The following is a 72,089-nucleotide window of genomic DNA, read 5'->3' as shown; positions in this document are numbered from 1 at the left end:
TAACTTGATCTTGCCAAATAGTGAGCCTGCATCAATGTATGGAAACTGCTGTAACTTATTTATAATTGTTTAATTATGATTTATCAAGTGTTAATAAGCTAATGAATAACCTAATTATAAGCCATTTATAAATCCTCCATAAGGGTAGTCTTATTGTAAAGTGGGACCCACTAGCGCACAAAATGTGGATTAATCTGCCACAGAAAATAGTTCCAACGAGTGCATTGCTTAGAGAGAGAGTGATGTTTGCTAAAAACTACAGTGACCAGCTGCGTTAGTAGACTGCTGAGCCTTAATTAGAAGTGAAATGAGAATGAAAGTGTTGTGACCTGTTTTCAAAGAAACATGTCTTCAGTAGGAAGGAGGTCTGACAGTAATTTGAGACTAAATAACACTTTATTGGTTTTGGTCATGAGAAAAAAAAAAAAGAAGAAGAAAAACGTAGAGTAACGCCATTCAGACCAAGCTAAGCATTGCAGGAAAAAAGAAGGCTCCGTCATGTTGTCATTACAGCAGAGCAAAGTTTTAGTAACAACATTAAAATTAGTTTCAATGCTACTTTAAATCACAGCTCCTTGTGATAAGTTCATTTTAGTTACTTGTACCACACACTGATACTTAATGAAAACGCTTCTATCTCCAGTCATGCAGTATAAGGAACCTGAATAGCCAAATAATAAAATATTTAGGTTCTTTATTCCTCATTAGGGTTCATGTGAAGTGATGCCTTAGCAGTCACGAGTCTCGGCTCCTGCATTCAGCTGTTGCCAGCTGTGTTTTGCTCCTACTCTTCACAGCTTTCACAAACCCCTCGAATGACCTTGAACTTCAGCAGCGCACCTCAACCCCACACACCCGTCTGCCTAATGCTATTACGCCAGGCCCTACATGCTAAAAGTCATTGGTGGTGATAGTGGCTGATTAGATTGTGTCCATTGATCGTGCGGCGTGCTGTTAGGACGAGGACGTTGTGGGCTGCAGCTCCTGCCTCTCCTCCTCACACACAATGACAGTCTGAGACAGAGGAGATGGAGCCCCATGCAGGGCAGCAGATTGAGTTATTGATCAGCTCTCCTTTCTCCTGTCTCTGTCTGTCTCTCGGCGGCTCCAAGAGACCCCGTCATCAGGATAATGAATTTCACTTATTGCAGATTAACGGCATAAGGTTTGTGTGGTAATAATGGCAGAAATTAGCTCTTTGTCACCCCCTCTGGGTTTCCAAAAGGAGGAGGGATGAAGGTTGTCACGGCCCTGTTACTCAGTCTGGGGACTGTGATTTTAACAAGAGGGAGCTGAAGGAGAGAGAGTGCATGAAAAAGAAAGATTTGAGGGAGAATTAAGGGGAGACCTATGAGGGCTGTGATTTCAGCATCACTGAAGCAGCAGAGGAGAGTTCTGATGCAAGAAATTCAGGTTTGATGGAGGAGAGTGAAGGAGAATTTAAAGAGGAAAAGCAGACTAAATAGCAGGCGGCTCTGTGGAGAAGAGAGGGCAAAGAGGAAAGATGAGAGCAGATGATTCAAAAGAGATGTAAAGAGATGGCAAAGCAGGAGCAGTAAAGTGGAGGAGAGAGACTAAGATAGGCAGTGGTCACACAGACACCAGGCAGCGATGCCGCTTAAGGGGCGGCCATTGTGTCTCCAGCACCCAGATTGGGGTGGTAAAGAATGAATAATGAGGCTTGATTACAGTCCATGAGATGGCACATTGTTCAGGATCAATCCTCCAGGCAATTACAGGCAGCACAAACAGCGGCCCTCAGCCTCAGCCCGGACAGTGCGGGAAGCGATTGTGTCAGAGGACAACATCATCTTCGTCAATGACTTGTTGCCTCCTTGTGTCGCAGCCATTAGCACTTACTCCGCTTCTGCAGCACGTTCAGCCGCCCACATAAAAAACCTTTTGTTTCACGCGTGTGTGAGGACGCAAGTGCAACCGCATGCTGGTGTTTATGATATATTGTCCATGAACACATGTGATAGTATATAATTGAGTGGATGCTTCCTGCTTGTTTCAGGTTTGGCTTTGGATTGTTGGATGCAGGGCTGATGGTGCAACAGGCTGCACACTTCAACACTGTTTCTCCACAGAGGGAATGCACCCAAGAAGTCGCACTTCATCCTGCCAGGTAAAACACTTTTTTTCAGCTTTAACTGGTATGTTTATGTTAGTTTCTAATGTTCTATTTTTATTACTTTTACTGATTTTTGTTGCATATATATTCTAATTTTGGTCTCAAATTGACTTCCCCACAGGGATTAATAATCTTTGATCTTCTCTTCATCTATACTGTCACTGCTTTATGTGTGTATAAAATATATTAAGTATGTGAGAAAGAGATTTGGCTGCTGACTGACAGATGTGATGATTTTTGTTGGCTAGGATTCTTTCCTCAGGAGGTGTGGTCAGTTTGAGCATCCAATCGGAGGCCTGCCATGGGAGGACTAATGAGATCAATACTCTGGAGCATGTTCAGGTTAGCAAATCGAATAGCATGAACATACAGTACATTATCCGAGAAAAAAAAAAAATATATATATAAATATATATATATATATATATTTTTTTTTTTTTAGGAATAACTTATATATAAAAATCAACATTTTGCTCTCTTGCTGAGAGTTAGATGAGAAGATCCATATCAATCTGTCTCATGTGTGAATCTACAGCTAGAAACCGTTAGCTCAGCTTAGACTGGAAAGTCTAAGAAGTCTCTGTTCCAGACTAAGAAACAGTTTGGTCTCTTCAGTGTGAATTAGTGAACTTTAGCAGGTGACTATCAGGTGGATTTTTTTTTATCTTTGGACAGAGGGGGCTAGCTGCTCTCCCCAACTTCCAGTTCCTAAGATAAAATGTCAATTAGACAAAAAAGGAGGAAAAATTGCAATAAGTTTGAGGGGAGGGTGGAAAATTCAGTTTCCACCTACAGCATTGATAGATAGATAGATAGATAGATAGATAGATAGATAGATATTCTCTTATATAACTATTTTGTGGTTCGGCTGTAAATCTGATCCTACAGCCTTTGTTCCCTGTTGCCCTTGACAAGATACAAATCAAGAAATGCTCAAAACTTAACTTCTGCCAACAACTGGGGAAGCTTGAAGATTTCATACAAATTGTTTTCAGGTTTCTGTGTCATGTGTTTTATCTGAGAATAGAAGAGATAACAAAAGGATCACACTGTGAGGTGTGCTGTGTCGGCTGTGTCATTTGTAGAAAATGGCATAACTGCGTTTTCTTGAGCACAGGCGCATACATGCAAATGTGTTTATGTTTGACTGTGTCAGCAGGCATACATACTGCATGTGTCAACGTATGTGCACATTTGGGTTTGTGCGAGTTATCTGTGTTTGTGAGTGTGTGTACTTGTGAAATAGCAAGGAGAGAGAGAGAGCTGGAGTGTGTCAGCATGTAAATTGAAAAGGCTTCATCTTTGCGGCTCTGCTCCCTGGAAGAACGCGTGGGTCAGACCATCGCTGCGAGGTGTGATTGATGGACGTGTTGCCGTGGTAACACGCCGTAAACAGGAGCGGGCTGTCAGTCTTTTTGCAGCTTGGCGGCTCTCTCTGCGATGTGCCATTGTCACACCAGATGTGCTGCTTGTGATGAACAGGGACAGGGAGAGTGTTTACTGGGAGGGGATGGAGGGGTTGGGGGTTTGAGGGGTACATACGCTTATTTAAATCATTTAGCTAATAATCCCCTCAGCCATCTTTGTCGCTGTGTCTGTTCTACGTCTTTGTCTTCATCTTTGGGTGGCTATGGACAGATCATTGGTTTTTCCATCTCTGACACACAATACTGCAGCTCGACTCATTTGATTTGGATTTAAACTTTAAATAGAGCAGGTTACCACTGCACTGCAGGATTTCCAGATCAGAGTTACTCTGATTGACCGAATCTCAAAGTGTCACATTTATCTTCTCAGATATCAATAATGAGTACAGCAATCCCATATTTTTAAAGGAATAGTTTGCCATCTTAGGAAATACACTTGTTTGCTCACTTGCCCAGAGTTAGATGAGAAGAGTGATTCCACTCTCATGTCTGTAAGGGAAAGTATGACTCTACTGCCAGTTAGCTTAGCTTAGCACAAAGAGTGAGGCCAAGTCCACAATACTGACGGACGGAGAGACTGACGGACGGAGAACGTTTTCATTTGAAAACACTGTTTTCATTTGAGAAGATAAATGTGACACTTTGAGATTCGGTCAGTCAGAGTGACTCTGATCTGGAAATGCTGCAGTGCAGTGAGGGACAGCAATGACAGCTACAGTGTTAAAAAGCAGAATTAAGAAGTTCAGTAACACTTATATTTCATTATTCGAGTTGCATTCACCACTTGTAGTCGAGGCAGATAAGACCCAATTGGTGAGCCACTGTGGGTGTTTACGTCATTGTTTCCAAAGGTCTCTGTTTTCGGTGCTCAAAAACTCAAGTGCAACATACTCCAACGTAGTAATGTGGACGTAGCCTGAAAGTGGGGAAGCAGGTATCCCTGGCTCTGTGCAAAGGCAACAAAGTCCACCAAACTGCATCTCTGGAGCTCATTAATGAACACATTATATGTCTTTTGTTTGAGCCGTACAAAAACAAATAAGCATATTTCCCAAAATGTTAAACTATTGCTTTAAAATGTGTATGATTGGTTTGAATGGGTGTTACTTGACATTTAAAGTAAAAATGTGACTATTTAATCTGTCAAGTATGTTTAAAAGAATAAAGAGAAGTCATTATTTCCCTTTTTTCTGTCACACTCAATAAACAGCCACAGGATGTCAAACAGTGGTATTGACAAGCTGCAAGAAAGCCCTCATCATCAATGGAAGATAACATGTTTACGTTGCTCTGTCTCTGCACACCCACTTCCTCCCTCTTGTTTTCCGTCTTTGATATCAGCGCATCAGTCTCCTTATTCACACACCTCCCTCTTTTTTTCATTCCTTGCCACCTGTCTCTCACCAGGTGAGAGTGAGCATCAGCGCTGTGTGTCGTGGCGACCTCTCCATAAGCCTGGAGTCTCCAGGCGGCACAGTATCACTTCTGCTGGACACACGACCTAACGACGCCTCTACAGCCGGCCTGAGAAACTGGACCCTGATGACTGTGCACTGCTGGGATGAGCAGCCACGAGGCCTTTGGACCCTCCGGGTGAGAGAAATAATCAGCTGCCATTTGCTTTTTGTTCGTCTTCATTTATAGCCACACTAGCACCTAGCTAATCCTCAACTGTGTTCAGTGCTAATTAGCTAATTTAAGCATGCTAACACAGTAAATTAAGATGGTGAACATGGTAAACATTAGACCTGCTTAACATCAGCGTGTTAACATTGTCATTGTTAGCATTCTGTAAGCATTTAGCTCAAAGCCTGTTGTTTTTTGTTTTGTTGTTTTTTTGTTTTGGCGACTTTGAAATCTACATAAGTAGAAATTGCACTAAAATCACACAGTTCATTCACCTGTGTTGTTTTGACGGGTATATTATTGTAGATGGCCTAGAAATTGTAAGCTTTACTAGCATCTCTTCTGCCTTTGATATGACTTTGAATCCAGCGAAGAATTCGTTTTTTTGTCTGTATAAGCCCTCTGTATCTGTGAGAACAAGTGATAGGTAACAATGCTAGCTCACAAAATCTACCCCAGAAAACGCCTTCTTGGCAAAGCTTGTTTACTAATTTTCACATACCCTCCTGGAAAACTTATTTCACATACCTTCTCCCATGATATAGAAATGATTTGCTCTGCTTCACATTGTCCTCTTCCAGTAGCCGTGGCGTATAGAAGTTTAAAAATAGCCCAGCACAGCACAGCTCAGCTCAGCTTGGTTCAGTTCATTTTGCCATAGCAATGTGAATCATCCTCTACTTTCATCTCCGAGCTTCAGCCAAGCATGGCAATCTTCATTTTCCTCCCCGCACTCTTCTTTTCCTGTTTTTTTCTCTCATAAATGTGCTGATGTTTGATATGGAGGAAGGAGCTAAAATGGAAGGGAAATTAAGACTGGAAGGTTAAGTAACCTTGGCCGAGTTTGACAGACACAATACTGCCGACGTCTGATTAGAATCCATACTCACAGACAGCAGCGCACTGAGGTCATTTACTGTATATACGTGTGGGTGGTAGCAGTAGAGGTGGTAGAGGTGGGGGGGGGGGGGGGGGGGGGGGGGGGGGCTCTCACTGTGTATGTATGTGTGTGTGTGTGTGTGTGTGTGTGTGTGTGTGTGTGCAAATAGGCATCAGTCCTTGTAAACAGTTGGAGGTTTATAGAGAAAAAGCTGTGAAGATGAAAGACACCCGCCCCCTGTCCTCTATCACCTACCTCTTCCTGCAAACACACACACACACACACACACACACACACACACACACACATACATGCAAACACACACACACACTTTCTCTCTCTCTCTACCTCTGTGTCTCTCCCACGTCCTCGTGCAGATTTACTGTCCCCTCTGTGACCAATTACCAGGACCCGGTGTGTCGCAGAGACAGGGAGGAACCACTGTGAAGCCGAGCCACATAACAGCGCCTCTGCTCATTACCCGAGGGCCGAGACGAGTCACCGTGATGCTCGCAACACGAATTAACACTCGCATCTGACGTTGCGCGTGCCATAGCACACCGCTAATCAGCATATACACAGACACACTGATTGGTTTAACGCTGGTTGTCAACTTTACCATAGATTGGAGAGAGACATGAGAAACACACAATCACAAATGCAGGGTGCCAAATGTAAGATGGAGTGTTACAACGTATGAAGGGAACACACACCTAAAAATAAACTTGAAACAACATTGACTAAACCCTAACTGGCTTTTAAATACATTACAGTCTCTACTAATGATCTATTTTTGGCTATTTAGTCACTTTTACAAGTAACAATTTGTACTATTATGGTAAAAAAATCTCTTTACATGTGTTATTATTTGATGGATTTTGATATTTTCTGTGCTGTTTTGAAAATCAGAATTGCCTGTGACAAACAGCCATGCCAGGGAAGTCTTGAAATGGTACTCAGACAGAAACAGAGGACTAGACAAGAGAAATAGAGGACAAACAGGACTAATAGAAAAGAAAGAAGGAGGGATGGTAGAGAGTGAAGGGTAAACTATAAAATGGAGGCCCTGGGAAGAGAGTTTAACTGGACTATCTGCTGGATCAGTGTTTAAAAACTCAAGGGCAGCAGAGGAGGAGGAGGAGGGAGGAGGAGGACGAGGGTCTGTGGAGAGTCTATATTGATTTGTCATGATGACAATTGTCAAAAAAGCGCTGTGTTGCTGCTGGAATAAAAGCGGGACTGAAGTGAAAAGGGAGCGAGTGTTATGGCTCGAGGCTCGGCTGACCTTCCAGCGCTGTGAAGGAGACGAGACCGCAGGGCTGGAAACATTCTCTCTCTCTCTCCTCTCGTATCTGCTCTCCGCTGTGCTCGCTCTACCGCCATCTGTGACGCCTCAGCTCAGCTCGGTGCTTTTACTGTTGATCAGAGACAATATTGCAGGCAGTATTGCACAGTATAGAAACCCAACAAACAGCAGTGTGCAGTATGCATTCAAAACAGACTGACATGATTAATCACATGATTTCAGACCCATAATATATAAGCATCAATATGAATGACAACCATTAAGGATAGTTCATAAGCAGATAAAAGTCTATCAGATATGATTTTGACTCTGTGTCAATGACACTGTGTGTCCTTCATCTTTCTTCATTCTCTCTCTCTCTCTCCAATTTTATCTCTAACTCTCTCTATCTCTGGTTTCTCTTGCTCTCTCTCTCTCACACACACACATACACACACACACATTATGCCTGTCTCCCTCTGATCCTCTCATGCAGAGCTAAGAGGTAAGAGGTTTTATAGGAAATAGAAAACTATGACAGTTTAAGACATTTCATTTATGGCTAGTATCAATAATGACATTAATTTTAAGGTTAATTTAAAAGGTCAGTTCACCCAATTTACAAAAAGAGTTAAAAAGACAGTATTTTCTCGCTTACCTAAGTCGTATCTAGAGTTAGTTTTGGATCCTCCTCCTGTGAAATCTGCTACAATACACTCAAGGTAAACAGAATTTGTTTGTGGTGCTCTAAGTGTGCAACAACATCGTCAGTGCGTTCTGTGAATCAGATGAGAGTATGAGGGACAAAGGTTCACGTCAGATTTGTTTCTGTAGAATTTTTTAAATGTAATTTTTCAATGCTTTAAGCAACATACTAAAGGCCATTCATCACCTTTGTACTAGGATTATTGTGCTAAGCTGCACATCCACAAACACACAAAGATAAGTTAAAAATATAAATACAAATACACATCACTCTCCATTCTACCCCACCTGGCTCCATGCTGCCATGCCTACAGGGAGTTTGTGTGTGTGTGTGTGTGTGTGTGTGTGTGTGCGCGCGTGAGTGCGTGCGTGCGTGCAGATGTGTGTGTAGCAGGGTGACAGCGGTCTTTGAGCAGAGACATCTCTGATTCCCAGAGGACTTTGAGACTCAAGATGACTGTGACTAGTGGTGCTGTAGGAATATAATGGCACTATTTAGCCTGCAGCACTGTGGTAACACACAAACACACACACACACACACACACACACACACAAACAGCGACCCATGCCGGCCATGACTGACAGATCACATATTTACCATCATCTTCCCCGATGCGTCTGGAGTCTCTCCTGTTCCTCTTGTTTCTTCAACAGATTACACAAACCAAACACACACAGACAGACTGATAACAGAATTACCAGCAGATAATTTAAGAACTGCTGCGTTCAAGATGTACAGTTCATGTAGCTAATAGAAAAATTCTCTGTAGGAAGGTGATAACTCAAACTGAAATACTGAGATCTGATTCCACACAGAGCTCTAAAATATGTCAAGAGATGGTTTCTTATCTTGAGTTTCAGAAACAATAAAATGTCTAAACTGTTTCAGGGGCTTTCCACCCCTTAAATGACCCTCTGGCTAAAACACAGAATGTTTGCTATACTTTTATACTTACAAAAAGTACAACAAAGTTAATCTTTTAAAAAGTAAAGAATTCAGTGAAGACTCAACAGAACACTATAGGCACTACATGTACCTCTGCACACTTTATAATGATAATGATGTTTTACATTGTCAGGAAAAATGAATGACAAAGTTTTACTTCTTTAAGATTTTTGATCATTACTCCATTAACTGGTTGTCGTCTTGTAGACCTGTATTGTAGTGCAGGTACAGTCTGTTAGTGCGGGTGGTTACAGTATATTAATTAAAAACTCACTAATTGTAAAATTAATGTTATAATTTTAGTTTGAATATGTGAGAGTGTTGTTACACGGCGTTGTCCACAGTTTTTAATCCAAACGAGACGACTAGAAATGATGAAAGAGGATGAGGAGTGAAGAAAGTTCTGCCTCGTTTGAAGTGGTGATGTTAGTTTAGATTTCTAAATAAAGTTGTGGTACTTTCAGAGGTATTAATACAATTTGATGCAACAGAGAAAGGTGCCACTTACCTCTGGTAAACAAGTGTAAAAACATCTCCAGACTTTAACAGAGTCTAGCTACACCGACTCACACACAGCATCAAGTTTGGCAGACACACTGTCGAAGCCTCCGTGGTTGCAACACTGGAAACACATTCACACGCACATTCACACAAATGTGTATTTTCAACAACAAACACACACACACACACACACACACACAACACACACACACACACACACACACACACACACACACTCACTCACTCACTCTGGCCCAAGGTGGATTTCTAGAGGTGCATATATTTGCATATATCTGCATGTTTAATGAGTTTTGGGAGATCAAGCGATCCGAGCGGCCCTTTGTGGGTATTTCTTTCTTTTCTTTTTTTTCTGTGTGTGTGTGTGTGTGTGTGTGTGTGTGGAGGTGGGGTGGGTCTCCATGTAAATATCACCCACTGTGTGTTGGCACCCGTCACAGATGGTCGGGGGCGAGGGCACCCTGTGGGCACAGGATACCTATTTCTGTTTGTCTGCGTGCTTTGTATGAGGCTGGGAGGCAGAGAGAGTGTGACTCTGTTTGTGTGCACGCCTGTGTGTGTGTGTGTTTGAGTGTGTGTGTGTGTCTATACTATACGCACTGTAGGTGTTTGTTTGCGTTATTTACTATATGCACTATGCAGTGTGTTACGTTCTTACATTTGTGTATGTTGCACATTGTTCGTTTGTGTGTGTGTGTGTGTGTGTGTGTGTGTGTGTGTGTGTGTGCACTGTGTTACTGTACGTATCTGTAAATTTTACTTTTGAGTGTATATGTGTGTTATCAATTCACTACATAGAGTATTTGTGCAATGTGTGTGTTTGTGTGTGTGTGTGTGTGTGTGTAGAATTTGAATGTTAGTGTTCGTGCAACCCTGTGTGTGTTTGTTCAGTTGTTTGTATTTAAGCATGCTGCAGTGTGTGTGTGTGTGTGTGCGTGCGTGTGCGTGCGTGTGCATGCGTGCGCCTGCATGTGTGTGTCTCCCAGCATGCAGTGTGGCTATGATGGCCCTGTTTTGGATGATTGATGTGTTGGAGGGAGCAGCGAGGAGCTCAGGTTGGGCCAGAGCCTCAGTCTGACACACTGCTGCTTCCCTGCTGCTTTACATATGTAGACGCAGCAAGACTCCTCCTCCCCTCCCATCTGACACTGCCTCCCTCACAGCACAGCCAACACTCACAGGTTCCTTTTTGGGGTTTTAGTTGGAAGCTGCTGCTTTTTCCACGACAGTAAACCCAGTGGTGTGCTGTTTTCTAACAACTTCCTGTTTCACGTTTTACATCTGGTAGTCGCCCAGTATAATTGCAGGCTGAGGTGCTGAGGTTAAAGTAATAACACAGAGTTATTTAGACGTGGACATAAACAGGTTATGCCTCTGTCTTGTCTCCATTGTGATGAACTGTACTTGTTTTAAACGGTGTGGTAGGTGATGGTTTCACTTTATTCTTGTTTGTGCTTAATGGATTAATATTCACTGGATACTTGAATTTAATCCAATCAAACATTTATATCTGATTCCACACAAGTGCACTTGTTTTACGATTCTTGTTCATGCTCAGTTTCTGTCAAAATAACATTTTTTGAATTATTTAAAAGTCATATATAAATATGTTGAATATCAGCACAAAATATCAACTATTAACAGCTGCAGTACTGAGATATACGTGTCAGTTGTCAAGTTAATACAAATCAGCTGATTTATAAAAAAAAGTAGAAAAGAATATATTTCAATAGACTAAAAGATAATATACAGTATTTACCGCTGTACAGTTTATGATCAAATAATGTTTTGTAATGTCAGGACAATTCAAAATAATTGAGTTCGGTTTTACCTCTATTAGAATATGTAAACACATGTTCACTAACATCTCTTGTATCAAATCTTAAAATAAATATAGGCTATATTATTAGCAGCAAAATGTCTGCACGGCAAATGTAGATTTTAGTACTTTGAATATCATTCATTGAATTTAATTTCTTGAACACTATATTATTCTAAAACTTTTGTGGCATAAAATTGGTTGTGAGGATATCCGCACATCCACGTCTTATGCAGGTTAGGGAGGTTAGGTGCATTGGAAAGCATGACATGTCATTTTGTATCTTTATTAAGCAGAAACATGCCCCCAAATTCAGAGAAAAAATCATTTACAGTTACTGACCAAAATTTATTTTAAAAAACTGACAATTATTATTTGTCAATATTTTGACAAAATCAACATTTTATATGTACGCTTCAATGTATTCTTCTGATAGAACTGATTTGTACATGAGAAAAAGCAGTGCTCTTCAACATAAGGCTGAAGAATAAGACCTAAGGAACCGTTCTCCAATCACCGGTGCAACCAAGCAAAATTTAATTTGGTCTCATACACAAAACAGGAGCAAAGTTTAGTAAAAGTACACTTATAAAATGCAAATTCATAACTCACATACTGTATTCGATTCAATTAATTCAGTGTTTTAACACCGGCTTTGTAAGCCTGCCTCATGACCCTACAACATTGTTAAAACCATTATAACAATGTAAAGACGAGCTGAAATCACTTACATGTACACCCAACTATGTTGTTAATGAAGCTGATAAATTTATTCCCAGACCAAGAATTGAATGGAAATTGTCGCCTGTTTTATTACAACAAACCTAACTCTCTATTTAAATCAAGATTTTGTAATCAGTGATTTGCAGCATCATCTGCCTGAACCATCATCTTGTTAAAAGTACAATTATATACTCTTTGCTGTAGGCAATGATTTTGTACCTTTAAAATGAACAAAGGTCCACAGTTATCACCCTAAGGACCATTTCATTTCTGCTCACTTTTCGGAAAAATGTACCTTTGGTTACAAAAAAAAAGATTCCCCTATTTCTCTGCGTGTGCATCACAATTATTGATCACCCATAATGTTAGGAAGATCAATAAATCGTGATGCTAAGCAAGAGCAGTGTGCAGGGTATTCTTCTTTTCAAGACTGACCATAAAATTGTCAAAAGCTAAACCTAGATGGATTCGTAAGGGATTCAAGAGGAGTCAGATAAGATAAGCAGATTCAGTACTTAATTTAGATCCAATTAATTACTGTCAAGTCTATCCCAAACCGAGGCAAGTCTATCCCAGGAAAAACATTCATTCACCTTGTGGCAGAATATGAAACATGATAGTTAGATTGAGCTACAGGTATTTTTCACAGAGGACATTCTGACATGTCACAGCAGGAAAAAAAAAGCAGGTGTAAATAAGAAACTCAATAACGTCTGAGTTCCGGTTCTGCGTCTGCTTCATTTTCAGTCCTGGTTTTGTGCTGACTCACTGTCAGTCTGTCGTGGCTTCACTGGGACACTTGAAGAGAACAGAGAGAACATGCCACCTACTAAACATTTAGGGCTGAGCAGCAAAGACCTAGAAATGTAAAAAGAAAAAGAGGAAAAGTGGATTACCACAAAGAAGATCATTCGCTTATACATTTCCTCAGCCAGCCCTGGGATTTGAACCAACAACCGTCAAAGCACAAATCCTCGTTCCTTTCTCTAATCCACTCACAGTCCTACAACTCTTAACAAGCATTTTCATTCACATTGACAGGTGGCACAAAATGTTTCAACCCTTGGGTAATTCATTATTAAAGTGGCACATTGGAAATTCAGTATTGCTCATTAAAAAAGTTGAGGGACTTGCAAGAGACATACAAAAATCTAAATCAAAGAAACAAGCCAATGAGCTTGAATCGTTTTAGTCCCTAATATGAGTCAAGCTCCCAAAAACCCTGGATCCTACACTTCTGTGCACAGTATTTAACTTTTGCTGCTGGCGGTCTCTCAGTGAAAACAATAATAAAAAGGCGGCGTTTGGTGACGTTGTGAAGTAGCGTGGGATCATGGGAGTTGTTGTATTCACCACCATTGTCATTTTATTCTCCCAGTTTGGATTCCTTCAGTGTCAGTCGGTCAGCAGGTTTTTACCAGGAGCCAGATTCTCCACAGAGGTCTCCTCCTCTCCAGAACAAACAGACCAGGGGTTAAAACTGGTAGAAACAACAAATACAGCAGTTTCGCTTTAAAAATCAGTCATTCACATGATGCTCTTTGGCGGACACAAGACGTCTAGGAGCAGCTTGGAGCTGAACTGCTTTTTGGCTTTTTTATCTGGTAACTTAAGATCCAGACGTCTGATGACTAAAACCCTTCATCTGGTTAAAATACAGTTGAAAACGACCAACGTGTAAAAAAGACACTGACACATGCGCACAGGGGATATGATGTCATTGACAGGCAACCAAACGAAACAGAGCGTTACCATGATTCAAATCATGAATTTCTATAGGTTTGAGAATTGCTGGAAACATTTGGGATAATGTAATGTATGTATGTATGTATGTATGTATGTATGTATGTATGTGTGTATGTGGAAAAGTTACATATTATAACGTTAATAGACCCAGTGTTCTTGGTAAACGCCCACATCCTTTAAACTCAAAGCCCCAGTTTGTAATGCAGGCTTTCTGTAAAATGTCCAACCCAGGTGTGATGTTGAGGCAGGGCTTGTGTGATATTCTCAGACATTAGAAATCTCCTACAGAGACACAGAAGACATTATACATGTGTTTTCACAGGTTGACTCCGTATAACTAGTAAATTGACTAAATTAGTAGAAATAAATGGAGAACCACAAAGCAAATATCTCATTGTCACCTAGTGTAGTTGATAGTAAGATTTCTTCTGGATTGAAAAGCTGCTGCTGTGTTTTCTCTCTTTTCATCTCGCTCATGCTTTCCCTCCTCCTCTCTGTCTCTGTCTCTGTCCCACCTCTGTATTACCATCTCTGTCTGAACTTCTCTCTCCTCTCAGGCTCATGCTCTATCGCTGAGTCTCACTTTCCTTTCCCTGACACTCACTTGTTTCGATATCCTGCCATCTCTCCCCTATCACTAATCCTCCCACCTCTCTTTTTTCTTTCTCTGTAGTTTCTCTCTCTGGCTTTGAAATCCTCTCCCTCTCCCCTCTGTTCCTCTCCTTCTGCTAATCCTCTCATTTTTTTGTCCCTCTTTTGTCTAAAAGTCTGTTTAATTTCTCCTTTCTTTATGCCCTGGTCTTTCTCTGTTTGTAGTTCTCACAGTTTTTATTCCACTGTAGTTACACATCATTTTAACCATGGCATTAGTATAATAAGTGCTTATTTCTTCCCAATTATTAGTGATAGATAGGCAACTAGAGGCCGGTTTATGTGGAGATAAGTGCACTTATGTCTGACACCATCACCAAACATGACAACATGATTTTCTACTGCTACATAAAAGTGTACTGTAAAGTCATAGATTTCAAGATTGTGTCAGAGGAGTAACTTTATGTTAAAAATGAACTCCAGCTCAAATAAAAACAATCAGGCAGCTCAAAATATTTGACTCATGAGGTTTCCCAGCGACAGCAGGGTCGCAGCTCCTAGGAGAGCCGTGTCGACTCAGTAGAAAGGCATGCTGGGAGGCTGGGAGGCATGAGAGGCATATCGATCTACCTGTAGCGTCCAGCTGTTTGTTTACCAACAACAAATCAATGCGGCGCTCGGCTGGGGGCCGACATGCCCGGCCTCTGGTCGGCTCAGAGCACTCACACATACGCTCTCTCACACACAAACATATTTTTGCAAGTGAAGCTACACTTGAAGAAGAAAACATGTTTTTTTAGAAGTTTTTACAAATTTATTACAAATCAAAAACTGAAATCTTTTATTTAAAAAAGTATTCACACCTGTATTCAAAGCTCCTAATTGCTGCCAAAGGGACTTCTACAAAATGCTGAGTTGAGGGTCTGATTACTTTTATAAATTATTATGATTAATATGATTTATTAATAAATTTGCAAAAAAATTCTAAAAACATGTTTTCATTTGGTCATTATGTTTAATGAGTGTTAATGGGCAAATGGCCCTCTTTTTACAACTACAACACAAGAAAGTGTGTAAGAAGTGAAGCCACTGTTGAGTATGCACACACACACACACACACACACACACACACACACACACACAAACAGGTAGGCCTGGCAGCTGCTCTGGTCTGTCTGACCAGCTCTGGACTAAAGGAGTGTTTCCTGGGTCTGACATGATGAAGTAAGTCTGTGTATAGAGGTCAAAGTGAAGTTAATATTTTGATTTTTAATCATAAAAGTGAAATGAGCAGCAGAAGATATGAAATGTACTTTCTTTTAGATCTTATGTTTCACAAGCTACTTGATTCAGGACTACTTAGGTGATCAGCTGAAAATATTGGTACAAGATAAATGACAGTTTAACTGGGAGATATGAACAATTATATAACTGACATGACATGATAGATTGTTCCACTTGAGAGGACGCAGGTCCTGTACCTCGCAAATGGTCTTTGGAAGAGCACAGACGCTGGTCTGCCAAGAACACATTAACCAGACGACAAGCTTTATTTTTTTATAGCATTAAATGTTAATTAGCCACAGCTGACTTTGTTATTTAAACCAGAAAAACCAACATTCTGCACTGATTAAAAACATGAAGCTTGCTTGAATATATCAGTAAACTGTTCCAACATCATTGCAGATCAGTTGTCAGGAAAATTAAGATGATTTGCTGCCGATCATCAAGTTATTCTAGCTATTGTGATGTCATGAGTAATTGGTGGTTAAGTCAAAGTAGAGTTTTTTTTTTTTGTCAAGTTTAGTGTAATGTCTTGCTCGACATCATATCCTGTGACTCGCATCCACCTCTGCAATCGCTTAAAGCCACAATCAAAATACATGATATCTGCCCATTGTGTCAGGAACACAGTGAAAAACTGTTCTATTAATACCTAAAAAAAAAACACACACAAAGGAAAGCACGAAACACAAACAGTAGGTGCATTTCCATTAACCTGCTTCATGCGAAGTTTGAAATTTAACTTAAAAATGGGTAATGGAAGCATGTGAGAAACTCTTAAATGTCGCAAAAAAAAATGAGGTGGTTTTCAGGCAATTTGACAACATGGTATTTTACAAAAATCTCACAATAAACCTCACTGAAGAGCACCTGATCATTCATGACTACGTGACCAATTTCTCATTAAAACCCGTTACAAAATGATCCCAGTCGTGATTCATGTTGAGTTTGGTGTTTAAGGAGTTTCACATACTGACCCCTGAACAGAAAAGGCTGACTGTCCAGACGAGGATTTACACAACAGGGACTTTACGGTTCCCATTACCATGTACCACCACCATGCCACTGAGCACTTTCTGAGCCTGCCAGTTAAATATCATCAAAAGATCAAAACTTATCATATTTAGTTTCTTGAGAATGTGGTGTGGTGGAATTTTATTGTCTTCCTATGCGATAATGCATCATTTAACAGGCTTGATTTTTGTAGAAGCTGCTTGTGACCTCGAAGTAACACAATAAATTAAACATGAAACAGATCATCGAATACACAAAACTATTTGCAGCGTAAAATAGGCCACTGTCTCTAATGAATGTACGTTTGCTTGACTGTGTGCCTGCCTAATCTAATGTGTGCATACATGCCATGACTTCACTACACTTTCCTCAGAGCTCTTTATAGGTTTAGGACGGCTGGAGGGACAGGTGGACAACATTTAATCATTTACTATCATTCAGGTCTTAACATATTATCATTCAGTGATTCCTCTTTCTCTCCTGTGGATCTATGGTGTTAACTTCTGGAAGTTTTTAACATAAATCATTTCATGACTCCCTTTCTAATGTGTTTGTTTCCAGGTAACTGACCACAAAGGCACAGTGAGGGGCTGTGTGAGGGGGACTGAAGAGGAGGCAGCCGGAGCCTTGCTCAGTGTTACACTCATCCTTTATGGCACCTACCACCCACACAGGACCATGCACGGTATGTGAAAGTGTCGGCCGCTCGCAGAACTTTGAACTCATGTAAACTGCTTATTGTAGAGGTTTGACTAATGCACTGAGTTTACTTTTGCTAAACTGCATCCACTGAGAGCCAAGTTAATTGATGTACAAGTTTATTATGAAGTGGGAAATGAAAAAAAAGATGCACATTTAGTATATAAATGTTCTGATCAATCCCAAGTTTTTGAGTGTAAAGTAGAAAGTAAAAACTTCCTTCCGCTCCTCTCCCTCCACCACCTGTCTCCCACCTGCCATCTCTGCTTCTGCGACTGAGCCAGTGTAGTCAGAAGAAGTCAGTCGGGCCACTGACCACAGGGACTGTGATGTGTAATTACAGCATGACCCCTGGTTGCCCTTCCCCAATCCCACCCCCTCCTCCACAGTGTGTGTCAGCTCCCCCGGTGCCCACGACCTCCATACACACACACACACACACACAGGCACACACTTACACACACACATGCACACATCGTTAGCCACGCCGGCACGAAGCCACAGCACCATCCTCCCTGTCCCTGTCGGGGGGTTTTAGGGTTGTTAGAATCACCGATGCATGCTGGGAGAGAGACACCGAACCAGACTTTTCTGTTGATCTCTGTCAGAGGGGGTTCCCACCGGTCATGGAGGTCCTGGAATATCATGGACTTTTGATAGATAGCCAAGAAAAGTCAGGGACCTTAACAAATGTGCTGTTCAAGTTGGGAAATTTTACTGATGGATTTATTTATAACTATTACTCAAATTTGAACCCAACTTTATTAAAAACCAGACTACGAGGAAGGAGGAACTGCTCTAGCTCAGTTACGGAAAACTGGAAAGAGATGGAAAAGTCATGGAATTTCACCTGAGGGCCGCAGTGAGAACCCTCTCTCCCTTTCCGTGTGTGTGCGTGTGCGTGCCCGTGCGTGTGCGTGTGCGTGTGTGTGTGTGTGTGTCTTGCTCTGTTGATCTCTCGTCTCTTTCTGTCAAGATGCTGATCTCTCTGTTGAGAAATCAATGGCTCTCCCCCTCCTCCTCTCCCTCTCTCTCCATCCATCCATGTATCCCTCTCTGTCCTCCTGGATCTAACCCAAGTTCAAGCTGTTAGTCAATCTGCTGTCTACACACACACGCACACACACACACACACACACTACTCATTCACAGGTTCGTACAGTGTTGCTGCTCCTCAGCCTTATCCCCAGTGACATCATTCTGTAGTAGTTTACACGCTGGCTCTGAACGTCACGGCCGTTGGTGACGTAGCTGATTGTCATTTCCAGACGAGCTCCTGTTACACTGTGTGTAGAATATGTTTGATTAGTGTTTGGAGCTTTTCATGTGATTAATGCATAATTAATACCTCCAAATTTTGGGAAATGCATTTTACCAAGACTTACATGAGGAGATCAATACCATTCTCGTGCTAATTATGTAGCTAGTGCCAACAGGCTATTAGTTTATTTTAGCATAAAACAACAGGAAACAGCTCAAACAAACAAAATACAACATTTTCATTAGTGAGTTTTAGAGGTGCTGGTATGATGACTTTTTACCTTTACATAGCTCTGGGCTAGATGTGCCCCCTGCTTCCCAGCCTTTTTACTGAGCTAAGCTAACCATCTCCTAGATCTAGTTTCATATATACATCATTCTGCTGCAGGAATGACGTATTTTTGTTGGTCAATCTGGAAGTTAGCATCACCCTGGTCCCCTCAACAAGAAACTAATAGGATTTTTACATTGGCTTTTGGATTACTGCAGAAAAGAGGAAAAGATCTGTGACGAACAAAAGTGTATGATACTGATATGATACTTCAGCACGATTTGACAAAAGAACACCACTTTATGATTTTTGAAGCCTCAATACAATCACCAGGAGTAAAAAGCTAATGTTACGCTATTAAAGAAGTACACCACGGTCAAATCGTTTCCGCGTCACCGCTACTGAACTTCAAACTTGTAGTTTAATTGACCTCTTCTGTAAAAGCCTTTCCTCCTACAAAGTTAGTAACAGTTTGCAAGAGAGCAAGTCTAAACACTACGAGGCTGTAAAGGCTGACCTGTGAGTGCTGGTGATGACTTTAACATCCCAGACCACCTCTGTAGTTTCATTTAGCCGCTTGTTAGTAACTGCCTTTGTTAAGACACGTAAAAGCTTAAAAAATCATGACTGGGGCATTAACTGACATATTTTATGTCGTAGAATGAAACATAAAAACGTCTTGAGCTTGTGTTAACTACAGACCTTATTTCAAGCTTCTAACCATAAAGCCCATTGACTTCAGGATGAGAGAACCAGAGGTGCTAAAATGCAAACTTATTTCTGGGTTTTTAGGGCTCATTCCTGCAGCACTCTATTTAGCATATAAACATGAGAGTGGTCAAATTTCTCTTCTAACTCTCTGCAAGAAGCCACATAAGTGTATTTCTAAAAATTTCACACTAGTGTAAGTGTCATCTTCGGATATGAGATTAGAACATGTGCATGTCCTATTTGCTAATAATGGATCATATTTTACTCAGTTGTACTTATTCACCCTTGCATGAGGCTGTTTTCATGAGCTGTGATGTTGATCAGTACACAGTCTCCCTACGTGATACAGGATGTAGTACTCTCTGCCACATGTAGCCACATACACTACATGGCCAAAAGTATGTGAACATGTAAACAAAAGAATGTTTTCACCCCTTTATAAGGTCTTTGGTTCACCCATTGCACCTATATGGTATTATTAATTATTAAGAATCAACATTAATATGCTGCTATAACTGATGAGCGTCCAGTGTTCTGGGAAGGCTTTTCATAGAATTTAGGAAACTGGCTGCAGGCATTCAGCCACCGGAGCATTACTGAGGTTGGGTACTGATACTTGGCGATAAGGCCTTTGCTCGCAGGCATTATCAATTTCAAGTTCCTCCTCACCAAACTGGGAAAACCTTTTCTGCATGGAGCTGGCTTTGTGCAGAGTGGCATTGTCATTTTGAAGAAGGAAACATTTTAGACTCTATTGTCTAAAATTTCTTTGTGTGCTGTGGCATTGAGATATCTCTTAATTGGAACTAATGGGCAGAGCACAAACCATGAAAACAGCCCCAGGGCAAAAGCATACTATGGTATGTGCACAAGTGTGTCAGCATACAGTTTTGCCTATATAATGTACAAATATTATTTATTAATGCTTATCATTTGGCTTCAGATCTTCCTGGTCAGAGTGTGTGTCAGCATTTAGCAAGGAGCTTGTGAAATCCCGAATCTTTGTCTGGGGAAAGTCACATTCCCTGTCCAGAGATATTTAGTATTACTAAAGGATCTCCAGTTTTTACTGGAGTGATTGTAATGATTTCTGTCCTGTTCCAGGTCTACCCCCTGATTATTATAGACCACACACATCCCAGTGGGAGCAGAAATTACCAAGCAACTAACGTATACTGATTTTCTGTGACCCCCTGTGTCCTCTGTTAAATCCTCTGTTCCTCTGTAATTCACTGGAGTTAAAAAAAAAAAGGAATACAGTCACCAGTTAATAAGGCACACTTAGCCTAAACTAATGCAGTCTAATACAGCATACCTGCAATAAAGCCTACCTTCATGCACCACAGACTGCAGCTTCCACAGTGACCATCAAGTTGAATCAACACTTCAACAACAAGTGAACATAACGTCCTTCATCAAAATAGGATTTATTGCAGGGCAGTTGTAGTAGACTACTTTTATTTTGGTAAATAAACTAGCAACTCTGCCAACCTGCCTTCCCAACCAAGACTAGATTAAAGTGATTTCTGGGCAGGAATGAAAAATATTTATGTCATCCAAAGAAGAGAATATCGGGGACAAGGCAACAAATGTGGGGATGATTGTAGGAAAATAATAATAATTATATTTAATAAGATAAATAAAACATGCTGAAGCACCTGGGTGTTTTATACAGTTGGAGTAGACTGATGATTTTGATGTCTATGATCATTAATCAGTAATTTACAATTTGATATACAGAATCTGATCAAAGACAGTTTTATGCATTTATTTGCTGAACAGAAACTGTAGTGGACATGTTTGCAATTGTTTTGAGGGGAAACAGTAAATCAGCCATCCACTAGAACTGCTCCCTGCCAACATCCTCCACGTTTGCTTTATGGCAGTTACCCTGCAGATACTTCGTGGTGAGCTTTACACTCCTGGATGTGTAGGATGAATCTACAGCTCCAGCCTGGTTGTCTTTTGTGATCCAGCCTCATCCGTGTGTGTATTTGTGCATGTTTCTCCGCCTCTGTATGTGTGCATGCCCCCATGTGTGTTTGTTTGGTGGCTGTGTGGCAAGTGAAGGTAAATTGCTGTGATTATGTGGCAGTAATTGAACAGGGATGGTGTGTTTAATTGAGTTGTTGTGTCCTGATGTTTCTCTGTAGTAGCAGGAGCCGCCGCGCTGACAGGTGCCTCGTCTCGCCTCGCTGAGATTAGAGTTTTTTTATACACCGTCACGTAGGCTTTGTTGTGTCTTTTTTAGCCGTCTTTCTGTGTGTTTTGGCTTAATGGTGTTTGTTTGGCTGAGGGATATGTGTGTGTGTGTGTGTGTGTGTGTGTGTGTGTGTGTGTGTGTGTGTGTATGTGTGTATGTGTGTGTGTGTGTATGTGTGTATGTGTGTGTGGGGGTTTTTCTATTGCAGCAGGTAGAGGGAAGCGTGCGGTTTATGAGATGCTTCTCTCAGCTCTGACAAGTTATGCACATACTGTTTATAAGGATGTATAGTTTTGAATTTGTGTGTGTGTGTGTGTGTGTGTGTGTGTGTGTGTCTACCTGTCTGTCAAAGTGTGTATATTCATGCTTACTTCCAAGCACGCATGTATAGTTGTGTGTCAGTGTCAGTATATCTGTAAGTGTCCTTTGGGTGTGACTAGGAAACTGTACATGTATCCTTGTGTGTTTGTGTCATTTCTGTGCGTCTGTATACAAATGGTATGTGCATGTGCTGTATGCCAAAACATGTGTGTTATGTGCGTGTGTGTTATGTGCGTGTGTGTTTGTGTGTGTGTGTGTGTGTGTGTGTGTGTGTGTGTGTGTGTGTGTGTGTGTTTGTGTATATGTGTGTGTGTGTGCGTGTGGCTCTATCTGATCTGCCTCCTGGGCTCTATGGCCCAAATCAAATGGTAGGAAACATCAATTTCACCATCCCCTCTCCTCCTCCTTCTCCCCCCTCCCCTCCTCTTTCCTTGTATAATTTCTCCCCTCTTCCTCCTCTCCTCCCCTCCAGCTCCTCTCCTCCTTCTCTCCTCCCTTCCTCGGTGTATTGCTCTCTGCGGAGGTGTGATTATGCTACTCCTCTGAGCACCAGTGATCTAAGGGTTCAGTGTGTGCATGCATGTGTGTATCTGCGTGTGTGTTTGGTGACTGGTTGGTGATCTGAGCAGCCTGGCGCTGGGTATTGTGCGGCACAATTCATGGACGACGTCTCCAGATGAATGCCTCCATTCACAATTACAGCCTCTCCATTAGCTGCAGCCCTCACCGCCTTGTTGTTGTCTTTTCTTCTTCTCTGCAAAAAAAAAAGAGAAAAAAAAGCAATTAAAGCAGGACAAAAACAAGCTAGAGCACAAGCAGAGTACCTGGAAAAGGAAAAAAAAACAGTAAGGGAAGGGGTGTGTGTGTGTGCGTGTGTGTGTGTGTGTAAGGAGGTGATTTTTCAGCTGGGGTTCACACTACACACTATCTCTGTTTTATTCTCAAGAAAAAGCCTCCTGGATTTATGTGAACATTCATTCATTCGCATGACTGCAATCTCCTCTAAGAGACTCACACAACTACTCAGTGTCTGATATGTATTTTTTATTACTCTTCTACTGTAAGTGTGCTTGTCTTACGGTCCCAGATCAGATTTCATTCACAAGCAGGGGAAGTTGAGGAAACCCCTTTAAAGGGACATTTTGGCGCTGCTGTTCTGGGAGGAACAGGTGTAGGATTAGAGCTTTTATTTATGCTTAAATCAAAGTAAACACTGGTTGTGTGAGTTGTTTTTTTTTCTTTTTCAGTTTCACACTTTACAGTGTCTCCCTGCGTAACACAACCCTTCAGAGCTACTCAACCTGCCTGTTTGTTGTGCATGTGTACATGCAGCTAGCATCATGATCCAATGGCCATAGTTACTATGTCATAAAAATACCACATTCACCTTTTTATTTTAGTCACCACGCATTTCCTTTTTACAATAAAATATGTTTTGCCATTTGGGTGTTGTTAATGTGACCTAGCAGCAGTAGCATTAGCAATGTGGCAAAGTAATAAGTCACTATAACCAGTACAAGTACAACTCAGCCCTCGTGTGGGAAAGGAGAAATCTGCTACTGCCACTAAAAACTACTATATAGGGAGTTAATTACTGATTGTAAATACAGTTAATAACCAATGCTGAAAACAAAGCCATTCATAAATTGTATCAAAAAAACATTTGATCTTATGAAAATCTTAAGGATTGTAACTTTAAGTACTGTATAAAATGTAACTTAGCAAAACTTAGCAAATACTGACAGATTCAAGGGTTTTAAGTCAACAAAAGAGACCCTGAACACCCTGTTCTGGTTTTTATTCTTTTATTTTTATCTTTTCATCTCTTTCTCCAACCCACTTGATGCATTTAGGGGCCTAACACGGGTTTCACCCTTTTGGAAACTTTCTAAACATTTGTGAAAAACTTACTTGACATTTGGATAAAAACGTAACTATTGAGGCAGACAGTGCCAAACAACACTTTAACAGTAGTTCTATGCTTTCTCTTTTTGTACTCCAGAGAGACCCCCGCAGAGTATTGTGTCCATGGGGTCGCGTCACCCTGTCCCTCACAGGGGGGTGGACCAGAGGGACTGTTGCCCCCCTCTGGACCTGATTCAATGGATCTACCAAATGGAGAGAGACAGGAGGGTGCGGGCGGCTGATATCACCGTACCAGCCAGACCCAAGGTACAGTACTATACACAGACCTGGAACACACGTTTCACACATCACACACTGTGATTTACTATTCCAATAAATCACTGGCGCCACCTAATTTCCTATGGATTTCAATTTCCCTCTGGACATATCTGCATTGATCAACTTCAGGTGTAAGGATGTGCCAGGCGTCGCTCACTGTGACACTGAAGAATGGCTCACAGGTCTCAGCCATGTGTGTGTGTGTGTGTGTGTGTGTGTGTGTGTGTGTGTGTGTGTGTGTTGTGTGTGTGCCTTTCTACGTGTGCGTACGTGTATGAAAGAGGGATTTGTGCAGATGCAGCATTTTCTGTTGAACACTGTCATCACCGTCAAGGCTTTAGGATACAAATCCTTGAGTCTGAGTAATAACATCTGAAAATGTCAGAATCATACAGACAGAGATAGGGATCAGACAGTTGAATCAAGACTTGAGATATTGTTATTCTGATCATATCTGCTCATACACTGAGTCTAAGCCTGATTATAAGGAACAATTAAATATCATTCTTGCTTCTCCAACAGTTGTGACTGCAGAAAAAAAGACGAGGGTATGACTCCCTTTTGAAATTAGAGGGCATTTTGTGCTCTGCTTAATCATCTTCCGGCTCAGCGTTTGAACTGAAACAAATATAATTCTCTTTCAGACTCAGGATTATGCTCTCACAATCATCGAAGCCTTCTGTCTGTGTCCTTTATGCTGCATTATCAGGCCAATTACAGCTCTGACAAAAAAGTGCCGGTGTACGACAGGTAGCTCTGTTTGTGTGCATGTTGCTGCCCGACATGTCCTTGCAGGGGTACATGGTCCCCGGGCCTGTAGATGAGTTTTGTAGATGAGTTTTGAGCCGGTGTTAGGAGGCAACGACGAGCCCTGACAACGTCTTTACCCCGAGTTCCTCCCCTAGAGGCAGATCTGAATGGATCGTAGAGGCTAGGAGGAGAAATAAATTGGAGAAAAGGATAAATCGATGCTTGGCGGAGAGGCAAACAGACCTTCCAACCCCCGGCCCAGACACACACACACACACACACACACACACACACACACACACACACATGTACCACAGCGTGGCTTTTTTTCCTTGGGCTGTATTGGATTGGTATGCAGAGCTGAGGAGAGAGACGCTCAGAAAAGACTTGGCCTACAAATGATGTCCTTTGTTTGATCCATTAGGTTGGGGGGTTGGTTGGGGGGATGGATGGGGAGGGTCGTCCCACAGAGACAGTGGAAGGGCTGGGAAACAAACATCTCTGTCTGTGAGCCTCGCTCTCCCTCTCTCTCCTTCACTAACAGCTTCTCATCTAAGGGAGGAGAAAGAGATCAGCTCCAGGAAAAGCTGGTTATCATCTGTTTCTGTTGATGAGTTAGAGGGCAGAGAGGATATACTGTAGGTGTGTGTGCATTCCACTGCTCAGATACATGCTAAATTTACCCGTCCAAAGCTTTCAGTCTGAAGGATAGTTCCAGTTTATTTCTACTTGTATATTATTTTTTGGTAGCTTTGGTCATTCCCGGGACTAATAATAACACTGTGCTCACCGGGTTCATTCCTGACAACTGGGATCAACACGAGCAGTCAGTCAGGTTTGTTATAGAAATGATGGCCAAAACTGCAAAGCAGAAAAAAGGATCCTTAATGATCTTTTAAGACTAAGAGAGCATATAATTTGACCTTAGTGCGCCATGAGCTGCTTTAGCAACTTGTTAGCATGCTGATGCTAGCACTTAGAGCTGCTAGCTCGTTTTATTTCAGGAACACAGGAAGACTAAACATTTCAATTCTTAAGTCAAACAAGTGTATTTTTCCTGTGGAGAAAGGCACATCCCCCTTATACCGGGCCTGGACCGCTGATTTTACGGTTTCTGGCATGAGGCCTGTTATCGGGTTTATAAGGCAAACTTATATCAAATCTGAACTACAACCTCAGTCCTTACTTATGCTTAGGTTTTTTGCTCCATCGCTGCTCTTCCTATCTGCGCTCCACCACACTATTTCTATTTCTGCTATTTCTGAGACATACACTATTCTGAGCTCTTCACCAGCAACAGCATACATCGCCATTTATTTTGGCTTGGGAGTTCTCTTTTCACTCCATGTCTTTTTATAGTTTTGTCGTTCATACTGTACGCCCCGCTGTGCTTCTATTTTCATGAATGCTGTGAGAAATAATTGAAAGCGCCGTGTACGCTGCCGTCTGTTGCAGCGCTCCCACTTCCTCATGCCTTGTAAATACTGTATCACTGAAACCCCCGCTGTACGCTGCCGGCTCGGGATTCCTCACAACTCTGAGACGTCAACACTCACAGAAAACTTGAGCCAAGATCAAATCATAACTGGAATCTGAACGTCACTGCTGTGGACAGACCCCGGTTTTGATTGATTTCAAATTCAGCTGTTTGTCCTTGTCTTTTTCCTTGAGAAAACAAGAGTTGAATCAGATTTGTCTGAACAGCTCATGTCCTGTTTCTTCTTCTGCGAGTGTTTTCTCAATTTTTCTTTTCACCCGTGACATCCATAAGGAGGGGGAAAAGGATGTCAAAGGAGTCACAACCCCTGCTGCAAGTGGTGCTGGTGTGAAATGCAACAGACGGAGGACCTCAAGGAGTCTTAACAAGAATGAATAATGTACCGCAACAACTATAAATAAAATCAAGGCTTTTTAGAATTAGATTAAAGGGCCTCTTCACAGATTTATCACGTGGCTGACAGTATACTACTAGTCATGTGGGGGTTGTCTGTGGCTCTGGAGGAGCTGTTTGAGAAAACAACCCCTCATGATGTCATCAGATTTAGTCCAGATACTGTAGTCAAGTTTCCAACCAAACCTAGTGCAAATTTTAACCTGATTTCCACAACACATGTATGGAAACACATTTAGGGAGTGTTTCTGTCCAGTCTCTTAGTATTTTAAAGAAGGTTACAGTTTTTATCATTATTATGTGATTTTATGAATTAGATAAAAGTATGTTTTCATTCTCATTGTGTTAAGCACATTTGGAACCAAAATGTCTGTGTGGCTGCTTTTACATCTGAAACAACTGAAAATTGATTAGTTGTTCAACAGAAAAAAAAAATCAATAACTGTTTAATTATCGATTAATCGTTTGCTTCATGCTTTTTTTTTTTCTTGCTCAAATAGTCAATATTCCTTAGGTCCAACTCCTTAATTGTTGAAGGTTCTCTGCTTCTATTTGTGTTATGTGGTAGTAAACAGAGCATCTCTGGGTTTTGGTCAGACAAGACAAGAAAAGGTAAATTGAAGGCTTTAGGAAAAGATTCATTCATTATTTTATGACATTTTGTAGATGAATTGATTAAATGATTAATTGAGAAAAATAATCAGCAGATTATCTAATATTGAAATGAACTGTTATAGCCGTAGTTGCTTCTCTGTATGCTTCTCATGTTAGTTTGTGTAGACCAAGTTTCCTCGTGTCATAGCAGGTGTTCATCACCCATTTCATGTCCAACAGTTACAGAAGTCCTCCGTGAGACCTGCAGCTGGGGAGGAGCTTCACCAGACTGACACCATCTCAGATGAAGTGATCAGAGAGATCAGGTCCTCACCATCGCAGATCCTCCAGGATGTCGTCATGGCGGAGGTGCAACAGTCGGACTCTTCAGATCCTGGAGGCGGAGGAACTGTGAGCAGGGAGGCAGTGGGAAGGGACGGGGCAACGGGTAGGGAGGTGTAGAAACAAATATGAGCCATGGCTAAATAAAGACTGTTATTTCCCACAGTGCAGCACGCCAACTGATCGTGAATCAATTCCATGTGCTGTGTTTGGACTGTGTGGCCTCAGTGTCAGCAGAGATCATTTATTGTAGATTCCGAACTTGGCTTTAAAACTCAATCCCTCTCACTGCCACAAAAACACACACAAACATATAAATCCTTCCCCAAAAACAAATAGTCCCAGGAGCGGGCCTCTGCGCTCATCTCCACTCTTCGTTTACCTCTGGATGTTGCAAAGGTTGTTGAAAGATATGTTTGTCTTTTTCCACTTCAGTGAAGGGTGAATTCAGCTCAGTGCAATAAGAAATGGATTACCCATTTATTAAAGGGGCTGTGTCACTCCTCATTGAGTTGGACAAATAACAAATTAATTTCTAGCCGCCTAATTTCTCTCTGTTCTCCACTGAATTTCCGATAACATTGAATTACTGATCACAGCCATGTGAGCTCCCTCAACTTTTTATCAATTCATTAAAAATATGCCACAGTGGAGATGCTACAGAGGAAATTCTCTCCCTTTTTTTTCTGCGCCACCACAACACTGTATACAAAGACGAACCAAGTGAGGTGTTTCTCTGAACTGCACCAGAAACCATCACAGAAAGTGTTGGAAAAAGTTGCCATTTTGAAATCAGGCAGAAACTTTTTAGCAGTGCGTCTCAGCATGAGACAAAGATGTCAGAGTTAAAGCGCCTTTTCCCCAGTCAAGTGCAGGTCTGTAGGTATAGTGGCATTTTGTAAAGTAGCAGTAGTGTATTGACAGGGCAGTATTGATGTTTCAATTAGAGCAGCGTTACATAGTGCCGCAGCATGGTAACATGGTGCGTCTCCTGCCATCTGCTCTGCCTCCACGTCTGATGAACGAGGCACGTGGGGCTAATCGAGCCGCACATGAGCGATGGGACCGCGAGATCTGTCACACACACACACACACACACACACACACACACACACACACAAACACACTTATCCTATACGCACGTCCTTATGCAGAAAAATGGGGAGGGGGGAGGACGAGGGAGAACTCCTCAGCCCTGCTGTTTAAACAGCCTTCAGAAAGCTTGTGATTCCTCCCCTTCGCCTTTCACATGTGCCACAGGAGCAGCCAGCAGGTTATTTCTCTGACAAGGAAACAGGCAAAACGCAGCAGATGCACAAGTTAAAAATCTTCAAAAGCTCATCTGACAGAAAGACAAAAAAAAAAAAAGGCACCAGCCTCTGCCAGGTTTTCTCGTGCTGGGACGTCTGAAATAACAGTGTGCATTATGCCTGGCATTATTGCCTGCCAAACCACACGAATCAAAGACCTCATTGTGTGGATTACCTCGTTAATCTGTTGATGCCATTAAGTAGTATTGCAGGTGATAATGTGCCAGTTTTTTTTTCTCTCTCTCTCTCTCTCTTTCTCTCTCCTCTCTTATTGGGGAGGTGTAGCGTTAGGTTGGTAATCTGCTTTAAATGCTTTCTGGGGAATGAGACGCGCTGAAACCCAGCCAAGAGAACTCTGCTATCGTGAAGAGCTTTCTCTTAATACAGCACACAGAGGGGACTGACTGACTGAGGCTGCGGCACTAATGCCAACAGGGAAGAGCTGGTGAGCTACACGCCCCACGCCACTTGTTGAAATATATGACTGTATGAATAATGAAAGAGGAAAAGGAAAGTGATAGTGCTAAAGCAGTCCCACAATGACATCCATCACAGAAATGCCTCATTGCTCTTCTTCTTCTTCTTCTTTGTCTGTTTCCTCCTGCGAAAAACTCACAAGTTGTGTCTCTCTGGTGGAGTTAACCAAAGCTGTGCTCCCTGCCTGGCCGAGCTCATACACTTTAGAGGTGAAACCAGAAAGAGAGAGAGAGAACGATAAAGAGACAGAAAGAGAGAAAGACAGAGGGAAAGGGACAGAAAGAGAGGTAATCCTCCCTTTTTTCTGCTCCCCGGGGTGGTCTCTTCATCCAGGGCCTCAAAGAAGGACAGAATACACCTCCCCACTACAATGGAGGGGACCCACAGGGGCTGTTGCTATCTGAGTGTGTGTGTGTGTGTGTGTGTGTGTGTGTGTGTGTGTGTGTGTGTGTGTGTGTGTGTGTGTGTGTGTGTGTGTGTGTGTGTGTTTCTGTGTGTGTGTGTGTGTGTGTGTGTGTGGTGGGGGTGCAGCTTTAAGCAGGCCTTTGAGTGGCCTAATTGCATTGGAATACAGCAGTCTGAGAGCTGGCTCAGATCACGGCGGGCTGCTGGAGGGGTTAGCGCCCGCACCTCGACATCCACACTCAGCAAAAGAGCCCCGGCACAATGCACACAATTAATGCTCTCCCTCTCGTTAACTCTCTCCCCACTTTTTGTCCTCTCCTACTTTTCTCCCATTCTCCTCCTTCTCACCCCATATCTTACTCTCTCTCCTCTCGCGCTCTTGTTCCCTCCCCTCCCCCCTGCCCTCCCCATCCCCTCCCCTCCTTCGCTCCCCTCACTATGTCGTCACTCGCCCACTGTATTAATCCTCCCATACAGCCTGTCAATCTCCCTCTCTTTGATGCACACAAAAATTACAGTAAGGATGAAAGGCGTGGGTAGGCTCTCGTTATGTAAGACTTGAAACGGGCCTTAGCGAGGATATTTGATATCTGAACAGCTAATCTGAAATAAAGCCTCAACAACATGACATCTCTGCTATTATGATCTGTGCCTGATGAAAAAAAGTATTGTTTTGTTTTTAACTATATATATTTGACAGTCTGCAGTAGCAAAACAAGTTACCTTGCTGTAACACAGGATATCTTTTGAAGATACAGTTTTATAAATTGAAGGACATCGGTTCAATTTTTGTGATTTCTGATGTTGTATCTGCTCAGGTAGAAGCCAGACAAGTCAAAGCTGTGACAGGTGGTGGATGTGAGTTTGATTGTTCCATAAAGATTAGACTATAATAAATGAGTAATGCTTCAACAGGGATGTTTTGTGTCTTTGTGGCAATAAATACTAAATTGTTAAGATCTTATTGTACTTACTTGGATTTTATATCTTATAATAATAGTCCAGACATCATAGTAATAAGGGCCGAGATCCGAAACAAAGTAAATTGAGAAGAAATTAAAGTATTTTGATAATCAATTAACTTTTGGACTTTTTGTTTAGAGATAAGCGATTTAAAGAAATCACCTTGGGCTGATTCCTGTCCGGACATGTTTTAGGACATATAAAAAAAAAAACAGCTTGGAATAATAATTTGTGTCTGATGTGGTTTTTGCAGACGGACTTCTCTTAAATTGTTAAAAATTCTTAAAATCATACACCCACCCTTTCTCCCTCATTGGAAAATATGAAAATGCAAATATTTCAACTGCTCAGCACAAGATCCTGTTTCACTGAAAAGTCCATTCTCAGTCTGTGTACACTGGAGATTCAAGTTTACACACCGGAGTTGTGTAAAGTTGCGTATTGGACCGTGATTGGCTTGAGTCGTGACGTCACAAAATCCTGCTTTTACACGCGTGTTAAACTGAGATTTAAGGTGAGCTCAGAGAAACTTTCCCCCTTCAGCAGATGAATGTGAAAAAAGCCATCTACTGTCAACTCTGCACATTCGTGATCCTGCACAGTGACGACCAAACATCCAAATCAAGGTACTAAAGTAAAACACATTTTTGAGGGGATGGGGACTTTAAAAATGTTATCTTGGGAAATTTTCACTATTTCCTGAATAAATGACAGATTGATATATGATGGGAATCGACATGAACTGCCGCCCTACATGCTGTAATTTTCCAGTGGGCTTTGTAAAATCCCAGTTAAAGTTATTAGACATGGACCACAAGTTACTGTCTTCCCTGCACAGTAGATGGTTCATTATATGGGTTAATATAGTCAGACACACAGACACATCCTGGTCTCTCTGCTCCAGTTTAAATCCAACTATCCCTGTCTTTAAATGGGTCTCAGTGGACTGTGTGTGTGGACCAATCAATGATTTTAAAAACATATCATATTTAACCATCCCCTCCTTTGATTTTCTTTATTACACGAGCTGTGTCTTAATAAAATCTAATTATTTCCGCTCACAGGACGCTTTCTGGTGAGAAATTGGCAGAGGGATGTGAGCTGATGTATGGGGAGACAGTCGCTTAATTAGAGCGTTAGAAATTGAATCTTTACAGCACACGGGTCATATAATTATCCTACTGTTAATTTAACGCTTACATTCTCTGCTGTTCATTTTTATTCCCTTAAATGTAGTGTGGCAGCGGCCCTCAGCGCTCAGCGCTGGGTTTCTACAGTACGAGAGGAGGCAGCATGGCCCCTAACATTGGCCCCTCTGAGCGACTGAATTACTGAGGACCCTGCAGTCCAAATAACAAGGCTCGCATCATTTATGCATTGTTAAGCCATGTAATTGAAACGAGCCATAGTTTGCATATTACACCATTAAAATAATGTGCTTTGCGTTTCTCCCAACACGACTATTTAAGCCTGTGTGGCGATGTGGTAATTCCTTGAATTACAGCCTAATTACCACAATGTTCTTTTGATTTGGCCGATTTCAATGTTACGCCACAATAATGTTCAATATTACCAGAATGAATTACTGAACCGTGCCTGGAAACTTTTCCTCGTATGACTTAAATCCTGGCGGCTTCATGTGCTGTCAGTGCAGCTGGATTCACATCCATAAAGGATTATTAGCCTATGAAATGAGATCCATTAAAGACCCAATCAGTAATACTTAATTGAAGAGCTGGAGTGATACATGGAATACGAGCATTTTGTCTGATTCTCAGCTGATTCTATAGCTGGGGTTTACATCACTGTTTATGTTTAGGTGTTATTATTGAAAACTGACTAACAACCACAGAAAGCACGACTGATTTATAATTGCTATTGTTTACTGTTTGTCCCTGCAATAAAACACGTGCCTGTTAATTACAAATTAGAGTAATATCATATATGTAAATTTTTTGTATTTTTGGGGGACACAATGCACCTTTAAAGTATGAATATAACAAACAACGCCTTTAATATACAATTAGATGGCTGTTAATTTGCTCTAAGGTAAATCTAAATATCTTATTCATCCTTGTGAGGAACATCAGTGGTTGAGTTTTTATTTGGCCACTAAAGCAGCATCAAGACATCCAGAGAAGCTGTGACTTAAATCAGTGTGTGAGATTAATCCAGGTCATAAAAAGCAGAGAATAGAGAACGTCTTACAATTAGCACTTGCCCTTTGTTACACGCCACTGTATTGTGCTCAGACCTCAGTCTATACACACGACATGTGTCCCTGTGTGAACTTTTGGAATAAATTAACATTGCTAAGAATGAATTGGTGGGTGTGAATATTCAGCATGTCGACTTCTCTGTTTTCACTGCACAGTTTGAATATTTTTTGGTGAAAATATTTCTTTAATAACTGCTTTTTTATTGCCTTTTAATTTTACTCCTCGGTCCAAGTTATTAAAGAAAATGTTTAATTACAGTTTCAGTCATTTGCATAGTTTAGAAGTTATAAATTGTGGATATTGAAGAACTGTCTGCACTGATTTATAGGTTTAATTTGTGGGCAGTATGTATTACTTTATTTCTGGTGGATTGAATTGTTATAGGCCTTAAACTAACTAAAAGTGCCTTTTAATTGCATATATACAGTAGGAATTATTAATGCCTTCTAATATTCAGAATTAAGGGTTTGCTTCAGAAGTTGGAAAGTAGAAACACACTGCTGCCCTGCAGAAGTCTGCATTTGAAGTTTTGTTTGTAATTTTTCTCACAGTTTGCTTCATTTCACTGGAGTGTGAGGAGCAGCTTTGAGGACAGGCATAATCTCTCTCATCTTTTTCACTTTTTCTAGCCCTTTCTCCCTCTCAGGGCCCTGTGCTCTTTACTCCTCCCTCCTTTATCCCAGCGAAGGCTTTGTCCCCGCAGCAGAGAGCCTCTCTAAATAGAGGCCTTTAGATAGTCCAGGAGCGGGGTGGAGGTGGAAAGGGGGGGTGGGGGTGCAGCGACGCGACTGCCGTTGTTTCATTTACCTCTCCCTATGGCAACCAGCAGCGGACGGCCAGGAATGTCCCCTCTCTGGACAAAGTCCTGGTCCCTGAAGCTGACACCGGGGGACGACAGCTGGGACGGGATGGAAATCTGCCCTCCCTAGCCCGGACTGGAGGCCTGAGTCTAGACTTAATCCTCCTCTTCAGTTGTGTCTGTCCTCACTTTAGTGGACGATGAGCATCCAGAGAGGTTTTTCTCACAGTTAGCTCTAAAATAGCTGCATAGAAAATCATTTCTAAATCTCTTGGTGATGTAAAGAATCCTGGAGGGCTCTCAGTACTGTTTGTCCCAAACAGGTCCTTCACAGCGCAGGACACAAAATCTTCCAAAGTTCATTTATTATAGGAACTTTTTTGGAACTAAATAGCTTATTTTAAAAAAAAAGTCTTTATAGTCATTCATGATATAGAACCTCAGCTTCAGTCCAGGGACCCTCCTTTTTCTGTGTGCAGCCACTCCTACTGAGACTGGATTGTAAAATTAACTTTACAGCCCTGTTGGGCACCAAAGTTGATTTGTTTACTTTATGGACTGTTAAAGGGACTGTCTCTCATAAGTCAAAACATATGAAAGATGTCCACATTTAGGCTGCAACACTTCACTGGGGGAAAAAAATACACTATCTCCACTTTTACAAGCATCGATTGGTGTTTGAGAAAGTTTAGATAATTCTGGCATGAACAGCAGGATTTATAAAAGATTCGTGCACACTAAAGGGAAAATAAGAGACTTTACACTGATGTTTACAGCCTCAGTGTAGGTGTCAGTTTTTCAAATGACAAACTGCTCCAACAGACTGTAAAACTTTAACCTGTATGTTCTCAACACAGAGCAGGTGCACACATGAGAGAGCTGCATGAGCTCCAGCATGGTCCATTTCACTCAGCTACAATTGAATCTAATTTTTTTTTTTTTAACGTTTTATTACAAGGAAGATTTAAATAAAAATTAATTTGATTGAAACGTGTCTGAGCGTTTTCCTTCGTGATATATCTCAATTTAGAAACTAGTAATACCAGTAAAACAAACTAGTTTTAAATGGTTTTATTCCTACAATGCACTATACGTCTTAGATCTCAAACACACAGTGATGACAGTCTCCTATCTGTCGTTATTTCAACATGCCAGATGTTTTAAACCCGGTTAGAATAAATTAGATTTCCAATTATTTTTGTTACTTTGTTGCACAGGTGCATTAAAATGTCATGTTTTCATTCGTGTTATCTTCACTTTAAAGTAATGGTAGATTGATAGACTATACAGAGACCCTCAATTTTCTAAGACACAAATGCTCAGTCATTTCTTTCATACACACAAAACACTGCACAAATAACACAGTCGGATTAATATGAATACACAGCACTGCAGAAAAACACTCATCTGTGATTTTTCTAACAGCTCCAGACTGCAGCCTGTTATATATGGAGTGTGCAGATTACATGAATATGCTTCTGTGTAATCTGAATTCTAGCTCTTTGGTTAGATGAAAAAGTTGTCTAATCATATCAAGATGTTTCGCACAATAACAGAATTTTTACATCATCAACGTGCGCGTCAACAATTAACAACAGTCAACAATTAACAACAAACTTTAAAGTCTAACTTCAATAAATAATTCCACATCCTGCACATCAGAGCTGTTGTATTAATCTTCCCAACAGAGGGAATCCTGATCTCCTGGAACTAGACTACCTACAGCCTGAGTCTTGTTACAACATGATTATCAAAGTAAATCAACTGTATCTTACAGTTGCACTGCTGATCCCGGTGCTCCGTCTCCCCATGCTGCACTCCGGCTCTCCGCTTCCACGGGAGCCTCAACTCACACCTCTCCAACAAAGAGAGTAGTGTTTGTTGAGACTTCCCCGCAGCCAATCAACGCGCCGTTGCCCTTGGTAACCACGTCCATCATCTTTTGAGGTCCAATGAGGGGCGGGGGCGGGGCTGAGTCCAGGTGCGCCTCGGCGTAGACTTGGCAGAGCGCCTGGGAGCCGCCTGTGGGCAGGAGAGGATCTGTCAAATGCGAGGTTCCTTTAATAAGAGCGACCAGTCCGGCTCCGAGAGTCATGGCGACCGCAGCGTCTAACCACTACAACATCCTCACCTCCAGCGCATCCATCGTGCACTCGGAGCCCGGCAGCATGCAGCAAGCCACGGCGTACCGGGACGCACAGAGCCTGTTGCAGAGCGACTACCCGCTGCAGAGCAACAGCCACACGCTCAGCCACGCACACCAGTGGATCACGGCGCTGTCCCACGGAGAGGGAGCCCCGTGGTCCTCCAGCCCGCTCGGCGCGGAGCAGGACATCAAACCCGCGGTGCAGGGCGCCCGGGACGAGATGCACAACTCCAGCAGCAACCTTCAGCACCAGTCGCGGCCGCCCCACCTGGTGCACCAGACGCACGGGAACCACCACGACGGCCGGGCATGGAGAACCACCACCGCGGCGCACATACCAAGCATGGCGACGACGAACGGCCAAAGCCTTATTTACTCCCAGCCGGGCTTCAGTGTGAACGGGCTGATCCCGAGCAGCGGGCAAGGGATGCACCACCACAACCTAAGAGACAGTCATGACGACCACCACAGCCCGCACCTCAGCGAACACGGCCACCCTCCGTCCCAGCATCAGCACCAGCACCGGCCGCAGAGCCACCACGACCACTCGGACGAGGACACGCCGACTTCGGACGACCTGGAGCAGTTCGCCAAGCAGTTCAAACAGCGGAGGATCAAGCTGGGCTTCACGCAGGCGGACGTGGGACTCGCCCTGGGGACCCTGTACGGAAATGTGTTTTCCCAAACCACCATATGCAGGTTTGAGGCCCTGCAGCTCAGCTTCAAAAACATGTGCAAGCTGAAGCCTCTGTTGAACAAGTGGCTGGAGGAGGCGGACTCCACCTCGGGCAGCCCGACCAGCCTGGACAAAATCGCCGCGCAGGGGAGGAAAAGGAAAAAACGGACTTCAATCGAGGTAAGCGTAAAGGGAGCTTTGGAGAGCCATTTTTTGAAGTGCCCTAAACCGGCAGCGTCGGAAATAATCAGCTTGGCGGACAGTCTGCACCTGGAGAAAGAAGTGGTGAGGGTTTGGTTTTGTAACAGGAGACAGAAGGAGAAACGCATGACCCCTCCCGGAGGAGCTCTGCCGGGGAGCGAGGATGTGTACGGGGACACGCCGCCGCACCACGGGGTCCAGACCCCGGTCCAATGAACTCTGCTGGACCGCTCCTCCAGGACTTGTTTATCCTTTTTATTTATCCCCAAGGTTATATATAAATCACTGGACTATGAAACGATATAGTGGGTGTTTTATGTATAATAGATTGCAGTGAGTACTTACACAATATCTGCAGTGAATATCTGAGAAATGGAAAATGAGTGAGGGGAGGACAGGACATTTTTTCCTTCCCCAGAGCTAAAGGAACATAAGCCTGTGTTGTGTTCTCCGAGGATACATGCCCAGCACTGTGACTCCAGTCGACGCAGTTTCAAGGTGTAGCCCCTATTGTGTATTGAAATCATACTTGACGAAAAAAAAGAGGGGAGGGGATGGAGGGTACCTGGCTTCAGACGAGAGAGCATAGCCGAATGGTTTCCATTTGCCACTTTTGTATCAAACTCAACACATTTTTTTTCCTGTGCGTAAAAGGGAAAGCAGAGGCAGAGGCGTTTAGTTTTGTAGCTCTAAATTGTGCGTCCAGCAGTGGTGGGTGGGTGTGTGGGTGGGTGGGTGGTGCAGTGGGGGTCAAAGGAGCTGCGTTAATGGAGTAAACTGGAGGCCAGTAAAGGCTGCAGCCCCAGTCCAGTGGAGTCCAGCTGAGGGTGAGCATCGCCCGAGTCCCATCTGTCAGCCAGGCAGCACAGAGCCGCTCTGCATTCAAACACTGCTGGGAAACTGCAGGCCACTCAGCTGTTATTTATTCTGTGAGGACTGTGGTCTGGATTTAGTTATCAACACAGATTATTATTATTATTATTATTGTTAATTATTATTATTATTATTATTATTGTTATATGTGTGCAGCTCACTGGCTGAACTCTTCAGTAATTGGCCTGCGTGCAGTGATGTGGTTAAAAGTGTATGACCTCTACCATAAGTCAAACAGCAGTAGGCTCTAAACAAAAAGTCCATAATGTTCTTCAGAAAACCAGCGTTGAATAATTTTATTTCCCCCCCTCCGAGAGTCTCCCAGCTCCACGACAGGCTCCGTGGCGATTGATTGGATTATCTGGCACTTTTCCACAACAGGATGGGCTACAGATATATATCTACAAAAATATATGTCACCAACTCTCACAGAACATTTGGATCCACTTTTGTAAATATTGTATAACTTTAAAAGTCATGGCTTCATCCCTTTTTCTTTTTTTTATTTCTTCACTGGGGCACTTTTTGGATTGATGTTTTCAAAAACAAGCAGGTTGAGTTTTTAAAAATCCAGTTTTCATTCATAGCCTACCTACTGCCTTGTATCTGTGTGCTATTTAACGCTCGTTTTGTTGCCGAAATTATGCTCGTTTTCAGTTTAATAATTTTCTGTGGCGTGTTTTGTTTTGAGTCTAAAGATTTTTTTTTTTTAAATCCATGTGAAATTGATTTAATTTGTTTAAATTGTCTAAGGAGTTCTGTTCTGCCATTCGGTGTCTGCACTGAAATTACATTAGATTGTGTTTCCAATCAAAATATAGTGCTTGGAGAAGTGAATTCAGATGAATCGATAACACTACTGTAGTCCACAAATGAATCAGACCTAGATAAAGGATAAAAACAGCGATTACCATCAGGATTAGTTGGTTGGAATAGAAAGAAAAATAATAATAAGGCCTTTAAATTTCTTCCCAAAACACATTTTGGTGACATTCCAAAAATTGCAGCATATGATCAAAATTATTATTATTATTATTATTATTATTATTATTATTATTATTATCATCCATAGGGTGTTATTTTAATTTGTCTGTGAGCTCGTTGCCATTCATTTCATTTCAGCCATTTTGTTCATCTTCGTCTGAGTTGCTTTATTATGGGGCAAATTGTTTGTAGACCTTTAAATTTATTTCTTAGTTTTGTTAATGAGATTGTAATTTATTCTACGATGAGGTTTTTTTTATAGACGACACAAAGTGCGAGATATCTATATGAGATGACACCGAGGAGGCTTTTGTTTTGTAGGGGAGGAGGGAGACATATTTTTTATCTTTCAGCGGGATTGCCACAGCCTGGACTGTCACAGCTAAATGTATATACATCTTTTCTGCGTACAGTAGCTTGCTTTTTGTTTTATGCAAAGACAGATATCCAGGGATGTTTTTTTTTTCCTCTCATGTGGAAACAGCTTTTGTTTTTGTTTTTTTGTTGTTTTTTTTTTCTTCCTGATTTGTGTTCCACTGCAGAAAACAACAAGCAGAAACGATCTTGGCATTGGATTCTTTCCTCGGTAGCTTTAATGAATCGATCTAAGTCATAATTCACTGGAAATTCAAGTTGTGGGACGTAGACCTGTAGCAATCCGACGCTGTTTTCTTGTTGTTTTCTTTAATTGCTTGTTAAACCAGTCGTTTGGTTTTTGTTTTGTTTTTTTGGGAGGGGGGATATAGGCTATGTCATATTCACTGGATGAACTTGGGGTAGATATAAAGCAGAGGAGATAAATGCCTGTAGGTGTTTCATCACTTGACACATGAACGACGGACTTGCACATTTTTAAATAATGGGGTTGATATTAAACAGCTTTTTTCCAACGTCGAGGCTAAATGTATTTTTCTTTTCTTTGAATTCAGCAAAGCAGAAACCTGCAGCGGTGAGTTCACTGTCTGCCTCACAGCTGTGCTGGTAAAAAAAAAAAAAAAGAAAAAGAAAGAAAGAAAGAAAGAAAGAAAGAAAAAAATGCTTCTTGCTCTGAGCCCATTCGTTTGGGTGGAATTAATGGTTGGGAGAAAATCAGGGTTGATGAATGGAAGATTATGAGCCGATGATGTGTTGTTTCTGCCCCAGGCTGCTTTTAAATCGACTGGCTTTGGCTGGGAAAACCTCAGCTTCCATCTAAGGTTAAATTAGGGGTTCCCAAAGTAGGGGCCGAGGACCGATAGTGGTCCCTGTAAGGGTTGAACATGGCCCAACATAGCAATATTTTGGTTTCACTGCTTGGGAGCTAAAGGTTTCACTTTCATGTTTCTTATTCACAGTATTGGAAATTAAAAAAAACAAAACATCTAGAATTCATCTGAAACATAGATTATCAGCGTGTTAAAATGTGTTCAAAAACCCTAAAATCCACAAATTTACAGGGGTTTGTTTTGTTTTTCTATTGTTTTGCTTTAAGATGCAAAAACAACAAGATTTTTTTATATTAACAGAAGACAAAAATTGCATTGTTTTGGACATTTGTTGGCTGTAAATCTCTCCTTGCTTGGGCTACAGGAGATGGAGGCCTACAAAGTGAAGGTTAATTAAACAACCCAGACTTTGAACGCATCACGTGGGTTGTGAGATTTAAACAACTGCTTCCTGTTTTACAACAAAACCTATTCGACTTAATTTAGTCCCTTACATTCTTTCATCATCATATCAGAAAATTCAGGATCAATAGATAAAAAAAATGCTCATATTTCTACAGTGCAGTGACAGTGATATTGACAGTGGTGACCCTGTTGGTATTTTCCCATTCCCTATAGCAGCTATGTCATTTCTCTATAATACTCCCATAGGACCGTGTGGTGTGATATTCATATGAGCATCTCTCTAAGATCTATCCTGGTTCATTTTATTTTGAAAGTGACAGCCCAAATGCAAACTTGCCGTTTCCTCGCCACCTCCTGTTTTAACTACACAAGTGTGAAAACGTGTCGCCCTCTGTGGTTGTCATAATAATATTAATTGCAATCGTAATCTTCTCCATTTCACTCCACGAGCTGCCAGTCCCTGTTGTGGAGTGTGCAGCGGGGCTCAGTGTGGAGAGACGGGGCCTGTGGATGAGCTGAGAGTCACATTTACACGGCTTCAGCATTATTGGACAAATGAGTCGGATCAATTGGGTAATCGATAGCTGATTGCTCATTTATGACCAATTAACCTGACCACAAACAAAAAAGTAGGACGCTCTTTTCTATTTCTTCTAAATTAAGGGAATAAACAGAACAGACTTTTAATGCAATGAATCATTTCCTGTAGGAACTGTAGGTGTGATTATCTAAACATGTCTGTTCTAATACACGGTTTTTAAAATTTTTACTTTGGACAAATCAATGGCATTAAACTAAACGTGTTGCCCTTGTGAAAAATATAGGCCTGTTGTAATACCCCCATAATACACCGCAGCAGAGTGGTTTCATATCAGAGGTGGATTTTTTAATGACCTTTTTAAACCCGTTGGTTTTTTATAATTAGTGGTAATATGTATAATTCACCTCTATATGGGATGATGAGCACATTTGATATTATCCCTCTGTGTAGCTCTGATACAGATCAGGCCCAACGGTGTCATTTTCTCATGCTGTTTTGTTGTGGATGCCGGGAGAATAAAACACGTCCCTCTCTGCGTCATCACGGCCGTTTGACCTGCCATTTGGACGCCTGGCATGAAATGACACCCTGAAATGAAGCCCTCTCTCTGATCTCTGAAGTAGACTTTAGTGGAGCCCAGTAATCAAAAGAATGCGCCCTCGTGCCCTTCATCCGCTCTCTAGCAGATGCAATTAATAGTGCGTCGCGTTAATTACACCTTCCTTTTTATTTAGGTGACTTGAAATTTCCCATTAGGCTCCCTGGGAAGAAAAAAGCTGCACTGTTGTGCTGCTGCCTGACTGAGCTGTGGAGGAGCACAGAGGGGGATAGTCGGTGCTCTAGCGCCATCTAGCGACACCAGCGTGACCCGAGGGTGAGTCCAAGCTGTCATTTCATTGTCTGTGAGGACTGGGTCAGAAATAAAGAATACATTCAAACCTTCTCTAAATCATCAACTTATGATGGAAATATGGCTATATGTCGTAGTTTGTGGTCTGGAGTTTAGGGGAGCTGATGCAGAAACAAATAATAATAAATGTCAAAAGATAGTAGAGGCCTTCACAGCAAGGTTAGCTAGTATTAAAGAAACATATCAGCATATTAAAACAGCAAAACAGAGCAAACAGTCCGGAGATGGTATAGGTCTTTGTTGAACTAAATCACACTGAGCCGCTTTAGGACTTACGGTATATTGAAATACACAGCTGTTTTATAGGAAAACATTTTTCATATTTTCATTTCATATTAATGTCTTTGTTGTTATTGGTTTTCTTGAGATAATCAAATAATCCATTAGTCAATAGACAGAAAATGTCAACAATTCTGATAGGCCTAACTGTTTAACCATGTAATGCTCCCACCCAGACACCCAGAGCCCAGTTATTTATTTATTTGATCATTCTTTTTGCAATTCTTAGTTCCTCCAAAAAAAAGTAGGCTACACTTTCAACAGTACAAATCCTTTTTCTCCTTCTAAATGAAATGAAATAATGTCACTTTATCATTTTATAACCCGTCTGTTTTTATGGACCAGATCAAAGCTGAAAAACTGAAATTAAACATTTTACATAGAACATGAAACATTTAAAAAGATGAATAAATACAATACCTAAATAATTAAATACAGGTTATATAGAACAGAGTATCACACAGTATCTAGTTGAATCTTTTTAAATATACATTAGACTCTGAGGTGTGTGGTGATGCAACTGCACAACAGTCCTTTTGGTGAAGGAGCTTAGTCATACTTTAATCTGAACACAGACTTTGGGCAGAAGTGTTACTGTGAGTGAAGATATCCAACTCAAAATGTCACAACTGTTGTTGTGCTTCTGTTGACTCTTTACTAACAGTGTTATCATCCTGGATTTATGGATTTACCTATTAATCACTGTATTGGAAAATTGAAAACATTGAAAAATTATGTCAACAATTGTAGAATAGAATGACATTAGATTTATCATATCAGCAACATTTATATTCTGTTTTCAAAAAGAAAAAAATTACCATTAATGGATGTCGTAACTGATTGGTAGAACCTGTGTTTTTGGCGGGATGTGCACTAAACTAAAAAATTTGATTATGTATGAAAAGTCCACTATAAACAAGCCACATGCCAGAACTGCAGAGCACCAGGGACCAAACATGCTTTTACCATGTGATAGAGATGGCCCACTCAGGTTGAGTACAAGATATTCAACTCAAAATGTGTCTGTTAAAAAGTTAAGATCATCAAAGGTCCTCTACTAAACAAAGATGGCAAACATTTGCTGGTCCCAGATCCTCAAATCGGAGGATTTGCTGCTTTTCCCGGTTCGACATCTCTGTAAATTGAATGTTTTTAATTGTAGGTCAGACAAAAGAAGCAGTAAGGAAAGCACAGCTGTTACAAAAATACAATTAATGATGCCTGAACTCCATGTAGCTGCTTCAGTTTCAGGGTTGTGGCTCATTGTCACACTGTCATGGCTCACTGGGACACAGCCATTGTTAATGTTATTAGTAACACCTGAGCTTTTCCTGCTATGACGAGTAAATTTCCTGCTGTGAAAAAGGCCAGCTGAAGACGTAGCCTCGTGGACTCATGATGTTCATTTCACTATACAATTTATCAAGAAAATAAAAATTGAAAAAATTGATTGATCAATATTGGAAATAATCATATTTGCAGCCCTAGACTGACCGATAGCAAGATAATCCCACTAACCCATACACTGGTTGCACAGACTTAGAGCCAATATGAAAATCAACTGCTAAATGTGAGAGGACATCTCGCCTTTAAAGCGTCTTTTACACTATTTTTTTTTTTTTTATCAGAATTACTGTAAAACTCTCCCTCTCTTCTCCTTATCTCGCACAAAGAGGCGTCACCTGTAAGTCAACCTGCTTTATTTATTTCCATGCAGCTGGAGGCCGGTGCCTCCAGCTGCAGCTGATGAATTGGGACATACAGTTTGTACCTGCTGGTGTCAAGACATGGTTAAACAAGCCACGCTGACTCAGCGCTTCTGTAGCCCTGTTGCTGAGAGGAAACACTGTATTTGTAATTAGCAGATTCACTAACTTGTTACAAAGAGTGACAAATTAAATCATAATTACAACAACAAGCAGATATATTTGTCTGTCCATAAGAAACAACATTAGTACTTAATCTTAGTCTGATCACATAATGTCATTTAACATTGTGTGCAACTTCATCATGTTTCAATATAATTTCCTGGGGTCTAATTAGTTGTGAAAATGAATGTTTTTGCGACGAACTTTATTTACCTCCAAGAGATCTTAATCTAATGTCTTTGTACAAAGTTTCCCTGTCAAACATCATGTCCATCTTTGACTCGTGTGAAGATGAATCAGCCTTCTGCATCAATCACCCATTCAGTCTGTCTGTCTCCCTTTGCTCACACCACCCATCCCCACTCCTCCTCCTCCTCCTCCTGCTCCTCCTCCTCCTCCTCCACCCCGGAGCACACAGATAACAGTGATACAAGCTCACGACCTGAACATAATTCCACCATTTGACATTGTTGTTCTTCAATCTCACTCAGATGCATCGCAGCTAATTACACTTTGCACACTTAAGTACACAAATGCGCATGTGCGTTCATTTGTAAACGAGTTATTGTTTAATTATAACTTCTCATGAACTTCGCTGATCAGTGGGGCGAAACGTGTCTCCCCTTCAGCGCATAATTATTCAGGCTATAATTGCTCGGCCTGTTTGTGAAACATGCACATCTCTGAGCAAGGCCATTTCACACAGCGTCTGTGCCAGATCCTCTGTGAGAACGCCCACAAGCCTCTAAATGGCTCTGTTAAAGGCTGCTGGGAGAGGAGGAAGCTTTAGATGGACACCGGTCAGGAGAGTTTACAAGTATCAAAGATGATGAGAAGGTAAGTTAAAAGTTTTCCTGGTTAGTTGCTACTTCAAGTTCAAATGTACATCTAACACCTGAGGCACTGGTCCTCGCCAGAGTTGAACAAAATTATATATTTTTTAACATCTTTTAACATACATGAAAAAATAAGCATCCCAATTTCAGGTCCACTCACTAGCTTTTTGGTGCTTTCACCTGCATTTCATGGTCTTCATCAACGAAGGGGGATTGACTAGTTTTGAGCCAGTCACAACTGGGCATTTCCTTTGCTGACAAAAACGGTGACAGGTGGTCGAAAGCTCAGAAAAAGCTAGTTTAGTAGACTTTGAGTTGAGCAAATATTTTGTCACACTGGACAAAATAAGACTGCTTTTTCCACACTTAAAAATCAAAGTTATCATAGACAGACATAAATGGCATGTTAGCCAGATTTGAAAATGAATGCAAACATTTGTAATAACATTAATTGTACAATTGAAAGACAAAAAAAGATGAATGACAAAATTCTCAAATAAACTTTTACTTAATTTGTTATTCCAAGGAAACAAAGATGTCATATACTGTTTTCAATAATTTAGATGAACAGACTTGTTTCTAAAGTGCCTTTAAATGGTCTGATGGCAGGTTGTTGTTGTTGTTGTTGTTGTTGTTGTTGTTGTGTTCCATCGGTTCCCAGCCTGGCCATCGAGATTAAAGGGATCCCATATTTCGTGCGACATACTGAGTCCTTTCACCTCTTCTAAGACTCCTTCAAATAAAACAATCTGTGAAGGAAAACTAACACCCTATAACCCCCATCCACCCTGAGGTCATAACCTGAAACAAAGGGTCATGAGAAGACTTTGCTTCATCTCAGGAGTCACAAGCCAAAGAAGTTGGAAACCTCTGGTCTGGAGTGCATGTCTGGGAAGTGTATCCTTTGCCTTCAAAAAAGAAAACAACCTATAAGCGACAGAACAGGCAGAGACTCGCTGATATCTGGTCTTCATATTGAGAAACACTGGCATTATATCTGCACCACTACCATCAGATCAGGGTTACGCAATTTGTCTCAAATGCGGTACCACTTGTTTACAGTAATTACAGCCAAGTATCACAGTCGGACACTATGTACAGATGAAAACAGTTATCCTCATGGATTTAAACGTGGCTAAAGAAACACTGCGTCCCTGCTGCTTCAAAAAGCTACCTATGGATTATAGTATTTAGATGGATTTAACAAACCCACTGCTGACCTTCTCCATATCCTTAAAAACAAAACTCAAATAATAAGCTTTAGACACAGCAGTGCAAGGACTGACAGGGACGTCTTCATTATTAGAGTCTAAGCCGGGAAACTAGAGAAGGAACACCAAGCCACATAATGATGGGTATCACAGAGAGGCCTCCCTCAGGCAGGTCTGAGGCCTGTCGGGTCCCAGCCTGAGGAGGACTCAGAGCCGGCAGACCACAGCACACGTCTCACGACTATTACTGACTGGCAAGGGGCTGCCATATTTGTCAAGGTATGTTCCTGTGTCACTCATGTGGTTTGTAGATGGCGAAAAAAAGAAAGAAAGAAAGACAGAAAGTGTGGGGGGCAACTTTGTGCCAGCCCCCTAACCCTTCCCCTGTTTAGATTTTAATGTTGGATTTATTATTCAGGAACAATATTTCCATCCATATATTCCCCCTGCAGATTCATCAAGCTACGTCTGCAGGCTCCTCAAAGACAAATAAAAAGCTGAACTAATTGCTGTGGATCCCCCCTGGATATATCAGCCTCGTAGAGCAGCGTGACAGCAAGAAATCAAGCCGTAGCGCAGAGCGGAAAGCCTCCATGAATCACGTTTGCATCTGCGCCTGCACACACACACAGCAGCGGCGGCGGTGGCGGTGATGGTGGTGGAGGTGGTGTTGGTGTTGGTGGCTGAGGAATAATCATTGGGGAGGCAGTACAAATTAATACTTCAGCCGAGGCCGCCTCGTTCTCCGTCATTAGGGCACATTACAGGGCCACAATATACATCATTAAACCAGGCATAAACAATTCATTAAAAGGCCGTTAAGAAGACAGGCTAATGTCACTTCTCCCTGTGGTATTAATAGACTGTAAAATAGCAGAGGGTTAAGGCATAAAGGATCATTCCACCACTACTATTCAGTCCGTCATCCTGACTAAAGGCTTCACTAGCTGAGAATGACCCCACTTCTCTCCCAGTCACACTAACGAAGCCTCAGCATGACACAGTAAAACAGTTTGTTTTGACAGTGATGGCGTCCTGTTCACTGAAGCCGGAGAATAAGGAAAAGTGGCATATTAGCATTAGTTAATGCATTTGTAGTTATGTAAACACTTTGTTCTACTGTCAGATTCCTTATATTACCCATGTCCCTACAGGATTGCACCAAGATTGTGGGAATTAAAGGAGCCACACAGAGACAGAGCCTTCTGTATCAGTCGTCAGCCTTCAGTTTATTTGAAATCTGGTGAAAGTGAAGCACCCAGTTTCATCATGACAGAGGCACAATCTTTTCACACAACAGCTGCTTTCACACTGCAGCACAGGGAGCATCGCTGCGTGTCCTTACCAGTGGCACAAAGGCTGACCACACATCCAGACTGGGGGAAAAAAAAAAAGAAAAAAAGAGAGAGAATGCATTTTAAATGACAGAAAAGCAGGGTCGTCCCAGTCGATCAGAGCAAATACAACACAAACACTGGAGAGTGCTGAACCAAACTGCTTCATCTGAGAATGGTGTTCTTTTTTTTTTTTTTTTTTTTTTTTTTTTTTAAATAGTCTGCCTTAAATAAATGCTGTGTCTGATCATTGCTGTACACAGTATTCTGTGCATGGTCAGTGTTTTCATTTTGTTGCTGTTGTCATTGGACCGGGCAAACGTGATGTATGCATTTCTTGGCTTCAGCTCAACCAACTATAATAAAATTGCTTTCAGCTACAATTATCTGATTCCCATTCACTGAAGTAAAATTTGCATCATCTGAATGAAAGGGCTTCTGTATAAACACATTACTGTTAAAACACCCATTCCTTTTCAGACACAACCGATACTGAGAACAAATGGAGAAATATCAATTTCAACATAAATACAATTCTAATGGGACAGTCCAGCATTTTGGGGGTTTCCATCAACCCATAATTAGGCATCCTGTACAACTCTGTAAGGACTTTAGCCTAGCTTAGCACAAAGGAGCAGGGAAACCGCTACCGTCAAGACCATAGTGAGGATTTTAGAAATACCAAATCCAGTCATTTCAAATTTACCCCCCCCAAAAAATTAACATTTATACAGTATTAATTAATTTAAGTGTTCGGCTGCGTTTTCTGTTAATCTTACCTTCTTCTACAACGTTTACACTTTTTTGCATAAAACAGATATCCAAAGATACTGACTGACTGACTGACTGAACACTGATGTGTAATTTGACTATTTGCAGAACGAATACTGTGGACATGATTTCAGTGACCACAGTGGTGCCTACAGTGCTAGTTAGCACTGCACCTTTAAAAGTGAAAATAAATATGCTTCCAACAGCGTCAAAGCTAACATATACACAGACTAGGGTGTGTGTGGCAACCCCACTGCACCACCTGAACTTCTGCAATGCTACATACAGTCACTGTTGCAGGTGTAGCTTGTCTAGCTGGGAAGCATTGTTTTATTTTTATTTATTTATTTTTTTTACTGTTGATACAGTTAGCTAACATTTTTTCCCTGATTCCATTCTTTGTAGCAAGCTAAGCTTAGGGCGCACTTCTATTCTCCATGCTAAACTAGACCCAAGAGGTCCTGCCACTTTCTCTGCTAAGCTAGGCTAAAATGGTCCTTCTATTCTCTGTGCTAAGCTGGGCTATACCTACTGAATGCAATAAGATTGACATACATATTGATCCTCGTATTTGACTTTGGGTAAGAAAACAAAACACTGTATTCCCCGAAACGTACATCACTTTATGTATATAAGGATAATGAATTTAAATAACATTTTTATCACACAGGGAAGTATAAATAAATAATATTTTGCATATTAATTAACATGGCTGATATACAATATATGGCATATACACTGGTCATATATAGTAGAGGGACTAATGACCAGGTTTCTTTGTATAACTTTGGTTGAAGGGCGTAAAAGCAAAGCACTTCACTACAATCTAAACCACATGGACATCACATCACATTCAAACAGGAGTATAAGGCACGAATATTGACTAGTAGCGTGTGCTTAAAAGAAAACTTCAAGTTTTTTCAAAAAAAGAAATGCTTCTCAAGCACTTCTGCCACACTGCAACTGTGGCTTTATATGTTACAAAAATTAAATAATTAGGAACAGGAATATATGTTTCACAATCATACAACTACAGCAACATTCAACACTCAGCAAGCTATAGTTTTTCCTTTGTCTCAGTTACTTCAGTGCGAACTGATCATTTGTGTCGTGTGTCTTTGTTGTTTAGGAACAGCACCTATGGCAGGTAACCTCAAAGCTGACTCAGTCTGGTGTTGCTGTCTATAAAGATGCCTGTTGTGCTGGTTTCTGAAGTAAAATATATGTTAAAAAAATTAAAACCAGATGAAATATATAACCCCTGAGTTTCAGGACAAATACTGAGATCACATAGTCTATTTACACTGCGTCATTTTAACATTCTCATCTCGCTTCACTGTACTCCTCCCCATCGGTAGGTCTTCGTCTTGGTAGGTAAGTACATAAGTAGTGCTGCAGTCAAACAGCAGAGACGAACAGCTTAATGTTAACAACAGGAAAAACAAGTGGAACCAGTGACATTCACTTCCTCATTTAGCTTTGGAGACAAAACTGCTGTGTCCACATCCTAAAAGCCCAACACCTTAACCTCCCAATAAATAAAATGGCCAAAATGATTCTAACAAAATGAATGACCTGTATGACCTCAGCATACACAATTATTAATCAGTCTAATTAGCTTTAACCTCACCTTAATTTTTTGCTTTACTTGGGCCAGATAAAGTGTTCAGAAGAATCTCACATAACCAAAAACGTAGCTATAAAACAAATAATTTCCATTAAACGGCAGATTTTAACAGAAATACACCTTCTTGGGACAAGTTCCATCTGGTGACTTTCTCTACAGGTCTAAACCATGAAAAGAGCCTTGTGTGGAAGGCATCTACTGTCCCACAATCTCAATAAAAGCTCTTTTCTGATTTATATATCATTATTATATCTATCTGTAAATTATGGTGAAAACTATTTAAAACAATGCTATTGAAAACTTTGAAATGGATTTGTTGCAAACTTTAGGTAACTTAATAAATTGTTTCAGTCAATTTTTTTCAAAAACAAAATGTCAAGCAGTTACTGGTTTCAGCTTCTCACAGGTGAGGATTAGCTGCTTTTCTATACTTCTCACTGCTCTCACATGAGCCAGTCTGTCAGCTGTTGATTTGATTTTTTTTCTACTTCTCCACTTATAGCATGTGTAAATTAAAACTCATTTTGTTCCAATTTGTTTTTTCACAAGTTCTCACATGCTTTTAGATGAAAACATGTTGGATCTCAGGTATAAGGACAGTTGATGGTGTGCTGCTGCTGTTTCACATCAACATGAGACCCTCCTGCGTGACTCTGTCAGTCAGTTTGCGGCAACAAATAACTTGTGATACTTGCATTAAGGTTCGAGTTGGCACAATCCACACAGTGCAGTGTGTGAAATAAGGCTGCGTTTGCTCCTTTGTTTCACCTTCAACGCACCTGATACCTCTGAACACAACAGCATCAAGTATGATTTCTTATAATTAGATCAAGCTGGCTTGATGTTGACAGATGCCGTCAGAACCACCATTGTGCATTAAAATAGCCCATGTTTGCTGCACAAGGCACTGACCAAGGCCCTGATCTTTAAATATGTTACCAGCTAACATGAGTATGTGACTACCAAATACTACTTTTTCTCAGTATCCAATAAGGGTATGTCACACATTTTTTTCAATCCCATTTTGTTGTCCTACTAAGATGTTCGAGGGAGGATTGCTCATAAATGTTGGGTTGTTTGTGTGTCTTGCATCCAGTAGCAAGGCATATTTTATAAGCCTTGTGTTTCTTGGCAATATATAAGTGGTGATTCATATTCTGGGAAGATGTAGCAGCTTTACTGCAACGACCCTGATTTCAAGTGTCCAAAAAAAAAAAATTACAACAAAAAAAGTCTCTTGTTCTATAATCCATTAACTAGGACTCTGTAGTGTTCAGCCAGTTAATCCAAAGAACCTCCTCACCCGGACCAACTGCTTTATTTCCTGACCACTAAAAGATCTTGTCTGTGATACAGATGTAGGCAGAAGTGCAATCTCCTCCAGCATCTCAACCGACTCTCATTCCCTCTGGGGCAGTGTTTGCTGGCGAGCACCTCCCTGCTCTTGCTTCCTCCGGACAGCGGGGAATTAAACAGTGCTGGGGTCACTGAGTGAAACTCTTCTTGATGGCAACATTGGGGAAGAGGCCACAGAGCTCTTGGACGACCCGCATGTCTATCTGGGAGCAGAAGGAGACGTCCAGGAGGAGAAGTCGAGGACACGACTTGAGGAGTTTCTTCAGCGAGGCAGCACTCACCAACCGTGTACCTGTCCAATAGTCGCGTCACGGCAGGGACAAGAAGATAAGTAAAAAAAAACATAAGCAAAGACATACAAGGAAATAATGCAAGTACAGAGTAGACATATATTGAGAAAATTCCCCTGCTATATGTCCAAAATCACCATTGATATTTAAAACTGATACATATTATAGACATAGTCCAGACCAAAATAACATGCGTCATGTTATTTTGTTTAGTTATGCTACTCATGATTTACTTTCCAGCTGCTGTATCACACCTGTAATAGCCAAAGAACTGATAACATCAGCAAACTGTAGCCAGCCTCAATAACACTCGTCATGCTACTGTGCTGTCAAACTCATCAACTTACGCAACTGGAACTAGAGTGCTAGTGCACAGAAGTTACTGCTGCAGTGAGCTGTTGCAACTTTGCTTACTGTGCAGTATTTCAACCAATATTAAGCAGATTCTTTGTGTTACTGTTCGCAGTTAATTTGGGAGTTTTTGAAAATTCTCAAATGCATATTTGGGATTGGGCTTTCCACACACCCATCCAATGTCAAGTGATGGTTCAATGATGACCATGAATCATAAATAAATGTAATCATTAACAATATATGCGTCTATTACTGAAATATGCACAATTTCTAATTTTTCAAAAAAATGACACATAAGTAATGATCATACCAACATGTACCTTTCACAATGTATACAATGATTGTATACTGACAGGACTATAACTGAATGTGGGAAAAGTATCAAATGCAATTGTAAGACAAAAACAGGTATAACGAAAAAGACACATGCGCATTAATCTCTTAAACTTAATGCAAGCAAAAAAAATTATTCTCCAGGAGCATGTACATATGAAGTGAATTTCTGATGCAGCCCCTTACTGAGTGATGTGATGATGGCCAGATGTAAAGAACAAGGCAACAGTGTTGGCATGTTGCCATTATACATGCATACATTATACATGGTAATTTTTGCATATTTGTGCGGCTTTGTGTAGCTGCTGTGGTTCCGTCGCAGTTTACTGACATCTGATCGCGTCCCACATTGGAAATGCTCTACTAAATGTGAAGTTTATATGAAAAACATATCAACAGCTATGCTTAAATAAGCCGGTCATGAGTGTAATTAACAAATAATTAATGAACAACAAATGTTTGTGAAGGGATATCCACGCATGTGTGAGATAATTGCTTACCCAGTATGTCGAGGTGCTGCAATGAGGGGCAGCTGGCGGCCAGCTCCTCTATGTCTGAGTCGCAGACGGTGCGGTTGGCGGTGAGGAAGAGTTTGCGCAGGCGTGGCAGGCTGCGGGCAAGGTGCTGGAAACATCCAGTACTGCTCTGCAGTGTGGGACACCAGCCCAGGTCTAACTCCTCCAGCATCCTGAACAACCACAGACCAAACAGGGAAGCTGGGGTGATACAGTCCACAAATTCACAGACTCAGTGGAATCAGATATGATCTGCTTTGGCTCTGCGGTCTGCAATATTTTACTTGTTCATTAGCATAATGGTGCATTAAAGAATTTAACTAGAATTACTGCCTCATGGTTGTATGCCTCTGCCAACCTGCTAAGTCGCAGGAAATATGGTCACAATCTCCCCGTCCTGAGTTACAGCATTGAATGATAGCAAAAAATAAAACTTTTGCAGAAAATGATGTCACAGTGAAGTTGACCCTTGACCCTTAACCATTTGGATATAAAATGTCATCCCTTCATGTTTTTATCCTATTAGACATTTGTGTTAAATTGTGTCATAATAGCATATGAATTCTGATGGCCAAAAGTGTGTTTTGCGACCCTTGACCTTTGACCACCAAATCAGTTCATCTTTGAGTCCAAGTGAACGTTTGTGCTAAATTTGAAGAAATTCAAATTCCTCAAGGCGTTAACTGAGATATCGTGTTCAAGAGAATGGGATGGGGCAACAGACATGATCTCCTCGGTGATGATTTTAAAGCACAGAACACAACAACACTACCTACCTGCAGCCAGAGACGAGCTCGGCCAGGCCGCGATCTGTCAGGTTTCTGCAGCGCCACAGGTCCACTGAGCAGAGTGAGCGACAGCGAGCAGCTAGCATACTGGCCACAACGTCATAGTCCTCAATCTGCAGGAGAGACAGGCAGCAGCTAACATCGATTTACACTATCTCCGGTGTGTGCAGAATTTACTGTGTGAAGCTTCATGGAGAATCTTTGGAGAGTCAACACCAGTTTGAAAACGGACCCTCAGAATATGCAAATCTACAGCAACCCCCTCCAATGTTGCAGCTGATTCAGCGGATATGATTTATGAATGGTTACTATGTCTGTGTAAACATTATCAGCAAGCTCAGGAGATTCTGTGATGTTTCCTTCAGCTACTACAGATACCATAAAATCCTGGTTGTTACATACAGTCACAGAATTCAGTAATTTGCCTTGAGGACGCCAGTTAAAGAGAATGAAGTAGTGAGTGAGTCAGTCAATAGTCATTTTCCTCCAACCATCTCTCTCGTGTATTTTGAACAAACTTTTGAAATGTAGCCATGATAAAAAGCTGCTTAGATGTATCGGCTGGTTTGAGGCACATAAGATCACTTCCTCAAGAGAGAACAAAGCTCTAACAGAGAACATCATCATCATCATCAAAAAACAAAAAAAGGAAATTGTCTTTCAAGAAGTGATTTGTGTTTGCGCGACTGTTATTGTTCTTTGGTGTCAGGTAATGTTGGCCATATTTCATCCTTTCATCCAAAGATGAAAGCAAAGAAATGGAATTCAGCAGCCAAACAGCCAGTGCAAGTACCTCGCCCACAGAAATGACAGCATGCAGAATTTCTCTTAGCAGTGGACTGATATTAAATCTTTGGCTGATAGAGTTGCTGTCATTATGTATTTCTATTCCATTATGATGACACTTTATGTCTGAAGAGAAAGTACAAGAGGAAACTGTACTGAAATTTTGCATTTCTTCTCACATTTTCTCATTTGCTACATCATGATTTGCATCAAAGATCAATCATTTGGATACAAACTCAGCTAATGACACGGTGTGTGGTTGAATGACTGAGTCATTTTGTCAGTTAAAGACTGAGTGAGTAAGAAATTTAGACAGTCAGTAAACAATGTGTTTAAGGTGAAATTTTCTTTTCTTTTTGAAATACCCTTTAGAAAAATGCATTAATTGGCTAATTAATCTTTGATATTGACAAAAAATATGTATTTTAAAGTGAACATACTTGTCTAACCTTAACCCATAAACGCCACATACTGTGCACTGTGCACAATGACCGACTTACTCACTGAGCAGTGCATCGTTAAAGGAACAGTCTGACATTTGTAACATTAAACATCAGGCTACAGCTACCAGTCAATTAGCTTAGCTTAACTTAGAATAAAGACTGGAAACACCAAGCCTGACTCTGCCAAAGTTACCGAATTAATATGTGATATCTTATTTAGTAAAAAGTAAAAAAAAAACTTGCTGTTTTACGGAGGTTATGTGCACAGAGCCAACAAAAAGGTTTAGCACCTGAAAGAAACATTAAATAGTTGTTTTTTTTACACATTGTTTTTTGTACTTATTAATCAAATGAGTTTTAGAGGTGCTGGTAGGTGGATTAGTACAGATCCAGGGTTCCCCATCTCCAGCCTTTATGCTAAGCTAAGCTAAGTGGCTGCTGGCTGTAGCTTTGACAGATGACAGTGCTATCAAGCTTATCATCTAACTCTCCCCCAGAAAGCAAAAATGTGTATTGCCCAAAAATTTTGAACTATTCCTTTAGGTTTATGTAAAACCTCATGGTAGGTAATAGCAAATTTGTTTACTGAGAAACTAAAGAACCTCACAGCTTCCTTATTTATGTGCAGTGACACATCCAATGTGACAAGGCTCTGGAGTCCTCCTCTGTGTGTGTGTGTGTGTGTGTGTGTGTGTGTGTGTGTGTGTGTGTGTGTGTGTGTGTGTGTATGTGTGTGTGTGTGTACATTCTCACCCTCACACAGCTTCCTAGGTTGAGGTGTCTGAGCTCTATGCAGAAAGTCAAGATGCTCAGAATAGCTGTTTGCTGGTGAAACAAGGAGAAAGGAAAGACACAAAGTTACTTACTTATACTTTTGAAAAGTGTCATTCATTCCACTTGTAATATGGTTATAATTAAGAGACTGCAGCCTAGTATAAGGGCAGCACAAAAAGGTCACAATGAAGGACAAAAAAACCGCTAGAAAAAAAAAAAAATAAAACTGCTGTATTGGAGCAACGTGTTCAACAACAAACAAAACCCCTGACATCTTATCTGAGTGTAAATCTAAAAAAATATATACATTCAATTAACAATATACATTTAAATCACAGTAACGGGTTCAGTCATGTCGTCCAAAGTTTCTCCTAAGTGATTTCCTGTCTGCTGCCTGGCGTACTCAGGTAACACTTACTGTATTTAAGGGAATTTAATATTGCACAAACAGATTTTTTTCTTTTACATCTCCTCAGAGTCAGCATAGCAAGGACAGAGACCTCTCCAGTGGCATTGCAGCTAGGTTGGAGATATGGGAATTCAACACTGCAATTGCCAACACATGAACCTCAGTGGCAGGGGAAAGTGTCAGACATGAAAGGGAAAGCCTCTCGTGTGTGTGTGTGTTTGGTGTGTGTACTCGAGTCTGTTGCTGGCATCTTTACAAACGCCTCTCTGCGGCGAGCTAGCCATTTAATTAGAACAGTGACAGGGTAATGACAGCTGAGATGTCAGGGCTTCAAACAGACACACAGCTCGCTCTGTCTGCCTGGGTATAAACAACTTGCAGCATGTTGCCTGGCTCCACCGCAGAAACTCTACACTGCCTCCTGCCCACAGCTCCGCTCCGAAACATGACAAACACTGGAGAAACGCTGAGGTGTAACACCAACACACAAGACAGTGGTTTTACACGTCAGACAGGCCTGAACCCGAACACATGCAGGACGTGTCTGTAAGACGCCCTGAGCTCAGAGTCTACTCAGTTCATCTTAAAACACAACAACAGAGAATTAGCAGCATCCATCCCAAAACATGTAGCATCAAATAAGCAGCTTATGGAGAGCTACAGCATAAATGCGTTATTAAACTGAAGTTAAAAATGATATGACTGACCAGCAAACGTCTCAGTTTTTGCCCAAAAAAGTAGATATTCCTGTTAATTTGCCATTTGGTCACTGCTAAAACCTCGTTTTGACACTGACTGACTAATCATTTTGTGATAAAATGGGTACATTTTTATTTTCACTTTTTCATTACTATTTATAACTACGAGTCCCCCTTCACTCAAAAATATGCTTTGCTTATTGTTGCTTATTGTTATCTTCACTGTTATCTGTACTCTTCACTGTGGAAAATGATGTGTGTTTGACAGTAGAAGGCGGTTTTCACATTTATCTGTTGTTTAATAATTGTTAGTTTAATGTTTTTGTGTGTATAAACATGATTTTGTGACATCGCAACTAGTTCATAGTCCCATGTACAGCCAACGGCAGTGTGGTGTGGCAACATGAAGCCTCCAGTGCACCTACTGAGAATTGAATGTTCAGTGAAATAAGAGAGATCTTGTGTCCAATAAATAAACTCTGATTGATTGACTGCTGAATTGAGTGTTTTGACATGTCTGTAGTGGATCTTTAAAAGGGCAATATCTAAGTATTTTAGTTTAAAACATCCAATAACTAACTAAAATTATCAACTGAATGTTTTGACGCTTACAGTATGTATTGTGTTGCAGAGATGTCTACTAGCCCGGCCCGTCCCATCTTGTAATACCACTTTGTACCTCACTGTACCTCTACTGTAGTGTCCAGTCTGCCCTCAGTCCAACATTAGAGGATGAAGAAGTAGTACCTGTGAGAAGGCTATCAGTGCCCAATGTATCATTTTCCCTGTTTGGCCAGTAGATCAGAGTTTTACTGGCCCCTTGTATATTTTAAATGGCCTAGCAGCTAAAAAATGAAAATAACTCTTTTGGCATGTCCCATTAAGACTACATGTTCACCACCAGTCACTTTCAAGTCATTTCAAAGAAGCTGCTAAAATCCTGATTTTATAATCATGACATCATCTGACAAAATCATTGAACACATAGGTTAAAGACAATGGCTGTGCTGTGATTTCCGCTATATTTACTTGTTACTATCACTCAGAAAAAGTTTATTCACGTCAGTTTCCATGTGGTCAGCAAAGAGAGGTGTGGCTGCAGAGGGAAAGCCTAACCTCAAACTTGCAGGGCAATACTGGCAACTCCCTTCAAAGGAAAGCTGCTATGGTTTGTCCAAAAGTCACTAGGCAACACTGGCTGTTTGCGTCAAAACCATTTTGAAAGAGCACCGATCAATTGGGAAACTCAAACGCTCTGACCAATGGTGTAACTTCATCGGTCAGTGACTTAGCAACATCTGCATTTATGGGGCTGGCCCGACTGTTGACATCCAGCCAAAGAAATAGAGGCATGTAGGCTACTTCTATATGGTAGCAACCTGTATATCCCCATACAAACAGCCAGGGCAACTATTTAAGTTACAGAGATCAGTTGACCTGTAATATTTGCACAGAACAGATACAAGTCAGCAGTTGAAATCTTCATTTTGATTGTGATTTCCCACTGTTGACCACGCCTACCTCTATCTTGGTCCTATAGAGCACGAGCCTGCGGAGGCGGGTTAGTTTCGAGATGTGAGTGAAGGCCTGCGGGTGGAGGCGGTCACAGGAGGACAGGTTGAGCTCTTGCAGCTCTGGACAAGTCTGGGAGATGACCTCCAGACAGGCGTCATTCAGGAAATGGCAGCATGACAGCTCTAGACAGACCAAGCTGAGACCACAAGCCTTCATGAAACTGGGGAGGGAGAAGGAGAGAAATGAGTGGAAGGAGAAACAAAACAAAGAAAATAAATGAATCCCACATTAGCAACTTCCAAGTCCCTCTGTCCCTATTTCAGAAAATAATGCTAACATACCTTTTCAGGATCTTGTATTTTATTCTTGTTATGAATGACAGAAAAAAGTTTCTTTTGTCTCTCAAAACAAATGCTTATGCTTGTGAGTATTTGCTAGTTTTCCAAGGTCAGTGCCATTTTTTTTTAGCACTTGTGGACTGCTGACAGTCTGACCTGCTGAAGCCGGTCAGGGTGAGAGCGCTGCGGTTGCCGGTCCAGGACAGGTTGAGCCTCTGGAGGAGGGTGCAGCGGCTCTGCAGGTGTCCCAGGGAAGCGTCACTCAGCCGGGCCCAGTAGGGCTGCAGACTCAGCTGGGTGTACTGCAGCGGGTCGCAGCAGTGCTGGTGCAGCAGCTTACAGCTCTGGGCCAGACGGCAGAGGTCTGGCAGGGTCAGGTGGCTCAGTATCAGCTGGATGAGCTGTGGACGGAGGATGGGGAGAGGGGTTAGGAGGCGAGAGGAGAAAGGAAAGGGTAAGATATGGGGAGCGGGGGACAAAAAGAAAGAAGAGAGACAAAAGATGTGAGTGCAGAAAGTATAACGTGTTATACAGAAAGTATAACGCAGAATAGGGAATAACAGAGTGGAGTAGAGAATGTTAATTGTGCCCCCTCTGTCAGTCAGATCTAAATAATGGTTATCTGGGACACAAAGCACTGATAGCAAGATCAGTGGCGAGGTGAGCCGGCGTGTTTCGCACTTTGTTCATGTGCCTCTCAAATTGAAAGAATGACCGTGCTCGTGTGAGTGTGTGTTGCAGTGAATTAACAATACGCAGTGTTCAAGCGCGTATCAGCTGACAGATAATAGCTATATTGTGTTTCTGAAACAAACACACGCCGGTTGTGAAGACTGCTGTTAATGGCAGCGGTTTGGAGAGGAGATAAGAGAACGAGTATCAAGAGCACTGCTGATGTTTTGAAGCTCGCCTCAGACAACATGATATGTCTGTTTGGCATTAAAATGACTGTGTGTCCGTGAGTGCATATGAGATCAGGTGTCACAACGGGTCCAAGCCACAATATTCACGTGTTTTTGTGGAATACTGTTAAATGGAGTGTGTGTGTGTGTGTGTGTGTGTGTGTGTGTGTGTGTGTGTTGTGTGTGTGTGTGTGTGTGTGTGTGTGTGTGTGTGTGTGTGTCTGTGTATATACTCAGAGGGTACATATAATCATTTTTGATCTACCTGCTGCAAATATGTTTTAGAATTTATTATAAGGTATGATCATAATCTGCTGTAAATTTATGATAATTAATCAAATCTTAAAATACTGTGCTGTATTATTATGAATTATCTTTGGGGAATAAAGGGACAAATTGAAGCTGAAATGATTTTGCTATTTCCATTTTTTTCATGTTTTTCCCCATTTTCTTTTTTCAGGACAGTCAAATGTTTATGTGCTACAGCAGACTAAAATAACAACATGCACGTCAAAGGTGTATAATTCCCTATAAGATGCAGGTGCATATGGATATTTACATTTAAGCACCAACTGCTACAAACCTTCCGAGTGGCTGTGAAGTGGTCCGTCAAAAGAAAATTAATCAGCATCAGTTCTGATAATAAACAAATTGTTTCAGTTGTAATTAAATTAAATAAAAATGTCAGATATTCCCTGGGTACAGTGTCTCAAATGTGACAATTTGCTGCTTTGCTCTGTTAAATAACAGTAAAATAAATATGTTTTGGTTTTGGACCATTGGTCAGACAAAACAAGATATATGAAGAACTCACCTTAGACTCTCAGAATTTATCATGGCCAGTTTTCATTATTTTCCTTTTTATGTTCAAAGGCTAAAAATTTAGACCAATGGACAGTGAAAGTTACCATTAGTTCAGGCTAAGACAGGAACATTTGTGATTTTTCACGTTCTGGCACATAATATTATTTCTACTAGGTTCAATGTTGTGCATCTTAATTCTTAAAAGTAGCCAAACATCTGCTTTGAGATTTACTGTAACTGGTTCGATGACAACAACTTTTATTACATGTGTCAGGTGGGACCTTCATATCATTCATAGTTCAGAATTATGCATCAAACTTAAAGGTCCCATATTTTATGCTTTTCCAGTGTTCCGGTGATTTATTTGAAGTGTTGATAAGAAGATATATTTCTACTTTTAAGTAACACAAAGTTTTATATCTCCTCTCTCAGGCTTCTCTCAGGAGCTTGAGTGACAATAGGTTGGTGCTCTGAGCCTCTCTTCTGATTGGCTGACTGTTTTCTGAGGATCGAATAAAAATATAGCAGACTTCAAGTGAAACATTCAGAGAAACCAAATCCTGCAAGGCTGGATCATGGGTGCGGCTTGGGGTGTGGCTGAGAGCGGTGACCGTTTTGTTGTGACATCACAAAGTTACAGAAGTCCTGACAGCTGGTTTTAAGGCTCAGTTTCTGAATTTTATCTGTGGACTGAACGCTTTGATACTTTCACAGTATTGATAAAAAACCTAGACCTGCTTTATAATCAAAAATGGAAAAATGGAAATCTTGCTTTATAAAATGTGGGAACTTTAATATTTTGTAAATTAGCATTTGGTCAAAAAGATATTTCTGTACCAATATCCCTATCAGGACTTACAGAATCAGAGCAACAAAATTTAAGTGTCTTTTCATCAATGTACAAATCATTCCGGTCAGTAATTACCTCATAGGGCAGCTTGTCAAAGTAGCCATTTCCTGTCCTCTGGTGCTTGCCATCTCCTCCTTGCCTGAAAGGACCGCCCAAATCAGACAGCTCCTCCTCACTGTCACTCAGGTCACTAATGTCGATGACAGGCATCTTATAAAGGGCCAGCATAGGCCTCTCTTTAACCCCGCGGAGAATGACAGCATCCAGCTCGGTGTAGTAATCCAGCAGGGAGCTGTTGACCTCCAGACGCAGCAGGTTGGTGGGGAAGCTGATGTGCTTGATGTTGGGTGAAAACTGGCGTGCCTGGGGTGTCAGCACCTTGGTGGGCTCCCCTGACCACAGCACCTCCCATCTGGACAAGAGAAAGTATACACAACAGTTGTACTGTAAAACTACAGCACCATCCTTGACCAAGATGTCCATGTAGATAGTTGGCTTAAATCTTAGAGGGGGCAAAGAGTGAGAGAAAGCAAGTTTGTCATGAAGGATATCAAGTGGGAACCTTTGATCACTAATTTTTTTACCCCTGGAAATAGGCCCATAACTCTGTTGATTTGTGGGCTCCGGTCTACCTGCGGTACAGCACACAGCATCCATCAGACCTAGAGTCATTTTTATAGTTCAACAGTGGCACTCCAATGCTTTATATGACTTATAACACCTGACCACTTTCATAATCCATCAGGACAATATACCCTAACTTTCATCTTGCACTTCATCTTCAACTGCTGGCCCAGTGTTTCTAAGCTTGTATTGTATGCGTCATGTACTGAAACCATTACACAGACTTGTGTTTAAAAAAAAAAAAAAAAAGGACAGTTTGGGATAATTCTATGCCTCCTTCACAAATTCGCAGATTGCTGGTTTGACAGAAACCAGCAATGACTTACGAAGGACAACTGATGGGCAGAGATGGGCGAGCTCCCTGCTGCTGCTGCTGCTGCTGTCTGTATTGCGGCTTACAGAAGAGATGAGGACAAATAAACACTGTGATTGTGACAGATTTTTATTTTTCAGATTCTTATTTATGGTGATTTTACAAATGGCAATGGCTCCATGGTATTTATCTTGACACTGGTTATAAATCATACCTCTTTTGGTCCTATTCAGGAGGCAGATCAACATTGTAGGGATGGAGTATGAAGTATGTATATGTAAATATGAAGATTGAGATCCATCTCAGGAGGTATTCTCTACTGACACCAGACTAGCATCTGAAGTGGAGTTCATTGTAATCATATCACTGTCCAACAATCAGTATTACATGCTGTATGAGGGAAAAAAGGTATTAAAATATTAACCCATTTCTTTTATTTAAAAAAATGGTCAAAAGAAAAAAGATTTGGCTGAAAAATATTTATCACTTATTACCCCTATTATGATGTGTGGGAGAGAAAATGGGGCAAAATTCACTAATTAAAGATTAGAATATATTTTGGTTAATGACCAGCAAGAATGGATTTTGCAAATAGCCAGATTCTCATTTGATAGTTACATGACCAGGTTTGTTTCACACAAGTAACATTTTTCTGTACACATCCCTGGTATTTTTCCCACACCACAACACATGGTCATCACAAACTAAATTCAAATTGGTAAATTTATTTTATCAAAAATCACCTTTCTTCACTCAGGTGAATCTCTGAAGCTTTTTGTGTCACTGGAACATGAGGTAGGTTGGCTCTCTCCCTTTTTAGTGACTGATCATTGCCCACTGTATCTGAACTACCATTAATTTTCCCTTAACCAGGAATTGGATTTTTTTCTAAATGCCAGTTTAACTAGTTATTTTGGTTCTGTTGGTTTTTTTGTACGAATACAGTTTTAATTGTATTTGTAAAGATACATGTTTTCTCAAAGCGTAATGACAGAATCTTAAGGATTACATATGCACATTTTGGTTTCATTGGTGGAAAGCAGAAACATAAGTGCTACTCTTCTAGGACACTGTGGAGATTTGAAATAAGATCCATAAGTAGTTATGCACATTATTTGTAGAGCACTTTCCATAACAATATAACAAAGTGCTTTACAAAAACAGTAAGATAATAAAGTACATTCAATATGATAAAGAACACGAATGCCAGGCATCAATTTGTGAGGCATAACTTATATTATAAATATCAATGTGATATGAGATAAATGAGATAATGTCTGTAAGGCTGCCAGGGTTCATTTCAAAAACTAGAGGCCTGGCATTTACTTCAAAATTGTACTTACTTTCTGGTACTGCATGGTTTTGTGAGTAGTGTTACTTAAGTTAATATCTTTGTGGAGCACTTAGAATGACAGAATAGATGGCTGTTGTTACCTGACATCAGTAGGTGGGTTCTGTGAGAAGGGGTTGTGAGAGCAGGCCAAGATCTGGACGATGGCTCCAGGGTAATAAGTCTCAAGCACTTCCACTGTTGTAGGATAGACAGGCTCCTCAAAGCCCAGCTCAATATAATCCTGGCTATAGAAGCCTTTAGGGGTGCGGCGGAAAGGTGGTGGAGCGCTGGCACACTGTTCCCACCATGTCCCATAAGCTCTGAATACAGCTGTCTGGGTGAAGTCTCCTGAACTAGGGTACACGTTGGGCACCCCAGCCAGGTTCCACATGGTGTAGGACATACTATTCTCACTGCCATAGTGGGAGCTGAAGTCCAGAACCTCCTTTGCATACTGCTCCACCTCCACACTGACCGGCAACACCGCCCGTTGGCCTGACTCCACGGCCCGTCGACTGGTCAGAGCCTCGCCTCGAGTCCCACTCCTGGAGCGTCGCCGCAGACAGATATAGTAAAACATGCTCAAGAGGGTTAACATAGGGAACTCTGGGGCTGACGGGGGCAGAGGGGAGAAACGGAGGCTAGAGGGAGGACGAGCCTCCACTTAGTGGAATCACACTGGCTCAAGTGCTGGGGGTGTACAAAGCACAGGCTAGAGGCCCGGCTGCATGCATGACCTGTAGGTTAGGCAGAGACAAACACATACACATACAAGAGTGAGAACAGTGGGACAGCAGGTGTAAATGTTTATGCTTATCTATTTTACACAAAAATAAAATAAATTAAAAAGGGAGAAATCTGTATCAACTAGACTTTTGCTGAATGTAAATGAAAGTAAAATGTAAAGAGAATACATGTTAATAGATCCATGCCTACTTTGAGCATTTACAGTGAAGGAAAACTTTCAGAGGACAAAAGCTCATGGAGTATAAAGTAAAGCTTACAGTTGAGAGGTGAGCTTTTAAAGCTGACACCATCTATGATGTGCCACCATAGTTGTAAGACCTTCTTACTTAGCAAACACACTTGGTGTGATTCATGGTGACACTACCTATCTACTGTTGCCACAGCCTTCCTGCCATCACAATGTAGTCTGGTACCACTGTTTGTGTATGATGGAAAGATATGTATGTCTATTAAGGACCATTCCTTGTGATAGCAACATGCAGGAAACTAAGTAGCATGAAAACATGTTTGTCAGGCGAAACTGGAGAGTCGTGTTAACACCCCAAATCATTAAAAGCCCTAGCCTGAGAACTCCTTCAAGGCCTCAGTGGCTAGTATCCTGCAAGCTCTGTCCTCCCAGATAGTTACACCACACCCGATGTCACACAAACTAAGAGTGGCTCATTAACTGGCAGGACTGGCCTGCAGGACGCCAGGAACCTCAAGGTCTGGGGTCTGATACCTCGCTGCTATACAGGTTTTTAGCACCACTTCATTTAGAGACAACCTGTGATTCACAGGTGAACAAAAGAATAGTCCAATCAGAAATATTTGAAACCACTGTTATTATTCCCAAATTGATTGGCAGGTCTTTTTAACACCGGGGCAACACGATCTGTTGGTTTAAGCAAGTGTTTTTATAAGCATGGGTATCAACCAAGCTATAACATTATACAAACGAGAAAAACAGCACATAGCAATTTAGGCTAGTCGGTAATAAGTTCGCTTTGTTTTATCGATGCAACTGAGAAATGTCTGTTCTTTTTAGCATTAGCTAAGTCCGTCTTGTCAAATGTCATCCCTTCGACAGCTTCTTCCGTATACCGAGGACACTTCATTGGGCAATTGAAGCTAAAGTATCCCAAAACCTTGGCTAACTTTATAGCAATTTTTATATTGACGTTACATTACAATGAATACAAGCTATCTGCCAAGAAAAGAACTGTTGCTTTCTGAACACCATAGTTCAAAAAAAAAAAATACTAACATTACTAGCGAAGTAACAATTACAGGGGAGGTGAGCTCCCCCGAAGCCTGTGTTGTTGGTGTTAATGTTAAATAGCTGGTGTTAGTTAGCCAGCGTTAGCTAGCTAGCCTTCACACAAGCTGAACTGTCAAAACATAACTGTTAGCTTCCGGAGCTAGCTTTGCAAAACTTAACAATCATAGAGGATGGGACGTAAGTTAAATTTACGGTAAACGTAGATCGATATATCCATTCATGAGGAGGAATCCTCTTCTTCCCTTTATCAGGATATTTCAACCACCAAACAACATTCCTGCCGTTTACCTTTTGATGCCTTCCGGGACAGTCGGACAACGCTAAACGCATTGAGCTCACATTATAATGAGCCCTATAGATCGGAAAATAATGCAGAGAATATCGAAAGTTTATATGATGTCATATAGTTGAGACTTCAAGTGTAGAAAACAAAGTGCGTACCAGCAATGGTCATGTCAACAACAGAGAATAAAAGTGATTAATTCTGCAGAATTCGTTTTTCACACTTATTTGTACAAAATAGATGGATATCGCTTCAGTTTTTAAACGACTACGACAGAAGACAAACAATAACATGTCATCTTTGACATAGTTTTGTCCAGAAGTGGCACCTGAATGCGAAGAGTTTAAGTTATCTGAAACTTGATAGAATTACGTAGGATCAGTAAAAGCCGCACCAGTTCCGTACAGCAAATTATCAACATCCGGTCAGCATTGTTTTCAAGCAAAGGATTAGGGGAATAGTAGTTATTTAGCATTGCTTGCTAACTAGAGATAGATTTATTTTAGTTTTTAGTTTTAATGAGTTCATTTGGTGAAAATAGATTTAATAATTACAATCAATATTCAAAAGTGTTGAAAAAAATGTTTCCAGAATATCTCGCATAGACTAATTTGAGGATGAACTGGATTTCACTATGTACACTACTTCAGCTTTCACTTACAACATGTGATAGGCTATCATACGACATAGGGCTGTGTAATACTGCAAACATAGTACATCCCTGTTAATTTTGTCCATAGTTTATAATTTTACAGTTTCACCACATATTGACTCTTCTGGTTTATTTGATGAGATGAGCCATTTTTGCAGATTAAATATTGGCAGCTACCTGATGTTCACGTTTTCCATCCAATCTGAAATCAAATCTGAAGACATGTCAGTATGAGTAATTAATATCAACGTGTTTTGTGTTTTTGAGAATATTTGACATTTGTTGAAAGATATTTGTCTGTTTGAGAAATCAAGAAAATCACACCTGTATTGTATGAGCTGTATTATATGTACAATATATACAACAAAGAACCCCTGTATCATGTCTTAATGTTAATACAGTTTTATTAATTGACAACAAATGAAACAGTTCAGCGCCTGAACTCATCACAGCAGAAGAGTTAACCACTGTGAATGGACCTGATGGCCCAGACACAAGTCAATATGAATAATAATGTACCTGTTGTGGTGTTGTAGGATTCATCCACACTGACTGGCTGCTGCGTGATGATCAGGTCATCCCGTAAAGCAGAGATGACAGGAGACTCAACAGCACAAGATGTTGCAGGTGGTAAAGAAGTGGTAACAAAAGGAGGAGTGAGGTTCTGGTGTGAGCATTGGCTGCTGGCTGCTGGCTGCTGGCTGCTGGCTGTGTTGGAGGTGTTGGCGGTGTGGGCAGGAGGTTCAGCAGAGGAGACCGGGGGAGGAAATATAACAGCAGATTCTGGGCTGAGGGCCGACTGTTCCTCTGCTTCGTCCAGGTTTTTGTTCAAATGTTGTGGATGGTGGAGTTAGCAGGAGGTTCAGCACTGGTGGTCAGGTCATCCTGCACTGTAGAGATGACAGGAGACTTATCAGCAGGGTCACATGAGGAGGTGGTGTGTTAACAAAGGCGAGTCTGCTTCATCCAGGCCAATGTTGGCTGGAGTTTCTGCAGCGAGTGCAAGAGGAGCAGGTGGAAGATAAAGAACAAAATAATCTGGTTTTAGGCTTGAATTTGTCTCTATCTCTGTGTCCAGGCTGTTGGTGATCGGGACATCCTGCCCTGCAGAGATGACACAATGTCTATCAGCAACAGTCACAGAAGGTGGTGGAGTGGTAATCACAGAAGAGTCTAGTTTTCAGCTTGGCCTTGACTGTTCCTCTGATTCATCCAGGCTGTTGTTCAAACTATTGTGGATGGCAGTGGTGGCTAGAGAGTCAACACTAGTGGTCAGGTCACAGGTCCTGCACTGCAGAGATGACAGGAGCTTTGTTGGCAAGGATCAGAAGAGCTGGTTGAACTGGACCCATGGCAGACTCAAGTTCTCTGGTGGGCTCCACACTCACATTCTCACCATCCAGGACTGAAAGCAGCGACTAGAGGTTCAGCAGGAGGGGTCAGAGGGCTGGATCCAGTTGAGCTGGATCCACAGTAGTGTCTGGTTCTGGCCATTCTAGACAGTAATGTTGATGAGGAGTTTATGAAGGAGTAATGACAGCAGAGTCTGTCTCTCTGATTGGTTTGCTGTCCTCCCCCAGACCAGGCTCCTCATTCATATCTTCAGCAGGGCTGGTTTTGGCCTCTGCATCATCCACCAAGTCTCCTGACTGGGTCTTTCTGGTGTTCAGGTCTGGAGACACTTTTATGTAACAGTAAGGCTGAAAACAGCAGACAGACATCTCCCACTGAGACATCACTGATTTTGTGCAGAACCTCTGCTGCAAAGCAGTTGATCCTTTTCACCAGGACATCCTGAGTGTAATCCTGTCTAACCTCCTGCTGGATAGACAGGACCATGTCGTCCCTCATGGCACAGGAAAAGGTGGCATGCATGGAGAAACATGGGGGACTCCATGTTTCTTCAGGGGAAGCGGTCTAGAATAGGTCCTGAACTGGAGGGCATGTTAATGGAGGCATTCAGAGGAGGCAATCAGGCCTCCAACACCACCTTCCATGTGCAGTGGGGAGCGCTTCAGGTAGTGTAGGGCTCGTGAACAGAGACTCCTCCCCCAGCCAACCTCCTCATCAGGGCCAGGTTATAAAGGGCACCTGCTGGCTTCTGTTCAGTCTCTTGCTGGTTCCTGTAATTGTGACTGATAGCATTGGCTACAGCCGTGCCTCCCCATCCATGCTTTATTGGTTTGATTTGTTTTGTCAATTGGGTTGTTTGTTGGTTGTTCTTTGTTAGTTCCTTGGTTGTTTAGTTTTACTTGTGATAAATTTTTTTGCATTAGCTTTTCTTTTGCAGTGTAGCTGAGTGCTGTGAGGTTGGGAGGCTAGGCGTGCCTGGTGAAGACACTGGGATACAAGTGTTTTTGGGTGAGGTTTGCTGTGCTGCACCTGAAGTGAGTAAGTAGTAGCACTCCTTGGTAGTCTGCCTCTCCACAAGTGACTTCAGCTTACTTTTCTTTTCCTAATTTTGCTTTATGTTGGACTGATTTTAAGTATTTTAGCATTGGTAAGTAAATTTCCATTTGCCTTTCTTAATATAATCTTCCTTTCCAGTCCCCAGCTATTTTAAATCTCTTGGTTCTAATAAAATACTTTGTTTTCAAATTAATGCATCTAAGCCTCATCAGCAAACGAGCCTGTGTCCTTGTATCCATTTAACAAACAGCTAAAGTTTGGAAATGGTATATCCTGGAGTGTGATTCCCCAGGTGGCGTTGTTGGTCCCTATACTCCATTCTTTCCCTAATTGTACACTCCGCGCCAGACATGGACCAAGCTGATGGAGCTGGGGGCCGCCTGTTGCTGCTCGGTCAGGCTCCTGGTGTACTTCTGAGCCTCCACCTGCAGCTCAGTCAGATCTTTAGCAGTGACCTCACATGTGAGCTGTTTTTTTTTTGTTTGTTTGTTTTTAAATGCCTCCGCGACAGCCAGAGGCATGTTGTTTTCAGGTTGTGTGTACGTCTGTCTGTCCCATTCTCGTGGACACGATATCTCAGGAAACGCCTTGATAGAACTTCTTCAAACATTCACTTGGACTCAAGGATGAACTGACTAGATTTTGGTGGTCAAAGGTCAAGGTCATAGTGAGGGGGGAAAAAAAATTATTTTGTCTATCAACAGACTATGTAACTGCCTAATACACAAGTTATAGCCAAACAATTGAAGCTTGCACTTCCAAAGATAATACAAGCATTAGAGGATTTTTTTCTGGCATGTATAACACCTCCAGAAACATGCATTGTATTGCTCAGTGTTGGAGGTATTTATCAATGTCTGCATCCATTTCAGAGCTGTGAGGGAATTCAGCATCAGTTTAATTTCTTACAAAATATTGGAAAGTTGTTCTTACCTTCCAATAATATATCGGTGCACTTAAACCAATGCTGCAATGTCATCAACTTTAATGGATGTAAACACATATTAAGAAAAGTATGTTTTGTGGCTTGCAGTCTAAGTGAGTTCCCCATGTGCTAACAGCCTCTTCTCTGCAGAAGAGAAGCCTCTAATCTCCACTGTGGCTCCATCCCATCCAACCCCTCCACCCACAGCAGACAGATGTTTACTGGTATGATACCAGTAAACCAATAAAAACCACAGAAGTAGTGTGAGTTGATGAAAGCAATGTTCTCCAGTGAAGAGATGGCGATGACTTCACTGTCTGTCTGGGAAACTCTCCAATGCCCATAAAGTCTCACTTGCGTCCTGCGAAGGTTAAAGCAATTTGTGGTCTGAGTTATTAGTGGTTTGAGAAGTATTTTACTTACCTGTGCTCGTACTGTATTACAAAGATAACAACCTGTGTCATACTGTATAATTTCTAACAAAGCACACAGATCTTGGCTTTCATAAATCATACTCAGCTTGCTGGACCCATAAAATCTGACTGCTGGGGATCATTTCCTGGATTTGAAGACACTGCAGGAGACTGTGCTTCTTTCAGGACGTGTAGTAGGGATCTTGTTGTATCTAATGTTCATGAAATTTCATTCATTAGAAGGGGTCCATGGGAGACTGAGTGTTTTTATTTATTTTGTTCATTTATTTTGAAAAGACAGTGGAAACATTTCTAGACACTTCTAGTGAGGAAGTCCATAAATCTGTCAAATGTCGTCCTTGTTTTAACAAGTCAAAACACAATAACTGCTGGTTTGTGTGTTTTTTGTAATAACCCACTAAAAAAGATTTTGATTTAAGAACTGTTAGTTACCAACTTTTGGGAAATTTAAGAAAAACTTGCAAAAAAAAAAGTGCTGAAGATCCACCACATCACGTGTGTGTGTGTGTGTGTGTGTTTGTGTGTGTGTGTGTGTGTGTGTGTGTGTGTGTATGTTTGTGTGTGTGTGTGTGTGTGTGTGTAAATGAGAGGAATTTAGATAATTTTAAACTTAAACTGTCACCATAGATTGCAGTAACATTACTGCTCTGATATGCACTATAGTAACCTCTTCCCCAACTTCTGCCTGTGCTCTCTTCTTAATTTGTTTAAGCATTATAATGATATTAATAAATAAATTTACATTTTGTTCTTTCAATGACCAGAATTTGTTTTATGAATCATATCCATGTCTGTTTGTTATATGATAGCTACTGCTGTCACTTGTCAGTTATTGCCATAAAACAGTAGCAATTGTTTTTCAAAAAACACTGTAAAATTATTATTAGTTTTAAATAGCATTAGTATTAATGTCTTTCTTTTACATTTCTCGATGTGTGTTGAAAGATCTGGACAGCATTCTATGTGTGTAGAAAACAAATGAATAGAGACTCCTGGCTGCCTGGACCTGAAGCCACTGGCAGTAACACTCTTTAAAGGGTTAAAAAAAACAATATTAAAAATCTATAATGTGCTTTGGGAAATTGTAGAAAGTGTACATTGCATGTATAGGGTCAAATTGAGAAAAGTAACAGTATTGTACTTTAACTGTGATTCATGCATACATGTATAAGAACTAGTAATATTTAAATATCTTTCAGGAACAATGGTGGTTAATATCATGTTATGGTTCTATATGTACTGTGGTGAACAAAACCAACGATACCAGAAATTACACTTTTTTTTACCTTTATTTTTCTGATTAGTGAATTCAAATTAAACTGAGAACAAAATTTAATTGGGTTTCATTTCAGGCCTGAAGGCAGTGACAGACGAAATCTGACAGTGTGCAGATGTGGAAGGATCTTAAAATTGAGGTAGTGTGGCTATTAACACTAATGTTGCTGGTATGACACAGTGACACTGCTGCCAGATCGCTGCATCTTTCCTTCTTTACCACAAACTCTAGTGGAAGCTTTCAAAATGCAGAAACATGAACACAATCTCATATTCACAGATTGTGCCTTTCTCATCTCTCTCTCTCTCTCTCTCTCTCTCTCTCTCTCTCTCTCTCATGCACACACCCCACTGTGTATCCCCTGATAATTAAGAGCCTAATGGATCTTGTGTACGCCGGTGGTCACAGTTTGGCTGGCATTTGCACAGATGAATGACTTGTCCAGTCACTCTGTCTCTGCAGTGCACCGTGGCTCTATTGTCAAAACCAAAAGAGCAGAGCGTCTCCACAGACCCACGGGCGACCAATCATAAGTCCAGCTCTCATTAGCAGGCATCCATTGTGGGTGACAAGAGGAGATAATTACCTTTGACTACAAGAGCTCTCGCTCGCTTTCTGCCAGTGGCAACAATGCTTGGCCTATAATAGAGAGTGTGGATCACTTTAGAGATAAAAATAAACCCAGTGTGACTAAATTGGTCTCTTTTTTTG

General features: G+C 41.2%; 3 protein-coding genes across 5 annotated transcripts in view; 2 read left to right on the top strand and 1 right to left on the bottom strand.

Moving 5' to 3' along the window:
• Positions 1 to 28,046, top strand: part of LOC130172123 (proprotein convertase subtilisin/kexin type 4-like) — a 177,801-nt gene extending 149,755 nt beyond the window's left edge. The window contains exons 14-19 of the mRNA XM_056380558.1: positions 2,018 to 2,128; positions 2,383 to 2,476; positions 4,969 to 5,154; positions 17,262 to 17,385; positions 24,168 to 24,337; positions 27,825 to 28,046. Of these exons, the coding sequence (XP_056236533.1) occupies positions 2,018 to 2,128; positions 2,383 to 2,476; positions 4,969 to 5,154; positions 17,262 to 17,385; positions 24,168 to 24,337; positions 27,825 to 28,046 (907 nt within the window). The remainder of the gene's footprint in view (positions 1 to 2,017; positions 2,129 to 2,382; positions 2,477 to 4,968; positions 5,155 to 17,261; positions 17,386 to 24,167; positions 24,338 to 27,824) is intronic.
• A 7,834-nt stretch (positions 28,047 to 35,880) lies between these two features.
• On the top strand, positions 35,881 to 40,396 carry pou3f2b (POU class 3 homeobox 2b). The gene has a single exon (XM_056381320.1). It carries the CDS (start codon positions 36,193 to 36,195, stop codon positions 37,336 to 37,338), a length of 1,146 nt encoding a protein of 381 aa, XP_056237295.1. The 5' UTR covers positions 35,881 to 36,192; the 3' UTR covers positions 37,339 to 40,396.
• A 7,041-nt stretch (positions 40,397 to 47,437) lies between these two features.
• Positions 47,438 to 65,825, bottom strand: fbxl4 (F-box and leucine-rich repeat protein 4). 3 transcript variants are annotated; one of them, XM_056381337.1, is made up of 9 exons: positions 65,688 to 65,825; positions 63,493 to 64,128; positions 61,197 to 61,533; positions 58,722 to 58,966; positions 58,234 to 58,447; positions 55,585 to 55,656; positions 53,591 to 53,715; positions 52,800 to 52,987; positions 47,438 to 51,614 (listed from the first exon to the last, which is right to left on the bottom strand). In XM_056381337.1, exons 2-9 carry the CDS (start codon positions 63,987 to 63,989, stop codon positions 51,451 to 51,453), a joined length of 1,842 nt encoding a protein of 613 aa, XP_056237312.1. In that variant the 5' UTR covers positions 63,990 to 64,128; positions 65,688 to 65,825; the 3' UTR covers positions 47,438 to 51,450. The 3 variants fall into 3 exon arrangements, with proteins under 3 accessions (XP_056237312.1, XP_056237311.1, XP_056237310.1); XM_056381336.1 differs by having other exon boundaries at positions 65,592 to 65,707; XM_056381335.1 differs by lacking the exon at positions 65,688 to 65,825 and adding an exon at positions 65,385 to 65,509.
• Between the last annotated feature and the right edge of the window lie 6,264 nt (positions 65,826 to 72,089).

This window comes from Seriola aureovittata, chromosome 7 (assembly GCF_021018895.1).
Source record: "Seriola aureovittata isolate HTS-2021-v1 ecotype China chromosome 7, ASM2101889v1, whole genome shotgun sequence".
Taxonomy (NCBI): Eukaryota; Metazoa; Chordata; class Actinopteri; order Carangiformes; family Carangidae; genus Seriola; species Seriola aureovittata.
Note: the sequence above shows the minus strand (reverse complement) of the source record. Positions and strands in the feature narration are given on the sequence as shown.

Bases quoted from the DNA above. Each gene is read 5' to 3' on its own strand.
- pou3f2b (XM_056381320.1), top strand. From the start codon at position 36,193: ATGGCGACCGCAGCGTCTAACCACTACAACATCCTCACCTCCAGCGCA.
- fbxl4 (XM_056381337.1), bottom strand. From the start codon at position 63,989: ATGTTAACCCTCTTGAGCATGTTTTACTATATCTGTCTGCGGCGACGC. The intron at 61,534-63,492 runs GTAACAACAGCC...TCTCTTGTCCAG, and splicing joins AACCCACCTACTGATGTCAG to ATGGGAGGTGCTGTGGTCAG. The intron at 58,967-61,196 runs GTAATTACTGAC...CTCCGTCCACAG, and splicing joins TTGACAAGCTGCCCTATGAG to CTCATCCAGCTGATACTGAG.